Source organism: Juglans regia, chromosome 11 (assembly GCF_001411555.2).
Source record: "Juglans regia cultivar Chandler chromosome 11, Walnut 2.0, whole genome shotgun sequence".
In the NCBI taxonomy this organism is placed as follows: Eukaryota; Viridiplantae; Streptophyta; class Magnoliopsida; order Fagales; family Juglandaceae; genus Juglans; species Juglans regia.
Window position 1 is genome coordinate 31,372,512 of NC_049911.1, and position 72,089 is coordinate 31,444,600.

The 72,089-nt window shown below is 35.6% G+C and overlaps 6 protein-coding genes and 1 pseudogene across 7 annotated transcripts in view; 2 read left to right on the plus strand and 5 right to left on the minus strand.

Annotated features, from left to right (window-relative positions):
• Positions 1-304: 304 nt before the first annotated feature.
• Positions 305-4,805, minus strand: LOC108983179 (interferon-related developmental regulator 1). 2 transcript variants are annotated; one of them, XM_018954733.2, is made up of 13 exons: positions 4,433-4,805; positions 4,053-4,224; positions 3,751-3,831; positions 3,208-3,290; positions 3,009-3,124; positions 2,787-2,897; positions 2,456-2,565; positions 1,874-2,183; positions 1,719-1,796; positions 1,577-1,627; positions 1,390-1,479; positions 1,188-1,265; positions 305-643 (listed from the first exon to the last, which is right to left on the minus strand). In XM_018954733.2, exons 1-13 carry the CDS (start codon positions 4,440-4,442, stop codon positions 593-595), a joined length of 1,341 nt encoding a protein of 446 aa, XP_018810278.2. In that variant the 5' UTR covers positions 4,443-4,805; the 3' UTR covers positions 305-592. The 2 variants fall into 2 exon arrangements, with proteins under 2 accessions (XP_018810278.2, XP_018810280.2); XM_018954735.2 differs by lacking the exons at positions 3,208-3,290; positions 4,433-4,805 and having other exon boundaries at positions 4,053-4,169.
• A 542-nt stretch (positions 4,806-5,347) lies between these two features.
• On the minus strand, positions 5,348-30,688 carry LOC108983176 (annotated as a pseudogene).
• Positions 30,689-32,789: 2,101 nt separating this feature from the next.
• On the minus strand, positions 32,790-34,433 carry LOC108983174 (transcription factor RSL2-like). Its single transcript, XM_018954730.1, has 5 exons — positions 33,738-34,433; positions 33,369-33,629; positions 33,178-33,243; positions 33,003-33,068; positions 32,790-32,891 (listed from the first exon to the last, which is right to left on the minus strand). The coding sequence occupies exons 1-5, from the start codon at positions 34,431-34,433 to the stop codon at positions 32,790-32,792; spliced, it is 1,191 nt and encodes a 396-aa protein (XP_018810275.1).
• Positions 34,434-39,630: 5,197 nt separating this feature from the next.
• Positions 39,631-42,873, minus strand: LOC109013980 (adenine phosphoribosyltransferase 1). Its single transcript, XM_018996270.2, has 6 exons — positions 42,650-42,873; positions 42,407-42,517; positions 41,940-42,032; positions 40,676-40,825; positions 40,136-40,194; positions 39,631-39,915 (listed from the first exon to the last, which is right to left on the minus strand). The coding sequence occupies exons 1-6, from the start codon at positions 42,729-42,731 to the stop codon at positions 39,862-39,864; spliced, it is 549 nt and encodes a 182-aa protein (XP_018851815.1). The 5' UTR covers positions 42,732-42,873; the 3' UTR covers positions 39,631-39,861.
• An 8,370-nt stretch (positions 42,874-51,243) lies between these two features.
• On the plus strand, positions 51,244-52,509 carry LOC109013979 (zinc finger protein ZAT10-like). The gene has a single exon (XM_018996268.2). The coding sequence runs from the start codon at positions 51,496-51,498 to the stop codon at positions 52,270-52,272; it is 777 nt and encodes a 258-aa protein (XP_018851813.2). The 5' UTR covers positions 51,244-51,495; the 3' UTR covers positions 52,273-52,509.
• Positions 52,510-59,644: 7,135 nt separating this feature from the next.
• Positions 59,645-60,670, plus strand: LOC109013981 (LOB domain-containing protein 38-like). Its single transcript, XM_018996271.2, has 2 exons — positions 59,645-59,915; positions 60,032-60,670. Exons 1-2 carry the CDS (start codon positions 59,732-59,734, stop codon positions 60,466-60,468), a joined length of 621 nt encoding a protein of 206 aa, XP_018851816.2. The 5' UTR covers positions 59,645-59,731; the 3' UTR covers positions 60,469-60,670.
• A 5,001-nt stretch (positions 60,671-65,671) lies between these two features.
• Positions 65,672-72,089, minus strand: part of LOC109013978 (QWRF motif-containing protein 2-like) — a 7,599-nt gene continuing 1,181 nt past the window's right edge. Inside the window, exons 1-6 of the mRNA XM_018996267.2 lie at positions 71,517-72,089; positions 68,739-68,858; positions 67,984-68,100; positions 67,813-67,902; positions 66,552-66,659; positions 65,672-66,233 (exon numbers count right to left, since the gene is read on the minus strand). The exon at positions 71,517-72,089 is cut by the window's right edge and continues 1,181 nt beyond it. Of these exons, the coding sequence (XP_018851812.1) occupies positions 66,165-66,233; positions 66,552-66,659; positions 67,813-67,902; positions 67,984-68,100; positions 68,739-68,858; positions 71,517-72,089 (1,077 nt within the window). The 3' untranslated portion in view covers positions 65,672-66,164. The remainder of the gene's footprint in view (positions 66,234-66,551; positions 66,660-67,812; positions 67,903-67,983; positions 68,101-68,738; positions 68,859-71,516) is intronic.

Here is a 72,089-nt window from a genome sequence, read left to right on the forward strand (position 1 = left end):
CAACCCAAGCCGAGCAACCGACTCCGCTTATTCAGTTGCTGCTTTCCATGTGGCCAGGCCTAAGCAGTTTCGGTGGTCCACTCTCGCTCCGACTGGCTCAAACCATCGAAAACTGAAACCCAGAGAGAGAGAGAGAGAGAAATCAACAGTGTAAAATTCTCATCTCATCACATCATTATATCTTTTTTAAATTTTCATACAAAATATAATAAACAATTCAACAATTCTTATTCAACTTTTTCAAATTCTAAGATAATAATAATATTAAAACATAATATTTTAAACCTTCAAACAAAACACAAAATTCTCATCTCATCCCTCAAACCTGCCTTAATCGCAAATAACAATTAGTTTGTGAATGTAACATCAATTAATGTCTTAACAGAACAAGGTAGAATAACCACTGAATAAAGGTATGACAAATCTGATGTGTGTATGTAGATCCTTCAGCAAGTACACAAATTTCTTATGCGGGGATGCTAATAGAGAAATTGGGTACGTAGCATATAACTAGATGCTAGTGTAATAATGCCCACCACGTCAAATATGATTACATCAAGGTTTTAAATATGAGTGTCACAACATCTTGCCTTCACACCTCTTCATCACCCACGTTGACTGCGAAGTGGCCAGCATTTCTACCCTGTATATACCATAGAGATGGAGATTGAATACAGCATTAAGATCATAAATAAAGTGCCTATCTATTTGCAGTGCGAGTAGGCATGCCAACAGCAGCTGTGTATAACAGTTACCACCAAACTAATTACTGCAGAACAAAATTGGCTTAAATTCAACAAGACAACAATATTTGACTATAAGCAAACTGATTTAGAACGTTAATCTCTTACGAGTCATTTATAACCTTAGTCCTTTACTACCACAAAAAGAATATTAACATTACTCCAAATCAAATCCACATCTTAACGTTTCTGTCTCATATTCCTCACGATTGAAACTTTAATTCCACTAACATACGATCAGATTCAAAAGCACTCCATTATGTATTGTCTTCTTTTATATATATATATATATATATATATATTATATAAACAAAAAAGAGACAGTGGCCTAACAGTACAAATCCTATCCATAGATGACCTCACCTACGTAATTTAAGCATATCAATAAACCCCACCAAAAAGTCCATGGAATACTAGTTGCAGGGTGCTAAAGGAAAAACCAACCTCAGATAACATTCTCTGCTTGTTAAGTAGCTGGGTCCTAGCCTTGTTGAGAACTGAGTTGGGCGACCTATACATCCTCTGTAAAAGGACACAAAAAAATCATAAAAATAAAACACATATAATATGTGACAAGCAACAAACTCAAATGAATATTATTCTGAATATAAGTAGCTAGGAGAAACAAATGCAGATGAAAATCAACCTTTTCAGCACTCGATATACGATGTTCATCATCTAGAAGATGCTTCTTCTTTGGTGTGAACCCAAAGACATCATGAAGGAATTCATTTTCCTGTTTCAATCAAATTTTCCACAGCCAATCAGCCAAAATATGAAAATCAACAAGCAATTAAAACTTGGCAGCAGGCAAGAACATATAGGAAACCAACCTGCATATGCTTAACGAAGCCTCCCCCAAGAAAGCGCTTTAAAAAATTCAACTGTTACCATTCGAAATTTGATATAAGAACATTTGAAGTTAGCAACATTCACGAACTAGTAATATAAGAGGATCGGGTGGTAGTGTGAAACCTGTATCAGTTGAGACCATGAGGATGTCTGTAATGATTCTCCACCAATCTTCACTGATATCTCAGGGCAATAACCATCCTAATATAAAAAGTAAGTCTGTTGTCAGCCTCAAGGGAACAGTAAGACATCTGTTTGCTAGAAAACCAAAGAAGTACCTCAAAAAACTCTAATATATCTCGAAACAAGTTGCGCTGACTGTTAAGATCTTTCTTAGCAGAACCTCGGCCACCTGCCTCGGCAGAAAGGTTTTTGACTTGATTTATGATTTTCCCCTTCAGTCCTTGTATATGTGAAAATCCTTCCCGAGGTTTGCTTCCTTGAATAGAGCCATCATTTGAACTTTTAGCTTCACCACAAAACTTCTCCACACTTCCTATCTCAAAAATTAGAGCAAGCGCTTCACCAGCAGCAATGCGTACAGAGCGGTCATCCTTATCCAGCAGACTTGATAAATATGATATTGACCTGCAGCATTACCTAAAGATGTCAGTTCATTTCCTTTATTATATCTGGCTTATGTGGCCAATAGCATCTAGACTGTGCAGGTGTCATCTCCCTCAAGACTCCTACACGGTTAGGTGGCAGCTACACCCTTTAAAAGCACCAAGCATGAGATGGCGTAGGTGGTACAGTGGGTGTGTATTAGTGCGCACAATTAGTTTCGAGAAAGAAAAAGTGAACTAAAAGAAAAGGAAGGCAAAGGGAAATAAAGTGCTGGACAGAAATCAACAACTTACTCCTGCCAATGCTTGGGATTTAGGCTGAACCCATCCATAGTTGTCAGAAGAAAGGACCAAGCCGACACCACTGCAGTTATGACAGCTGCTGAGGGTTTGGATGCAACAACCTAAAATATGAAAGAGCATTAGGCCATTTAAGAAAACCAAGAACCAGGCAGAAAAAAAGGTGAAAAAGAACATGGATTCTTGTTTCAAGTTATCACGCCTGTAGAATCAAAATAGCTAACTGGTTAAATCTTAGTAAGCATCTTTACAAACTACATCAAAAGCATCAAATTGGCACGGTCAAACACATTCAAAAGTAAATATGTTGAGCACAAATACGTACATTAGAACCCAATTTTGGATGAACCACTTGCCACATTATTTGCATTGACCTTTCTGTTTCCTCAGAATCATTTCCACCAACAAAAGTGATGATGGCCAAGCACTCCAGCAACTACAATTACAATTCATAGAATGTAGAAAACAACAGGTGAGTATCAAATACGCTCTTGACAATCAAGGAGTAAATGTCCATAAAATCAAAAGAATTTTGAACATCCTGTACCGCGGATATTTTTAGCGAATCAGACACAGATTTAAAAGCCTGTGAAAGAGGAGTGATCGACTCTTCCAATATTTCACGTGCATTATCCCCAGGGCCAACAGTCAAGGCCAACAAGCCTACAAAAATGGATTAACTATTGAAATTGAGATTCAATTTGGGAGAGAATGCAAACGAGTCAACAACAGACTAAGCAACTAACCAATGGCATGAGAAGCTAAAGATATCTCTTTAGAAGACCCACGTTTAACAGAGTTCAGACACTGATGCAGTAAAGTGGCAAATCTAAAGAACAACATAAGATTGTGAGGATCCACAAGAATTTGAAAAAAAAAAAATTGGATATCTGGAGTGTGATATATACACATTTCAAACACTAAATAGACACAAAAAAGAGGACGGATTTACAATTTGGAACATCACTTATATCTCAAAAAGAAAGCACATGGGTGACACCGGAGTTCTTTAGAAAGTTGTATGGTTATGGTTCGATAAAGCAACTAAATGAATCCAAGTCTAAAGTGGTTGTATTTATTACTAGCAAATAAAGAAAACAGTGACCCTTATTTCTTCCCCTTATATAATCAGACGCCTTACCTCGCACCCCTCCTCCAAAAAGAAAACAACACAGAAAGAAGCCTCTCTCCATCTATTTTTCTAGTATATCTCGCCCTATGGCACCTAAAGAAGGACAAGCGAGAACCAAGATCCAATAAAGAAAGAAAAACAAGAAAAAGGTACGTACTTCTTTTCCAGAAATTCATGCTGCAAGCTGCTATTAAAAGCCTCAATAATTGATGCCAGAGCTTTTTCTCTTGTGGAACCCCTTTGTGTCAATAATAAGAGTAACAAAGAAAACCCAATATTTAGCGAAACTCATGGTCGCAAATATAATCGTTGAAAGAAGAAAGTAATTTAAAAATCTCGGACTTCCATATAACGTTGCGAGCTTAACAAGAAATAAGTCCCGCGTAACCTACTTTTAGATACTTTATAGAAAAACCCCATTCATAAGCGAAAATCAATCCAACTGAAACGTAAATATACCTCTTTTCATAAAGAGCGTCTAGAGCTTGTTCTAGTAAACTGTCTTTATCTAATTGGACTTCTTCGGTCCCCAAAACGGGCACTCGATCCGACCGCGTGGTCGAAGACGAGCTCACACTACTATTATCATCATCGCTCTCAAACATCGCAGCATTTTTACGTTGAGAATTGCCTGTGAGTTGCAATAACATCAACAACAACGAATTACTGCAAAGTTTAAAGTTCAAGCTACAATTTAAGCAAATTAAATTCCAACTAAATAAAGAAAGAAGAAGAATATGGTAATAACTTTGGTCAATTTCCGGTAAAAATAACTTACAAGACAATCAGAAAGATAAAAACCCTAAGTTCAATTAAAATAGGGGGAAAAAAAGGCTCACGCTTTCCCATCGGTGAGGACTCCTCCTACTTTCGGTGTCAGAAAGAGCTACAAGATTGACAGAGAATCTGAGGAAGGGAAGGCTTTGAAAATATGATATCGTTCGAATTGAAATGAATAGAAATGAGAGAAGAAAACAAGGACAAGAATGACGACGACAACAACAACAAAGGGTGAGTTGATTCGAAGGAAGAATGAGCCATTAAAATTCAAGGGTACAGAGGAAAATCTCTCGGCAAGAGAAATTGTGAATTAACAAGGGAAAGAAGAAGGGTTTCGAGATTGGGAAAGGGATTTAAAAGAAACGCAGGTGAGGCGAGAGGTCGGGGGATGCGGAATAATAATTCCATTCAAATTGCGTGGTGTGGAATATTCGGCCAAGCTTCGTAAAGGGGTACATTCGGTAATTTTGAATGGGGAGGGGGTCATTACGTGGCTGGCATGGCATGGTAGGCAGGCAGGCTTGCCGCTGAGGAATCCATTAGTTTTTGCTCCACACAAAAAAATGATGTTGTTTATTGCAGATATAGCACGTGGAAATTGAGAGGGACACGTGGAAACAAAAGGTGCTAATCCAAAAAGATCTCCGCTAGGTTCAGGGGAAGTCAGACAACCGCGTGGAAAAAGAGAGGGAAAATGTGTATGTTCTTGTAATCGACTTTGAGTTTGAAACCCACAATTAATTATTTCCCCAAGTCTCTTCATGGAAATTTAAAACAACAAAATACAGGTGGTTGAATTATATATACCATCCATATGGTCAAAGACTCTCTCCATGGAAGTAGTTTTTTTTTTTTTTTTATATAAATATATATATATATATATCCCAAATGAAAGAGCAATTACTTGTCCCCATGAATCACACGAATGATTAATTAACCCCGAGAAATTTGTATTGCAAGGAAGAAAAACAATATAACACAACTCACAATTCTATTTCAAATGAATCTCAAAAGAAAACCTCAACGAGCATATATATTGATCCAAATGGTTAGATCCTGGCTGCAAATATGGCAACTTTAAAACGAACCGAACCACTGTACAGTTGCAGCTCTGAAACAAAAATAAAGCTATTTGATCATTTAGAGAAAAAGTGTGTATAATGTAAATCTATAGAACCTATATGAACCTAAAAGCCAGTAACTCCAGAAAAGTGCTTATTCATGGCACGGTCCTTCCTGTAATTATTGCTTCTTCCTCCTCCTCCCCTCCTTCCCCTGCCTCTGTGATTACCCAAATTCCCCCTCGCTTCCACCTCAGAAGCATCAGACTGCTTATTTTGCTCCTCATTTGACTCTCTTGGCCTTCCCCCTCCCCTTCTTCCCCTGCCCCTCGGGTTCCCAACATTTCCTCTGCCTTCTGACTGAGAAACATCAAACTGTTCATCTTGTTCCTCAGATGACTCTATCAGCTTCTTCACCGCACCAATAGGAAGGTTGCCACCACGTCCAAGGCCATAAATTAATTCTTCTTGAGCCTGAGACACTAATGCTGCTTCACCACTATTTGCAACTGCAACCGAACCTGCAACTTTATAACTGTAGTTCTTCCCATCCCTGACATAGAATTGGGGCTTCTTTCTGGAACCCCATTTTGAACCAGAAGGATTTTGAACCGAGCTTCCAGACTCTGTTCCCCAAGATTTCCCCAGATTCGAGCTCATTTTATCACCCATCATCTCAGTTTCCTCCATTCCTGTTTCCCCAACACTCAACCCCAAATCATCAAAAGAGTCATCGTACTCATCTTCATACTCATACTGTGAAATTATAGCGCCAGAAATTGCAGAATCCTTTTCATTTCGGATATCCAGGATATTGGAATCAGGCAAGTCACCTTGGGGCTTCCTTACATATCTCCCAAGAGAGGATGAGGATGAAAATGAGGGGCCCTCAAGTGGTTGCTCCCTAATTACGGACACTGAAGTGGTAGATGGTGGATTTGTAGATTCAGTTTTCCCTTTTGGTGATGCAGGTTCCACTAGTTTCCCTTTTCCTTTATCATTTGAGCTCACAGATAAAGCAGACTTGGGCATTGGAATTGTATCTAGTGAAGTGTCAAAGGACAGCAGGTCTTCATGAAGAGTTCCCTCCAGAATTCTCTGAATCACCTCTTCTGGATTCTGGTTATAGACTTCAAGACAGGCAGCAAGAAACCCTTTACCAAAGTCGGGAAAGAGATCCTTTATCTGACTGATTTTGGACTCCATTATCGCAGCATCCTCATCCATCTGCACTTTGTTGCTTGCCAAAGGGGATTTTGTATAGTTTGGTCCCTTAATAGTTGCTTTTGGTTGATGCATCATTATACCAGATAGATATTGGAACTGTTCATCATCTATGTATATCCATCCTGAACCAAAGTCAAATTAAATGTAAATGGCTACAAGGTTTACACTCGAGATTGACAACGACCAAAAAAATTATGCTCACAGAAGTAAGAAAGATGAAGTAAGGTGTATTGCAGTTCTTAAAAAAAACAATCTATGAGCTACATGTGGTCCAAGTATCACAACAATATGAAATGTGTACAAAAAGCACTTGCCACCTCAGTAATTGTTGTCCTTTTAGTCATGTACAGTAAAAGTAACACCACAACGCCTTTAAAACCTTGAGAACTAAATTAAACGTAATGATATATCGGGGACAAAACTAGAATCTGACATACAATTTAAGGACCAAATCATATTTTGACCAAAATAACTTTCTCAAGCATAATAGCACTAACCAGTGTTCCGCAAACTCTCAACTCTGCTCATTACATTGTGAACCTTCTCAACACTTTGAAGGAACGTTTCCCTGTTCTCATTCTCCTGAAATTGTTGGGAAACTCCATTGATCTCCCTAAAAGTTTGAACTAAAATATCTGCCCTAATGATGGGATCCTCTACATTTGCTGGAAATATCTTTGGGGCAGGTGGAACAGGGAAGCTATCATCAAACACTTCATTACTTAGATGGCAAATTTCCAATAAATTCCATCCAAACTTGACTATTCTCATCGACAACATCTTCAAGCTTATAGCAACATCAGATATCATTCTGTCTTCTGCTTGAAGGATGATCCTCAACCCCCGTTGTAGAGATGGTAGCAACGAATCATGCAATCTTGCAAGGGTATTGAGCAATTCCTCATTCCCAGAACTGCATGCACAGAGAAACTTCACGTCAGAAGGAAAAAGAGTTTTTTCTCTTTCTTTATTTGCTTTCTTTTTTAAATAAGTACAATTTTCTTCACACTCTGGTCCAAAATGTAAAAACTATGACAAGACAACAGACCACTGAGGGAAATTAGCAAGGGAGAAAAGTTTTTTTTTTTTCAACATTACATATACTAACAATATTGCCTTTTTCTTTTTGTTTGGTCAATAGTGAATGGCACTGTCATTCAAAGCAGAACCCTACAATATAATCGACCAAATATAGGGCTGAACGTTCAATATTAAAAAGGTTTCACCATAGAAAATTCCTAGATGTGCAGTGACATAACCAGCAGATGTGTTGGCAGAAGAACTTTGCATTGGGAAAACTCACACCAACACCAAATATAAACCATTGACGACTACGAATCCCAGTAGCAAAAAAGGTACCTTAACTCAACAGGGCAAGAGAAGTATACAGCTGCCGGTTTGTATGCAGTTACAAAAGCATCCATGGATACAATTGAATCATTTATAAAGTCCATAACCTGCCAAGCAGCCATAATGATCGAGTAGCTGGAGTACCATTTTCAATTAATAATTTGACTGGTAGTTTATTTTACCCAACTTGTCTAGCATGAACCAAACTATAAGTTAAATATTTTTTTTGATCGATAAATAAATTTTTATTGATCAAAAGAGAGACAAAAAAAGCCCAAGTATACGGGACATATACATGAGTGAGTTTATGTCTAGTTTAGAGATACAAGGAAATCATGAAAAGACCTACCATGAAAATCAATTACAATCGACCAATGGAGTAAAGTATTGAAAAACAAAATTCTAAGCTCTTCCATTGATCTCTCATGATCTTCAAAGCATCTTGCGTTCCGTTCCCTCCAAATGCACCACCATAGGCATATAGGTATCATCTTCCATATAGATGCAATTTGAGAGTTTCCCCTAATACCTCTCCACAAGGCCAGAAAATCACATACCCTTTCCGGTATCACCCACGCTAAGCCCACTCGTGCAAGGACATCGGTCTAAGGACATAGCAATCTCACAATGTAGTAATAGATGGTCAGCTGACTCACCACTCTTCTTACACATGTAACACCAATTCATAACTATAATGCCTCGTTTCCTTAGGTTGTCTATAGTAAGAATCTTTCCCAAAGTGGCTGTCCATACAAAAAAAGCTGCCTTAGAGGTGCCTTTGTCTTCCAAATGCTCTTCCATGGGAACAGGGCTGAGTTGTGCACGTTCAAGGAATGATAGTAAGAGCGGGACGTAAAAACGCCCTCCTTAGAGGGTCGCCAATATATCTTATCTTCACCTTCCCCCGACACCCGAATGGAGTACACGAGGTCAAAAAAGGCTGAAAAAACATCCATCTCCCAATCTTGGGCTTCTCTATGGAAAGTGAGGTTCCATTGGGAGATGCCATTGGAAACGATGACTAAGTCTGCTATTGATGCTTCCTTTCTTCTTGCTAAGCTATAAACTTGTAGAAAGACATCCTTGAGTGCCCGATCGCCGCACCATAAATCATGCCAAAATTTTACCTTCACTCCGTTTCCAACTTTGAAGCTAGTATGTGCTGCATAAATGTCTCACCCTCTTCTAATATGTTTCCAAAGCCCAACTCCGTGAGGTTCACTCACCTCATTAGAACACCACCCTCCCCAAGATTCCCCATGCTTCAAAGCAATGACGGTTCGCCACAAGGCCTCCCTTTCTTGGTGATATCTCCACAACCATTTGCCAAGTAAGGCTTGGTTGAAAGATTTCAAATTCCGTATACCCAAGCCTCCTTTGATAGGGGAGCAAGTTGTCGCCCATTTTACCAAATGAAATTTAAATGCATCCTTGATCCCTCCCCACAAGAAATCACATTGAAGTTTCTCCATGCGATGTGCCACACTAGCGGGGAGCGGAAATAATGAGAGGAAATATGTTGGTAAGTTGGAGAGAGTGCTTTTTATGAGAGTTACCCGTCCCCCTTTGGATAAGTACATCCGCTTCCAACCAGCTAATTTCCTTTATATTTTTTCTAACACATCATCCCATATAGATTTTGATTTGAACGCTGCACCCAAAGGAAGGCCAAGGTATTTCATGGGCAACTGAGATATCTTACACTCCAAGACGGACGCCAAACTCACCACGTTGGGTACAAAACCCACAGGCACTACCTTTGATTTAGCCAGATTCACCTTCAACCCTAACACTGCTTCAAAACATAGTAATAGAGCCCTCAAAGCTCGAATTTGCTCATGTCTGGCCTCACAAAAGATTAGTGTATCATCTGCAAACAATAGGTGAGATATATTAAGCGAACCTGAACTTGCCTCTCCCACTGAGAATCCTGATATGAAACTTCCCTCTACCGCCCCTGATATCATCTTGCTGAAAGCTTCCATCAAACCCATAGGCACTACCTCTGATTTAGCCAGATTCACCTTCAACCCTGACACTGCTTCAAAACATAGTAATAGAGCCCTCAAAGCTCGAATTTGCTCATGTCTGGCCTCACAAAAGATTAGTGTATCATCTGCAAACAATAGGTGAGATATATTAAGTGAACCTGAACTTGCCTCTCCCACTGAGAATCCTAATATGAAACCTCCCTCTACCGCCCCTGATATCATCTTGCTGAAAGCTTCCATCACAAAAACAAAGAGAAGAGGAGAAAGAGGGTCTCCTTGACGTAAACCTCGAGAGCTTTTGAAAAAACCTTTTGACGTGCCGTTCACCAATACGGAATAACAGGCCGTAGGGATACAATGATGGATCCATGAACACCATTTAGAGCCAAAGCCGCATCTCAAGCATATAAATTAAAAAACTCCAATTGACGTGATCATACGCTTTCTCCATGTCTAACTTACATAGGAATCCCGATTCTCCCGATTTAATACGACTCTCCAGACATTCATTTGGCTATAAGTACCGAATCAAGGATTTGCCTACCTTGAACAAATGCATTTTGAGATTTCGAAATCAAGCTTTCCATCAACTTACTCAATATGTTCGCCAATACTTTGGATAAAATTTTGTAAAAACCACCCACCAAACTAATGGGACAAAAATCTTTCACTTCTAATGCACCAAGCTTCTTGGGAATGAGTGCTAAGAAAGTTGCGTTAAGACTTTTCTCGAACCGCCCGCTTCCATGAAATTCATGGAAAACCTCCATGATATCATCTTTAAGCACATCCCAACAAGTCTGAAAAAAGGCCATAGAGAAGCCATCGGGACCCAGAGCTTTATCGCCCGCCATACTCTTGATCACCGACCTGACCTCTCCCTCCTCAAAAGGCCTTTCGAGACGTCCCACAGCCTGCGAGTCAAGAACATAAAAAACCAGACCGTCAAGTCTCAGCCTCCATTCAAATTGTTCCGAAAACAGCTTATCAAAATAATTAACAATGTGATCTGAAATCTGGTTATGGTTGGATGAGACCGCCCCATCTATCAACATGGTATCTATAGCATTGTTCCGCCTGTGTGAGTTGGCCATTCAGTGAAAAAACTTGGTACATCTATCCCCTTCCTTTAACCATAAAGCTCGTGATTTCTGTCGCCATGATATTTCTTCCAAGAGAGACATACGTTCAATGTCTGCAATCACCTGGGATTTGCAGGCCCGCTCAGTTTCAGAAAGAAATCTCTCCTCTTCCACGCCCTCCAGGCCCTTAAGCTCCTCCAATAAAACAGTTTTCTGACTTTCGACATTACCAAACTCTTGAGTATTCCACTCCTTCAAGTCCTTTTTCAAAGACTTAAATTTGCAAGCTAGTGTATAACTAGCATTGCCATGGAATTGGTAAGAGGACCATCATTGTCTTATTCTGTCCAGAAAACCCTCTGACTTCAACCACATGTTCTCAAATTTGAAATACCTTGGACCTCTTCTAATGCCCCCGCAATTCAAAAGAATGGGAAAGTGATCTGAACACAACCTGAGTAGTCGCTTCTGAATGAGATCCGGATAGTGTGCCTCCCATTCCGATGAGATTAAAAATCTGTCTATCATTGACCAAGATGGGAGATCTCGATTGCTAGACCATGTAAAGGAACCACCTGCAAGAGGAATATCCTGTAAATTTTATTCAGAGATAAAGTTAGAGAAATCTACCATGGGTGAGTTGAAACCCAAACTACCCGATCTCTCACTCGGGAAACGAGTGACATTGAAATCGCCACCAATACACCAAGGTAGGTCCCATATGCTACTAATGCCTGCCAACTCATCCCATAAGAAACTTCGTGACCGGTCAAGATTAGGCCCATAAACACCTGCAAAAGCCCACTGATATCCATCCGTGACATTCTTGAACGAGCATGCCACCACATAATCCCCCAAGAAATCTTCCATATTTTCCACCACTTTTTTATCCCACATTACTAGTATGCCCCCGGATGCTCCATTAGACGGTAAATAATATCATCCCACATTAGGACAACCCCACAAGCTCCTAATGATGCTAAGAGAAATGACTGCCAATTTGGTTTCTTGAAGACAAACAATGTTAACTTTCTAATTTCGAAGAAGGGATCTAATACGTAGGCATTTATTCACGTCATTAATCCCTCTCAAATTCCACGACAGTATTTTAGGCTTCATTAACGAAAGAAACGTCCCTCCCTTTTGCTCTATCTCTCCCCGAAGGTCCTTCCTTATTATCGTAGTTAATGGAGCATTGCAAACGTTTCAACTCTCTCTCCTTTCTAACAGCTGACTTCATTACCGTAGACCGACCGACTTCCATAGCTACTAGGAGAGCCATGAATTGCTCTTCAAAGCTCCTCTACTTTTTTTAAAATCCAATCTGATGCTCAGGGTGCAATATGAGGTGGGATCATCTGTAAAGGTGATGGGCTACCCATCTCCTCTTCCACACTTCCCTCAGAATCCACAAAGAGACTCAATAAACTGGTATCCTCCCCTACTGGGCTTATCTCCTTACCCACAACAGAAACCCCTCCCGCCTTGACTGCGTCCACTGCCTCCACTACCGGTGCGCAAATCCCCTCGTTTGACCCTCCCATAACTTCCTCAACATACATCGGAACTATCTGTAACGGATTAGAGGGCAAATAATCTACAACAATATCCACGGCAGCCTAAAAAATTCTTCCTTCCTCTAATGGACTGCTCACACCCTTTCCACTGCTCGCAGCAGACTCCACATGCCTCGGCGAAATTTTCTGTGTGCCGCCGACCTCCATCGATGTGGTCTGAGTCGCTATCGGGGCTTCGTGAGCTTTGGAAACGACGGAAATCCCTCCTCCTTGCGCAGCTATTGAGATCTCCGGCATTGGCTCCTCCATTGAAGCCGCTACGACCTTCAGCGGGGTCGACTGAAGCTTCGCTGTCGACCGTGGCTCAGGCCCACGCGTCGATGGGCCGCCAACTGCCTGCAGTTTCTTTCTCTAGAACGGGCCTTCGTTCTGTGTACCTGACTTGGGCTGAAAACCATGAGCCCAACTGGTACCCTGGCCCTTCCCAGCTTGGCCCTTCCCATGCAGCCCACCATCCCAGTCCTGTGAGCCCAACAAGCAGCCCGTGCCCATGCCCTCCATCACACAGCCCTCAATGCACCGTATTAGTGAAGCCACGTTATTAGTTAACTCCACAATCTGCATTTCACGTAACTCATTCAAAAAATTTTCCTCTTTCACGTAAGGCCTTTTGCATGTCAGCCATCACAGTGAGCTGCGCGGCTCGAGGGACCTCTAGAGCCTCCTTGTACGACCTCAACGGCTGAGCTATAGCCTTCACTTGCGGTGGGTTCCTCCCCTGCACCCCTACTCTGCCCATGTCCTTTAGCACCACCATCATCTTCCTCCACCCCATACCAGCCTTGTCTGGAGGTATTAGTATGCAACTCCGGCGACCTCCCCCTCCATACGCCGCTAACGCCATGTATGAGCCACGCGAGTTAGAGCATCGTTAGGCAGTGAAGCCTTTGTCACCTTCCCTTCAAGCAGAGTAAAAATCTTTGCTCCCAGTCTTCAGACAAGCCTCCAAAGAGTGAGCCACCCAATGGATAGTCTCTAAACCCAACCATACACAGCTCATACCTTTCCATCCTTTCTCAGTAATGCACACCCTACCCCCTTCTCTTCTCACCTCAAAAACCTTTGACTCAATAACTAAACAACTAAGAGAACTCATAGCCATGCTTCGATTCCTGAAAACCCCCCGTCAACAGCCCTCAACCACCATTGAAGCTATTATAGTATTTTTCATCTCCTTGAGGAAACTATTTCATTAACAACAAAATATATATTCCCTCAAAAATAAAAATGAAGAGAATCACCTCTAAATAATCAGAATGAAGTCGACCGGATCCATGGTCTTCACGACTTCCAATAGAAAGTAGGGCCTACATGTAATATTGGTTCAGAAACTTTACATAACAAGTTATGCAAATATGCAATGACTCATAGCTTAAAGAATAGCACAAATTCCCATAAGAAAAGGAGACCGTGACAAATAAAGATGACCATATATATTAGCATAACTAGTGTAGTTTAACAAATTTTAGTTCTGCAAAAGAATGAAGCAAGACCATGGAACACCAAGATTCTCACTTTCTGATTCATTATACATTTATAACTAGTTACAACTTAAGAAAGCGAGAAGGGAATGAAGTACTCTATGATTCAGCTATTGGAGAGCGTCCTTTGTAAAATATTTATATGAATCCTAAAAGATATATAAATTGAAATGGAGAGCATATTCACTCTTAGCCCTTATCAGCCTAAAAGGTATGGAGCTTGTAAGAAATCTATCCCTAATACAAACTTAAAATTACAAACCTCTGACATGGTTCTTAAATGATAACTGTACAAAGAATGCCATGCATCAGAACTTGGGCAAGCTGATGCTCAAAAACTTTAATAGTCTTATTGTCAAGCTCAAATATTTGCATGTCAATATGCCCTAAGAAAGTCCTGGTGCAAGCAAAAAAATGATGTATCTGATACAAGCAAATTCTATTTCACTGTAAAAAAGAAAAGGCAATACAGGAGCCCAACAAGATTAAGTTCTGCTGATGCTCAACTACTTCAATAGTCTTACTGTCAACCTCAATTATTTGCGCCAATATCCCCTAAAAAATGTCCTGGCGAAGCAAAGAAAATTGGTATATCTACTACAAGCAATTTCTATTGAACCGAAAAAGAAAGCAATACAGGATTCTAACAAGACTGCAAGTGAACCCCACAGGAAATAATCCATAAGTTTTCAGCAAAAAAAATGAAGTTTGGAAAACTCAATTTAGAAGCTAACTTATTTGGAAAGAATACCTGTAAAGATGAGCTGCAGCGTTGATCCATTGTGTGGACAATGCTCAGGAAATGTGATATTACAGCAGTTAAGTTATTGTGCATCCTAGGCTGGGCTTTGAAAACATTTGCAACCTGGCGAATATAATTATGCCACAGTGAGAAAAGGAGAGAGGAGCAAGTACTTCTAGGCATTAGATGATATCCTTCCCTTGACAAAATATCACAAGAACACACATCCTTGATATATCCCTCATCTCTCACTCGCCCAGTGTAAACCCCCTACCCTTGGAATACGTCAATTTAAAAACCAGATGAGAAGTGGCAACTTCTCAACCCTTGAAGTGTTGCATTGACTACCAACAAATTGAGCCCTGCTGAACTCAAAACGTGCAGGGCAGTAAATCCCAGCTCAATTACAGTTTCCCTTTTGATCAGACCAGTGGAAAGATTTAGGCAGCAAGATATAAGTAACCCATATTAATAAAACCAAGGTTCAGGCATGGTTCCTGAGCTTCTGCATTTTTTTCTCAGTGAGAAACCAAAAGAAAGAAAAAAGCATTTACAAAACTCACTAATTGTAGTGTCATAACTCATCATTTTTATCACTACTTTTAGCTGAAATAAAGACTTTGGTACTTATAAAAATAAATAAAAATGCTAACATTATAAACCTGTAAGGCAATAGTGGGTAAGAAAGATTACGACGCCATAGAGCACCATAGGAAATGCATAGCAGATAGACTACTTTTGAGGGCAAATACTTACCAGTATTCTGGTCAAATCTTTGTTTTCATGACCGTATATGGCACATATATCTAATAACTTAGGCAACTCCAGCAACTTCTTGTCCTGCAAAATAACTACAAGGAAGAATTTGTGAACAAAATTTTTTCAGAAAACTATTTTAAAAGGAAAAAAAAAACAAATAAAAAATCCCAGACCAAACATTCTAAACTTTTACCTTTAAAATATGTTAATTACTAGTGATAGCATTACTTGCCCAAAAACTTAAATATAGCATTGAACCTTTGATAGCATTAGTTCATTAAATCAACAATACTTTTGTTAATAAGTATTAAAGCACTGTGCCATTATTTGGAGTGATACAGAAAACATGGATGTAGGGACAATGTTTTATAGACATAAAAAAAAAACTGAGACACCAACTGATCCATAAAAGTATCCACATAATACAGCAAAAAATGGGATTATAAGCAACCAATACAAAAGGGCAAAAAAGGATTGTACTTTCATCTGTATTTGGGTGCAGATCGTTTATGAGTATGCAATCAGGCATTCGTGTCTGTAGGAATAATTGGCAGTATGTACCGAATCACATCATTCACAAATATTATAGAGAAGTGTCACAAAGCATACCGCATAGGAATCACCTATTAAGGTTTTATTCAATTGTATGGAAGGCAATCTATACCAATCCTCTTTCACCCACATTGTACTTTTGTCAACCAGTAAAAAGTGCACGCACAAATTACAGTGTAAGAGAGAGAACCACCTTCATAATCTTTCGTACTAAGGCTATCAGCGGCCCGAGCGCCAGGTTCTCGATTAGAAGATCTGCAACCAAAGTAAATTCCTAATTAGTTGAGGATAAGAACGAAGAATGTGAAAAAAGATATAACAAACCAATACAGACCACCTAAAATTGGAACTTACATGCGATACAATACCATAAAGACGCGGCGGCTTAACTCAAGCTCTCCAACAATAACCCCTGCAACTATTCCCTTGGCTCCATGGTGAGGGAAATCGTACCATCTGCTCCTAAACTGTAGGAAGCTATCAAGAAATTCGAGCAAGGAAGTGTCCCTCGCCACTGAGAATAGAGAGGAGAGAAAGAGAACTTTGAGATTTGCCCAACCAGATGAGGAACGAGATCACACCGATAATTGAGAGAAATACATATTTCTCGGTAGAACAACAAAATCTATTTGAGAGCGTGGAGCGAAGATTATGTAGAATATTAAACGTGGATACCTTCTGTCCAGAAGTTCCTGGCGTTCAACTTGAGCAAACGCGACAACTCTCGGTTCAAAAGATCCACAACTCTCTGAGACTCCACGGGATCCAATCCACCTTCGTCGGCACCGAGCCCAGCCGCCACCGCCTCGTCTTGGGGCAAGTAATTTACGAAATTGCCGCCAGGAGTTGTGCTAGACACAAAATCTCCGTTCTCCCCCATTCGAACCCTACTCATTGTCAACGCAGGCAGACCAGAGCTGGTTGTGGCGGCATCCGATTGTTTGGAAAGCGACTGTCTGAGAGAAGTAGAGAGTGTGGGAATGGAATTGGGGTTCGCTTCTTTTGGAGTTGAGTTATGGTTTTTGGGCACGAATTTCTTTTGCGTTCTAGCGAAACTCTCCTTGTTTACCTCATGCCTGTTGTTACCGTATCGACTCGCCATGTTTGCACGATTGATTTCAGGAGGGAGAGAGGGGGAGGGGTGTTCTGAAATGTAGGGAAGTCGGAGCCTGAAGGTGCAGATTGCAGCGTACTGCAAAGCGGATGGGTTTGTTGGTGGTCGCCGAAATAATTTATCTATTTTGTTGAGAAAAAATCTACCGGATGCCAATTTCTCATCATCCTCTAGTTACTTTATAATATGATGTTAAATAATAAATTCACAAATAAAAAATATAATAAATAATTTTTAATCATCTAGTATCATATTATAAAAACTTTTTTTAAGATAGAATAAACTTCATTCATTCATAACGGGACATTACAATTTTGACCGATGACATACATAATACAAGCCAACTATTGATTTTAAGGCTCCTGAATATATAAATTTCATTGTGACTGACATAGTCTAGTCTATTATTATAATTCTTTACAAACAAACTATCTAAGAGACAGCACTCTGTCCTAAGACAAATTTAACAAACTTCACAGTCTATTCTAAAACAAAATTAAACAGCCACATGCTCTATTTAAGACGAAATAGATGACACATTCTATGGACAAAAATCTAAGAGACTGTATGTTTTTTAACTTAAAACAAATCAAATAACAGAAAAAGTAAAAGATATGTAGGAAAATAGCAGATTACAGTTTGGAAAGTTGTACATCCCCATTTTTAACCGTAGAAGAAATAAAAAATGTAAATATCGAGACTGTAGTAGTGCGTGAGGGACACGAGCCACCCTGAAAGTGTGGCGAAATGTTAGGTCTGAAGAAACTGGTGGCATTGGTCCTAGAAAAGCCGCACTTGGTGGCGATAGAACTTCCCTTACGATGACGCGTGAATATCATGCACGCATTTTGGGTCGTGTGTGTGGCTCATGCGCTGTCTTGATCAATGAGATTCTTCGTTCGTCTGAAGGATCAGCGCCTTGAAAATCTTACGATGGGATGCGTGGTTGTCGTATAACTGGAGAATAACAAATTTGTATTTTGCTTTATTGTGAACGAGAAAATAAACAAAACCAAAAAAAAAATAGACAAAAGTGGGAGGAGGGATGGAGGAAGACCCCTCCTCTGAAAATAGGGTTTACTCCAACCAATTCAATTTGAATTTGAATCAAATTATTCATATTATTAAATGATGAAAGAATGACGAGCATCATTATTCTTATTAATTAAATTACTAATTTGCTTTTAACTACCTTTCCAAATTTTCAACAATCGGCCCATGGGCTCGTTTGGACCTAAAATATTGTTTGAAGAGAGAAAGTTGAGTTTTATCATGTATAAAATAGTTATATTTTGGGTTTTTGTAAATTACGAAAATCAATAACAAATATTCAGACGAAAATTATGACGAGATCTGAAATTTTTTATGCGAAAAAACATATTTGTATTAAATATTTACAAAAATCAATGTTTCTGAGAAATTCATTACCTCCAAACAACTAGGCAATATCTCCAACGGGACATAAAATTACATCACTAAGAAAAAATATCTCAAAAATTCTATTTGTTAAAACAGAGAAGCAAAAGGTAAGTTGTCAACTTTAAAAATTATACCCAACTTATTTATGCGACTAAAGTGGCCATCAAATTTAAGAGCTATGTAATTGTCAAATGCCAAGACAACTATTTACTGATAAATATGTTAAGAAATATAAGGCTGAGGGCATCCATCCTACCATGGAAAAATGGACAACTGACCCATACTTGTTACCATTTTTTTATTGAGGCCAGTCCGTGTGAGATCTGTAGTTATGATAATTCAAGAATCATGAAAGAATGACAATCAAGGACAAAAACGAGGGCATTGCTTCACCACAAAATCATATATACAAAAAACAACAACAATAGGACATTTTTCTTTTCTGAGAAAACAAACACTCCTAGAAGCTCGATACACAGATCACACAGGTGATTTAAGTGAGACCAACTGTATTCCACAAGCACCAAATTAAAACTATCAGTATGCCGTAGGAAGCACCTATTTGTCACAAGATTCCCCCCTCGGAAATATAGAATTTTGATCCATTAATTTCCATTCTGATGAAAAAGTGAGATGCAGCTTCTCTTCTTTTGCCAAGTGCAGGTGGGCTAAACCTGATTGCAGGAACGACAAAATTGCTAAGCAGAATAAAAGCATCATCACTATGGTTTTTCTCTAATTAGTATCAAATTCAATACGGCAGAATGACTAGCTGTTGTGAGTCATAACACCATTCTGAAAGTGTTGAAAATATTTCATTCTTTGGATATGAACAGCTCCGCTCTAAAGCTTCGTCAAGTCGAACTGTGAATATTAGGCCCATTCTAAGTTTGTTTCCTTGGGCAAAACCAAAGCAATGAGGCAATCAGATGATTTAGGTGCAATGGAGAGCATGGAACATGCATCATGCGAGTAGGGAAGTATGAACAAAAGCCTTGCCCAAATGGAATTCACTGCTGGGATCTTGATTACTCCTGCACAGTCCCTCTGCTTCAAGTATGATATGAAATCCTGAAACTGCAGGACACAATTTTTAGGACTCAAAGTTTTGCAACTGCAGCTTACAGCTTATTACAGAAACTGGGTTCCCATTATGCTTGACTGCATGCACATGAGATTAGGAAACTGGGTTCTTATCATGCGAGTTGTACGAGTGCAATGAACTCAATATAACCTATTATCTATCCTTGTAGCTGAATGAAAATAAAGTTGGGACCACCTTACAAAACTAGGAGTTCCATAATTACAATTAGCTCCTCCCAAAGTGGGGTCCGGGGCAGGGAGACCCAGTTATGGCCATACCTACAGCATTTCTGCATTAAGTGGTCACACTTTTAAGAATCGAGAACCCCCCACACTAGGCTTAGGACATGAGATCTTTACCATTACACCAAACCGCAGGTGCCCTATCAGAATCTAAACATCACATTTCCACAAGCTTTTATTGTTGCCGTTCAATTGATCTTTGGGTGATAAACAAAGTCTACATTACTTTACCAAAGCATTGATTAGATTTAAGTCTTCATAGACTTCATATAATCAACAAGTACACCATAAAGAGGGGCACGGGCTTCAATGCTTAATTACTTTCATTAAAGAACAACGGAACCAAGATAAATATTCAGATAACTTACGCCTTTACGGTCACCTGCAGAAGATGGGATCAGCTGACATACCTCCCTCTGCATCACGTGTCAAAACCACAAATATTTACAACTGAAATTAGAAAAAGAAATTGAAACAGGAAAAAGACATGTGCACGCCAATTTACTCTCAACAGAATTTCAAAGATTGAGAATATCGAGACTCACTTTATGTGGTGGGGCACTCATAAATGTTGATCTAACATGCCGGAAATCCGTGCGTTTGGTCATATCTAATTTAGCAGGCCATCTTCACCAAGCAGTAGCAAGAAAAACTACCATTAGAAATAGTCTGGTCCAAACAAAATCATCAACAAAGTGGATAATGGGAAATGTTGTCCTTACTCAGAAGGCTCCGAAAGCGTGTTTGAATATTTGCAAATATCAGAGTCCAGTCTATGTGCATAAACTGTGCAGTAATGAACCCCACTTTTACATAATGTACCTTGCCACTGATATTCGGGACGCTGTCCAGAACTTTCTGTCTTGGATGGTTCTACAATAGGAGGAGGTGGAGGGGGAGAACTGGGGGGAGGAGGGACTGAAGGTGGCTTTGACTGAGGCAAAGGAGGTGGAGATGGAGGCAATGGAGGTGGCATTTCAGGCTGAGGTGGCGGCAGGGACGATAAAGGTGGCGGTGCAACAGGCAAGGAAAACATTTGGTCAAAATGGTGCATTGGAGCTCCTTGTATCTGTGCCAATGGTGTCACAGAAGCAGGTATAAAAGGAGCTGCAACAGCATTACCATGAAAACTATTAGTCATTACACCTGGTGAGACAGGGTTCAAAGGCATCTGATGATTTAAACCCCGTGCATCCCAGGAACTGTTTGGAGGCAGGTAAACAGGTCGCATATACGATGATGACTGAATTTGCTGTGGTGAGGGAATAGGTGGTCCCTGTGCTGCGAAGGGCATGCAAGGAATGTTCACTGGGGCAGAATGTAGCTCAATTTCAGGTTTCTTATACATCCACATTTGTTCGGCAGAACCAGAAACACCATGACCACCTAAAATAAAATCATTCCACAAAAAATCATTCAGTTATATGAGAAAAGAAGAGAAAAAAATATTTTTGTTTACACGTTAATCATCAATATATTACCTCCTTGTGAAGGATCTAGCCCTGCATTGCTATCATAACCATCAACTTTTCTCACCCCAACTTCAGGCATCTCTCCAGAAACTGCCCAGTTTGACTGAAATGAATACCCACAATGTACTGTATTTGCATGATTATCAAGTTTCATTCTGGGGGATACATGCTCCATAGAGCTGCTTTCATTTTTCATTGAGAAAGGTGCAGGATGCTGCTTTCCTGGTTGACTGTTCAAAGGAGATAGTAAAGAACAGTAGAGCTTAACAAAAGTATTATCATCAAGAATTAAACTCAGAAGTATGTGACAAGAAACATATGCATAATTCTAGAAGTTCAAACAATAACTCATAGAAGATTTACATTCCATGCACCGCTTGAAAAATCCAAGTTTCAAGAAAAAAAAATTAAAAGAAATATAAGAACGGTGCATTATCAACTCAAAACTCAATAAAAAAATTGAGCTCATGGGCACACTTCAATCAATTATTTTAAGTTAACAAAGACAGGGAACACATTGAATATAAGTAAAGGAGAATAGCACATGAAATACGATTGCAACACACATGCCAAATGAAAGGTCAGAATGAACATTAGAACAGATGAAAAACATATACAACTTTAATTTAACACCAAAGCCTAAATTTAGCAAGAAAGAACTAATTCCAAATGTAACTTTACAGAATTACATTTTTTTAAGAAAAAAAGTAACATGTAAAAAGACCACATCCTCCATCCCATTCTTATTTGGTCTTTTTTTTTTTTTTTTTTTTTTTTTGGGGGGGGGGGGGGGGTGTTTCATTTCAACTAGGGCACAATGGCCATACAGAGCCAGGATTTTTTTTTTTTTTTAAATATCCATTGTCAAGAGGCCAGAATTGTTGGACCTCCTTATTTCTTGCCTTAGAATGTTTCAGATTTAATGTCGCTACTTTTCAGCCCATGATGATCTGTGATAGCACGAGTACCTTGTATATTATCAACAGAATAGGTCACAATTTATAAGAATGCCTGACTATACAGAGGGTGGGAACATCTACTTCCACATAAACGTTTATTGGTTGGTAAGTTATAGTTGGGGGGGGTCTTGAACCCACACTTTCTCCCAATATAAGATTAGAATTCATTGGCCATGAGTTGGTAATTCATATTGTTTCCTTTATTTTTCACCATAAACTGGAGAGATCCATCTGTTAAGCATGCAATGTCAATTCAAATGCTTTGTCAATGGCAGGAATTAAGGGTACAATTTTTGAATGAAATCAAGTGTACAGGGATTCAAACCTGAATTCTATCTGAAAGAACAATCCAGGAGAACCACGGAGATTCTTTAAAATTGTGATTGCAGCATCGACACTGCTGCATTCAACAAACCAACCACACCCCATCTGCATATTTGCTCGGGTCAACCTGACTACAGACCCAACATTGCTGACAGCCAGACTACAAATGGCCATTAGCTCATCATCTGTGAGGAATGGGGAGCTAATATTAGGAAGACTAATCCAAAGCATATTTGATGGCACTTTATCTTCGTCCCTCATCATAGCAGTATGGCTGTTTCCAGATATATAATTGTCAAAGAAGCTTGAGTTCTGATTGATATTATATTTTGTACGTAATGATGAAAGTAAGGAAGATAAGTGAGGCATCCTCATCCTACAGCTGTCAGCAGGACTCCCTGGTACAGTTCGAGGGTGAGGTGACCCAATACTGTTACTAGATATGGTTCCAAGGTTACTGTTTCTGGCATCAACATGGGTAGGCACAGATCTTGCGGCATCTATAAGAGGCACTGCAACATTAGATGGCCCCACATTCAGAGGTGCCCGATAATTACTTCGTTCCTTGCGCTGCTGTCTGAGATGGGCCATTACAGAGGCAGCTTCTTCAGGAGATTCAAACTCCATCAGTAATGCACCTTCACTAAAAAGCTCAGTAACAGTGTAGGGACCCTTATAAAGCACTTTCCTTGATTCATGCAGAATCTCATCCTTGGCCCATTGGCTTGAAACATTTCCAACATAAACATGAGCACTTGAACCAACCGCAACGCCATTCATTGCACCCCTAGTTCCCAATCCTACATCGATGAACTTGATACGCCATGGGAAATGTCGCCGCATATATTCACGAGCCTTTATGGCATCAATGATGTTTCTGTACTCCACTAAGGCAAATCCTTTGACTGGAAAAAAAATAAATTGCTCTATAGGACCAAACCTCTCAAACTGAAACCTTATATGAGCTTCAGATGTATCCGGTCCTGAAAAACCCACCCAGAGCTGTTTAGAAGCAGAAACAATATCCATGGCTGCAGGGTCCCCATCAGAATGCCAAACAATTTGAGTTGTGGAATTACATGGCATTCCCAAGTGATGTTGAGGAGAAGTCAAAACATTTATGCCTCCACAGGAAGATCTCATGGTGGATATACTGAAATCCATATTTGAAACTTGATTCTTCTCAACATGAAAAGAATTACTTCTACCTTCAAATGAATTACTCCTGAAGTCTAACGGAGTTCTTCTAGCAGGTGAAAATAATTCCCCGGAAGACCGGCCACGCGACACCTCACTATTCTCACCAGATTCGAAATCCATGGGCCTCGAGCCTCCAATATCATGAGCAGAACCTGAATTTGAGTGGTGATCAGTTTCATGAGAAATTAATGGAGAAAATTTTGGAATATCTATCAGGACTTTATCAGATATCAAACAATCACCAATAATGGACGTCTATATTACCTTTCTTTCCAGATGGATCATCGGAGTGTTCATGTAGATTAGAGATCCTATGCACCGAATATCTCTGATTAATATACTTAGATGAATCAGGATCATCCTCGTCACTATCTACCAGTCTGCCTTCTACAGAAATTATTTCTTTAAACGATTGAATGATTCCTTCCAAAGCTGACAAAATATCAGAAACAGTAGTAGAAAATGACGAGTTATTTAATTTCTTGAACTTTGAGAAAATCCATCTCTGCAATGATCGGTCTTTTCCAAGAACCTGCATAAATGAAGCCCAGCGAAAGACATTAATAGTGAAGAGCATGAATATAACTGAACATGCATAATACAAATTAAACAGAAACTCTGCATATTATCTAAACTGTCTAATTTTCAACCAGAATTTGAATGAATTCTGTGCTTTTCTCATAATAAAAACCGTACAAAGATCCGATTTGCATCAAAGAAGGTTGATATGTTTTTTCCCAAGAAATATAAAAGAAAAAAAAAAGGAAAAAGAAAAGTTATTTTTATGATAGAAAATTGTGTATATGGGGCAACATCATAACGTTGTCAATTACAACAACAAGAGCTATTTTCTTCAAAAAAACTAGTAAGAGTATATGCAAGTTTTTTCATACATGAGATCTTTTAGTTAAAGAATATACACTAGAAGTACATTAAAACTTATGCACGTCAGACTTATGAAAACAATGAGACGTCTTATCACAAAGGAAGAAACATAAATAACAAAAGAATTCCAAAGTCCTGAGAAATTCCCTGCTGACAACTTTGTCCAAGCAACATAACTCCTCTTTCGGGTAAATTAGATGTTGAAGATCAAGTATGCCTAGTTTAGTGCACAAAATTCATTTTTCCCATAAGATTTACCATCTACCACAGCTTCAAGTGCTACTCATAGCCAATGATTTGTCGTTATCTGCGGTTAGATTCAACCTCTTTTTCCTTTTATGAGGAAAAGAAAATCCACCAGAAACTTTATTTACATATTTGTATGTTTATAACCACAGGTTTTGGTAGCAAATGTTGGCCAGCTGGAAGTAATGAAAATGAAAATGAAGACTTTAATCTACCAGCCAACAAGATTTTTCACCCTGAACAAGACACGAGCATTACCAAAGCCAATAAGCAACTCTCTGGAACAGGCAATGCATCTCCTGAAAAATGGTTGCCATCCGATATTAGCTCCTCACTGCCTTTCATGCTTCTTTCAACAGAACCTGTACGTGATTCAGGTCTGTCACAGGTTTTATCCGATACAGGAGCCACATCATGGACAAGCTTGCTTGTCACCTGCCTAAGAAAATACTCGCTCTCTTTATTGACTCCCTCCACCACACTGGAGTTGAGGAGCTCAAAAGAGGCCGCAAGCAAGTTTTTAGAACAACAAAAGAAAATTCGAAGTAAGCTTAGTGCACGGAACTTGGATAATTTAACTAAAGAAGATGCATCTTCATCTGAAAGCTTTTGCTTTAGCTCAGCGAAGATGTCAGCAGAATCTTGCATCTTCAAATTTTCTTTATCAACAATCTGAAAGATATCCTTTTCTTCAAATGAGGACATGAAGAAGGTAAGCACATTCTGAAAAACTGCAGAGCAAATGCCTCGGATGACAGATGATGTTGGGGCCTCTGAAGCAGCAGTGCAACAGATGTCAACTAGACCAAAAATACAGGCTTTAGCAGTCTGAAATGCAACCTCATCGGCATCGTCTCCTCTATTTATCACCGTCAAACTCCAGTTATGCATGTTGATAACAACTTTTGCTGCAGCTTCAAGAGCAGTAGGACAATGTGATGCATACCGAGGAATGAGATCAGCCACTATCCGTTGTACACTTGCACAACCTGCAAAGCTAGCAGTAAACAGAAAAGTTGTCAATTTTTTCATGGTCAATTTTTTCTTCTCTTTTTATTTATTTATTTTTTGTTTGGAAAGGGGGGGGGTGTCTGGGGTGATACAGATATATAAATATGTGAAACTTATGGTGCAAGTACACAGCATATTAAATTTCTAATGCAAGCACATGGATTCCTTATGTTTGTTTTGACTGGAGGAATAATCATTTTGGCAAAAAATATACTATTTATGTCCCTTCTATAATGTCCTTATTCCTCATTATAACAACCTACTTGGAAGAGTATTGGGTCGAGTATCCCTTCAAGATTATTGGTGCTTTGTTGAATGACTTCTTCAGTTAGGTTGATTTGACTTGGGTAATGTCCAGAATAATAGTGGACCTTTTGGGTGTTTGGAGAGGGTTAAGTGATAGTTCACAAATTACAACAATGTGTGAGAAGGTCCTCAGTTGCCTCATATCCTAGTTTGGAGGGAAAGAAATGAAAAAAATTGAAGACGGACATTAAAGGAGAACAAAAATTTCTTTTTCGCTAATTGTCCTTTAGACATTAACTTTCATTTTTTGATAAGTTAGACATTAACTTTCATGATTTTCACGTATCGTTTCCTCCTCCAAATAGATGTCTCTCTTGTTTACATCCTGTATACCTTGACTGTACCTTTTGCACTTTTTAATAAAATTTATTACATTTAAAAAAAAAAAACCCTAGTAAGAGATCAATGGGATGATGGATTGTGTAAAATAAGCATATCAATGCTAAAGACTTAAATAGGCAGCAAAGGACCAATTACCATGCGACTCATTTGATACCTCGTGATGCAAGCAAGAATATAAAAGTCCACAAAAAAAGTCAAAATATTTAGTAGGGACAGCAACAACACAACTTCAAATCAAGGCGGAACTAAATAATATTAGTAGTTATAATATTATTTAGAGGTTCTTTAGAACTCAGAATACTAAGGTTTTTTACCAATAAAAAAAAGAATACTAAGGTCTTTTACGCACAATCTTTGTTCCTTGTCCATCTGTACCAAGCACAGTGATCGTATTCTACATTTGCAATAACAAACCTGAGTATTTCTGAAACTCTGTTTCGGATTAAAAAGATAGTTTGTGTGCTTTTATCCTCAAAGGTGCATACAAGTATTTTATGATACGTGGTTGTACTATTTTTCAGCGCCCGCAGTGGACATTTGGGCAGCATAGAAATGCTAGGCTGTGGTGCTAATGTGCCTAATGAGGACAACATAGTGTGAACCAAATAAAATAATATTGAAGGAGTAGAAACTGCCTCTCAGTAGGCTTATTGTATCAATGGATGTCTACTGAAGTCAGTTCGCCATCAACATTATGGAGTTCTTAAATACTTTATTGTACATTTTTAATTCTTTGGAGTGGAACTGCCTCCCTCTTTTCCAATAATTTCTTTATTTTTCTCTCTTTTTTAGAAAAAGCTATATTATCGAACAGCTTTTATAAATTGATCAGTTATATAAAAAATGCACGGGCTCACTCCTAGGCATTGCTCTTGTATATGACTTGTGTACTTGGACTTTTGCCTATTCCTACAATCAATAAAATCTTATTTACTAATGAAAAAAATGCATGGGCAAGCCAACATGATCAAACTAAAAGGTGCCTAGATGCTCTTATAACAGGCAAGTTATCTAACAAGTCACGTTGGTTAGAAATTCGTAATGGCAATCCCAACAGGCAATGCTGCTGTTTCCCCAAATATTGTTAATTTGTTGTAAATAGTCATGGCCTTCCAACAAAAAAAAAAAACTTAGGCCTCATTTGTAACTTCGACTGAGATGATTTTTTTTTATAAGAATCTTTATTGAATAGAATGAATACTTGGTTCAGTCTAATTTTAAGCCGAGTCTAACATCCAAACACTCAATTCTCAAATCACTAAACTCAACTCAACACCTTTTTACATGCAGGACCAACAACATTTTTCAACTTTCCATAAATACATCAAAACTCATCTTAACATCCAAACAACTCTAAACTCATCTTATGTGGACTCCACAAAACTCACTCCACCATCTCAACTCACTATTATTCATAAGGAACTCAATTCATCTCATCTCAACTCAGCTCAACATCCAAACGAGACCTTAATATTATTTAAAGAGGGTCTCATCCCCTTTTCTTAATGTATATAAAGCACAATTGGGATGTGGTGGTCGAGAAGATAGAGAGGAAGTTGGCAACATGAAAAATGACATATTCATCTAAAGGGGGTAGGATTACTCTTATAAAGAGTACTCTCTCTAATATCCCTACCTCCTTCCTTTCTTTATTCCCTTTACCAGTTGGCGTAGACAATCATATTGAAAAATTGCATAGAGAAATTTTGTGGGGAGGCATGGGAGAGGAGACTAAAACTCCCCTAGTGAGTTGGAAAAAAGTTTGTTACCCGGTTGTTGATGGAGGTTTGGATCTTCATAGCTTATGTAGTTTTAATAAGACGTTGTTGGGGAAGTGGCTATGGAGATAACATGGGGAAGAGGAAGCATTGTGGAGGGGGGTGATTGATCGAAAGTATGGTAGTGATTGGGGAGGTTGGTGCACCAAAGAGTGTAGGGGTTTGTATGGAGTGAGTCTATGGAAATTTATTAGGAAAGTTTGGGACTGTTTCTTGAAACAAGTTAACTTTACGGTTGGCGATGGTTCAAAAATCAGATTTTGGTCTGAGGTTTGGTGTGGGGATACTGAATTGTCTAAAGCCTTTCCGGTTGTCTTTAGATTGGCGACTAATAAGCAAGCTTCAGTTTCAAAGTTGATGGGTTTTTCCAATGGAGTGGTGCTTTGGGATGTAAGTTTCTCCAGATCTGCCCAGGATTGGAAAGTAGAGGAGGTTACTGATTTTTTCAGATTGTTGTATTCAGTGGAGATAAGAAGACAGGGTAAGGACCAACTATGTTGGAGACAAACAACCTCTAAAAAGTTTACAGTTTGGTCATACTATAAGGTTATACTAAATCAGCACCATATTTGCTTTCCTTGGAAGACTCATGTTCCGACAAGGGTGACTTTTTTTGTATGAACAGCAGCAATAGGGAATATTCAGACTATAGATAACTTGAGGAAGCGCGAAATGATTATTTTGGATTGGTGCTTTATGAGCAGGAAATGAGCGGAATCAGTGAATCATCTACTCCTTCATTGTGAAATGGCTAAAGTGCTGTGGGATGGAGTGTTTGGAAGGGTTGGGCTGAGCTGGGTTATGCCAAAAACAGGGGTCGATTTTCTACCAAGCTGGACCAACTCTCAAATGCATCTTGTTCCCAAGTAGCAGCCGCATCGAAAATGATGCCTCTGTGTATTATGTGGTATATTTGGTTGGAAAGAAACGAGAGGTGCTTTAATGATAGGGAACACAATATAGATGAATTTTGGAATTTTTTATAAGCACTCTGCTTAGATGGTTCTCTGCTATTGTACTCAAGGGAGGGGTTGTAAACGAGTTCTTTTCTTCGCTTTTCTAGTATTAGAATGTAACTAGGTGTTTCTTTTGTATACTTCATGTGTACTTGGGCTTCGCCTATTACATTGTGTTTAATCAAATTTTTTAACTTGTAAAAAGAAAATATAAAGCACAATGTAGACTTATGCAATTATACATTTCCCATCAAAAAATAGAGATAGATTAATAGCAGACTAATTTAGGATGTAAAGAGGGAAGGAGAGAAGGGATTACCTGGGGATCAACCCTAATCAAGATTGAAAAAGCTCCCTAGCATCATACATAATTTATCAAGATTGAATCAAAGTCTCCCCTTAGTTTTGTTACTTCGGAATTTGGATAAAGGAAAAAAAAAAAAAGGAAGGAAATCACAACAAAATAATATGTTGACCACCTCATTATATGCTAGTTATAGCGTGAGAAAAAATAAAAGGCAGCACTCAATTAAGCTTCTTCCTATCTAATCTTTACTTTCATTTAGTGTTTTTGTTTTGGTTGTCAGCAGCCAAACGGAGCATTAATTGAAATTTGATACTCCTTCGACAGTTCGACATATCTTCAACCCAAAGATGCTACAGTAGTGAATTTGACACTATAGCATCTGAAGAAAAATATATTCGAAACCAAATTAAATAAAATAAATAGGAGATGGGAGATGGTAAAACCCTAACCTCTGGAAGCGGAAAGGAGCGATAGATAAGCCTGTTCGATGTCAGGCATGGAAGCATCGTCTTTCTGAGAAAGGCAAAACCTAATTCGCTTATAACAATCGTAAACGCTTCGAATCTCGTCTCTGTTCCTCCTTCTGAGAAGAATTTCATCCTGAGATAGTGGCGGTGGTGTCGGCGGTGGAGCTACGGAGCTCTGATCCTGGTCTAATTTTTGTGGTGGCGGTGGTTCTGAAGGTGGCGGATGAGGGGGTTCTTCTAGAGGCTCGTATAGCCTCCGCTTCTTCGGAGGCTGCTCCGCCGACGCCATGACCAGAGAAAGAGATAGTAGGGCCACAAGTCTCGCTCTGGCCTATTGGTATCCCGCTCAGAATCCGTGTCCGTAAAATTACTCCCGCTACGTTACGGGAAAAGTCTGTATAGTTTTTTTTTTAAAAGAAGTAAAAGTCCGTAGGAGTTGAATTGTGAATGGCCGCGAAACACGTACGAAGTTAAGCGAGTTTAGATTTTATGTTAATCGCTTTAGATCAAAATGAATTTAAAGACATATTTATAGACAAGTTAATAGCGGATCAATTTGTAACTCGCAATCATAATTTTATTATTATTAAATTATAATATTAATATTTTTCAACATACTTAATTTTTATTATTAGGATCGTAATTCTAAATCTATACTCATGTTTATTAATATCGAGATTGTAATATTTATTTTATTATAGTTAAAATTTTAAAAATATTGATATTTTTTGTTAGTGGATAGTCTAAATGTATTTTTTAGATATTGCTACTACTAATAAATATAGATTTTAACTTTTATATAAAATTATTTTAATCGAGTCAAATAGGTTATGCGGATTATTTTAACTCATTTACATGAAATTGATTTAAATGAGTAATGTAGTATTAATCCATTTATAATTAGTTATTAAACGGATTGAAACGGATCATGACACGATACGATACGTTATTTAAAAAGATCAAGTTAGGGTTTGAAGATCTTACATATTTAATTTAACGGATCGAATTCAGATTGAGTCATATAATCAAATATCTATGTTTTGACACGATGTAAATACGACCGGTGAACATGAATCAGTAAATACGTGTATATAGACTCTTTTTTTTTTAAGTGAATGAGTAAATAGACTTGTAAAAGTAATGCTGCACAAGCATAAGCTTCGTAAAAAGGTGGTCTTGTTAAAAATAAAAATAAAAATAAAAATTATTTTTTATTTTTACATGAAATTCACTGTTTAACAAAAAAAAAAATTGAGACTAGATTTTTATATCTAGAGAAATGATATTGAGTATGTAGACATGCCATGCACTCATTTTAAAAACAAAATGAATAATATATGATATTTATATGAAAATATTAATTTTTTAACGATGGAGCGGCCACTTAGTACGTGACACTTACACAACACATGATTATATCTAATATTATTAATATATTTAAATACTCCGAACATAAATATAAACAATATTTCTATTATATTGTGACAAAGATAACACCTAGGCCTAGGCTGCTAATTAAGAGAGATAATATTTACAATCACAAAATATGCAAATATCATCGTACACTCATTTAAAAAAAAAAGTAAGTAAATATGAGATTTATATGAAAAAATTAATTTTTTAATAGTGTACATCACTTACTTTGAAAAAGAGTTTGCAATGCTAAACTAACGAGAATCCAACAGGCCAGTAATTGCTTGAAATTAAGACGCATAAACCATAGTGACATGTCTTAGTTTTCCGAACATTTTACCATGCACGCATGAAATAAGAATAGTATTCATGTGGAAAAGTTCATAGTTTTTATTCATTAGTACTTTTAATTTATATTAGCATATATATATGTAATATTCATTTCATCATGTATAACTACAAGGTTTTAATATATGTATGGAAAGAAGCTGGATTAAATATTATAAGCCTTTAGATATATAGTAGATAAGAATTATTATTTTGATAATTTAACAGAAATATTTTTATCTTCTAATTAATAGTAATATTTTTCTCTTCAAATTAATATTAATTATATAATTATATATATATATAGGAATCCCATATTGTTTGTTTCTCTTCAAACAATCAATTACGTATCTTATAAAATATGTTTTTTATTTTGTTGAGTTGTTTATTTAGGATTTGCGTACTGCGGATCAGTTAATTAATTATTATATGAATTTGGTGCAAATTCATGAGAACCACAATTAAAATCCAGTGTATCTTGAAATTAAAGGAACATTCTGAGGGCCGGGCCGGCCAGCTGCTTCAATTTATAGAAGTGTTTATAAGCGGACAAAAGAAAAACAGGCTAGACATATATGATATATGATATATATATATTTATATATATATATATATATATATATATAAACAGCTTAAAATGATCTAGCTAGGATTCTCCTCGTGATCGAAGATGGAGTTTTTTTTGGGATAAACTTGCAAGAAATGAATAAATATCACAACAGCTTGATCATCTCCTTAAAAGTCACAGATCAGGTACTGGAGAAATCTTCTGGTTGATCAGACCAATATCCATTCCATTGTAAGCGATGGGAGCATACATCCACAGATCATCGGAGCTTAAAAGCTAGAAATTAGACAATAGGGAAGTGGTTAGTCACTAGGTTTTGCTACTTTTGTTTAAGAAAATTCACGTTTTCTTGTGGAAAAATAAGTATTATAAAGTGTTCTAAATTACCTTGATTTGGAGCTGCAAAAACTTAACATAATGGACTGCCTCTTCAAGCATTGTGCTAATATCAACCTGTTAGACCATCAATGAAGATCTAATTAATTTAGGGTTTCATATTATATATACCTTAATTAAAAGACATATAAAAGCACGGTTTTGAAAGAATAATGTTATAACACACCTTCGTTCCATTGGGGACTAGATTCTGTAAGATTTTCAATCGCTCATTTATCCTTTCCCTTCTTTTCTGCAAGATTAATTAATAGGACAGATGAATCGGTTATATATAAAAACTTTGTTCCAAAGACAGATCAAATGCATGATTACAGTACTGAAAACGTTTTCTGAGGCTGCAGAAGTCTTGTTAATTACCCTTGCGTAGAGGCTTTGTGGATCTGTTGCCGACCCTCTACTGGCTCTCGACTTCCCACTCAATCTGATAGATGCATGAACCGCTTTGGATTCTGAAGTGGCTCCTCCATTAATCTCCTGGGAAGCATTATCATCCTCTGAGCAGTAACTGGTAGAGCTCTGCCCATCAGGTCCAGCAATATTGCTCTTTTCTTCCTGAGAAGTACCATTTGGGAGTTTCCGGTTCTTCTTTGACTCTACATTCTTCTTACTCTTTCGTACCTTCATTTAGAAATTAACGAGATTAATTAAACAATGTATTTAAAAAGAAATCCAGTACCCCCACTAGTGGAATACGTAGAATCACTTCATTTCTTTTTCAATACTTACATCTGATCTTGATGAGACTCGAGGTTTCTTCTTTGAATTCTGTTCAGATGACTGGTTGTTATTTCTGCCTTCTGCTTTTGTCTGGGATTCTGGCATATCAAACTTCCTTTTGGGTATCAACTCCTTGCCAGGAATAGAAACAGCAGCTGGCTTGCCATCTTCTAATGCATCCGATCCTTCAAGGCTCGTATCTAATTCATTGTTATAGACCGTCTCACCCATTAAAACATCAGGAAACCCCGGGAAAAAAGAGGCAATATTTTTCTGATCATCCATCATACAAGTATTCGTGAACATGGATATATCACTTGATATTTGAATATGGTTGGCGTCACTGAAGTGGTAGTTCTCATGGCTTGGAGTGGCAATAAAGATGCAGCTACTGCTGTTACTATTATTAGTACTACTACTACTACTTTCTTGAGAAATAAAGTGCAAGTTAGAGTTGAGACAATCCAATGAATAAAGTAAACTGTCGGTAACCGATCCGGTCATTCTCATGTTAGCTGCCTCAGAATCAGGGCAAGAAGTTGATGGCGCTCGAGAGTACTTCAAGCCGGCCTCATCATGCTCGAGCAGAAATGAGCACTCATGACCAAGAAATTGTGGTGTGAAATCAAGCTCTTGGTCATCACCGAAGAAAATCTTGCTAAAGGAGTCCCATTCTCCATCAGGAAAGGCTCCAAGAGGCTCCATTTTTTCTAATACCCTAATTACGAACCTGTGCAGAAATGAGTCCTCTTCTGTTTGTTCAGTGCTGCTGCTAAGAGAAGCTCATGAACTGTTTTTGAGAGACAAGCGGAGACTGGAGACCCATGATATTTATACTCACCCCTATAGAACATGTCAGTAAGGATTGACTTCATGAATTTGCAAAGTGAATATAAATTTAATTCATGATCATTGTTCCTGGCAGGGATCCCAGTTCAATGTAATCTGAGGAGTCTACTGTGGGGCAGATACCAGGCAAAGTACAACTCAGAAGGGGCCAAGTTCATGTAATGACAGATCAAATTAAATATTGCAGGGCTTGCTAAAACTGTCACCAGAATGACAAAATGAGTTAAAAAAACAATCATTGAGAGGTGACTCATGGCTACATTCAATGGGTCCCTTAATAGCTATATAGCAGTAATTAGGTACGTGATATGAGAATAATTTATGATAGCCTGCGTGTAGAAAAGACTGATAAAAGTATTTAATTGATATTATAGCTATAGAACGTGGAAGTTTTCTTGAATAGAGTACTAAACGGAGGGAGTTTAATTTGTTGTCATATTATTAAACAAATTAAACGCAGCAAATGGACGGCAAGATCGATCGTGGGAATGAGACTGACGTGCATTATTTATTTTCAAGTACTGATCAAAGTTGGACAAAGTTTACGCATAGCTCGTTCCTTGTCTCCTGATAATCATGAATCATGGACTGGACCTAACAGGTTTTCCTCCGGCTGATCATGAAGCCACGGTGATATGTATTTAAAATAATTATTGATTCAGCAGTACTTGAACTGAATATTAACTCAGTCGATCATAACATGTACGTATAACTTTAATGGCAGTACTTCATTTTATTAAAGAAAGCATGAACAATTAGGCCAGCAGGATGATCATCAGGGTTTTAATTATTTAAGGGCGAATAAAGGCTAAAGCATATATAATAATGCAATGTCTGATCCAATATATAGTTGACCGTTAAAACCATATTCTATATATAAGTCTGTCAAAAATTTATCGGCTCGATCAGAGCCTCATGAGATGATGCATGCATGGTGAGTTACAAATGAAAATTGAAAAAGAGAGCATACTTAAATGTATAATGCTTAGGATAAGATCAGCTTATATATATATATATATATATATATATATATATATATACACACACACACTAGTAAGATGTTACGTGTTTGAGGTACGTATGCGTAGTTCAAAGTATTAATATATTTTATTAAAATAAAAATAAAGTACATATATCTTATTATTTTATTATTAATATATATCTTAAAAGCTATTGAAAGATAGGTTATTTATAAATTATTATAATGCTTTCCTATTATAATGAATACGAAAAGATAAATCTACATAAATCTGTTTTCCTATTATAACATATTTTCAAATTGGAAATTGAATCCATGATTATTATTATAATAAATCTGCTTTATTAGCATATTTAAAGATATTAATAGTGGAATAGAAACCAACAGAAACTATAAAAGTAGCCAGAAATAGAATGTAAATAAAAATACAATTGTATCTCTGTGTTCTGTAATTATTACAAACGGATGGAAAGTTAATGAAAATCAGCATATTCTGTTAAAATAAGAAATTTTCGTTAAAACAAGAAAATTCTGTTTCATAGGCTCTTTATATATAGAGAAAGATATTAAGCATACTTAAATGTATAATTATAACATGCAATACGTGCAGAAACAGTATTCGGCCCCTTGCACTCTGAGATGTCCCACTATTATTGATGATCGGGAATGTTCCTGACATGCAGTTTCAAATTTGACTAGTTTCCAAACTCAGCCTCTCATGCTTTAAAATTCCAGTCTTCAATTAATCCAGACATAAATATTATTAGGGCTTCATCAAGAGAGGTGGAAAAACTGCCTCTATTATATATAACTAGAAATCTGCAGCTTGAAAATAAGCTGTTTGAATGGTTGATTATGGAATCAAATGGCACGACCTAAATATAGTGAAAAATTAGGTAGCTACAGTAAAATGGCTCCAAATAAACAAACTAGATTGAGATTCCCATGCGCCATATACCAGCAGCTAGCACAAAACCCAAAACCCAGATCATGCATGTGATATCTTAGATACGATTAAACCATGTTCATGACCACAACCTAAAATTATTCGCAGTAATTAGCTGCCACTAATTGGATGACCTGAACAAAGCCAAGAAGCACATGACGAACAGATCATAGAAGTACTGTCCCTTTTGCCCCCTAAAGATTCTGCCGATTCTCGCGCTTTGTTTCCAGTACGTGTCATGAGATAGAGACAATTTTCCCACGTCATTCTTTTAATTAATATGTTCCTTCTTTGGGGAAAGTTCGATAGAAGGTCTTCGTTTGAAAATTGCACCGGCCGCCCTTGCACGACCTTTTATATATATATATATATATATATAAATATATATATATATATATATATATATATAAGATGATCAAAACAAAACCCTAAATAAAATCTTGAATTTCAATGCAGAATGGAGATTAAAACCTAAGAAATCTGAAGGCCGGGGGCCAATAACAGCCAAAGTACAACTCATGAGAAGGGGCCAAGTTCATGCAATTAATGATGGAAATTAATTGCAGGATTTTAATGGCCTTTAAACACCGTGGACTTGCTAAAACTGCAACGATCAGAATGATAAAAAGGGTCAAAAAGGCAATCATTGAGATCAGGTGACTAACTACATTTAATGGGTCCCTTAATATACCTATTTAATTAGTAAGGTGGTATTAGAATTTAGAGTAATTATATGCCTACGTGGAGAAAAGATCGATCATGTATTTTTTTGTTTTTCTAATCATCATGTATTTGATATAGCGGGATTAACGTGGAAGCTCTCTTTAATATATATATATATATATAATTAATAAACAAAACGCGCTAAATGGACGGCCAGATCGTGGGAATGAGGCTTATAACATGCATTATTTACAAGTACTGAAATTAAAGCCCGATCGACAAGGTAACTGCATAGCTCGTTCCTTGTCTCGTCAATGGATTAAACCTAACAGGTTTTCCCTGATCAGCTGACGTGTTTTCAGAGATATATATGCACAATAATTAAGCAGCAGTACTTCATGAACTCAAGAATAACTCAAATATATACGCCTGTGATTATATGTATTATCTTTATATATAATATATATATATATATATATAATTCTTCGAGGAAAGTTCGACGCCCGAGATGATGATCTTCATTTGAAAATTGCACCGGCCCTTGCACGACGGCCTTTTTGTATGATCAAAAAAAAAACCCTAAATATTCCCAAAGCTTGCATTCCTTTTTTTTTTTTAAATCATCGTGAGCTAGAGAATGGAATGAAATCTAGAAGTTCAAAGCACAGAATGAAGTTTAAAACCTAAGAAATCTGATTTTATTCCTCCCATCAGACTAGAAACCTTTGGTACGTATAATGTATATATATAGTAGTACTACTGTCTCGCACGCGGTCTTGCATGACTAGATCATCGATATAGGGTTTTCTGCAGGCCAGGTTTGTCTCTGAGTTGGCTGCGACTCCATCCGCTTGATCACGGTTTGCAATTCTTCAGCATTATTAGCGAATAACAAAACCTAAAAAACATATCATGACAGCTCTTCCTCGTGTCTTAATTATCAAACTGCCGCGTACATTAGAGTTATCAAGTTAGTGGACCCTAAGGGCCTATAGGCTCAATTAACAACGTATTAATATAATGTCCATTAAATTAGCCTAGCTTAATCACTCTCAAACAACGTCATTATGGCATATTATCATGTCATTATACGTGCGGGAAAACATAAAGTAGTAGTTATTTAAATGGTTTAATTTGTGTTAATAAAAAAAAATACTGTTATATAAATAAATAGATTATATAAAAGTAAACTTACAAATTGATTTGGTTTTATAAAATCTCGTTAAATCTATTTTACAATAAAAATAATTTTATAATATGACGTATCGCGTAAGAGAATGGACTGGTTCCAACATCCAAGCTGTCAGTACGTAATGAACTGCATGCATGAACCATTAATCATTCTTTTCTTGTTTTGGGCTGGCAATTTAACAAGCTATATATATATATATATATATATAATGATTTAAATGGTACATTATGATCAACTATATAGTTGCTCCATTCGCGAAAGTCCAAGCAGCATTAATGGTTATTAATTGATTTATGAAAAATTGTATCATTATCCATGTAATTAAGAGATGTGTCACACGTACATTGTGATATACGTTTTGTTCTTAGTCGTTAGAAGGACCACATCAAACAGGTCATGCATATGGAAATTACTAGGAAGAGCATGCACGTACACATCAAACACGTCGTGTAGTCTTTCGTCATTCGAAAAGAATAATATTCCACATTGGGATCAACGAATTATCCCGAATATATTATTACTTTTATGTTCTGTTTGTATATAGAAATAAATTCATCTAATCTTATCTCATCTTATCATTATAATTTTTTCAAATTTCTATACAAAATATAATAAACAATTCAACTTTTTTAAATCTCAAAACAATAATAATATTAAAAAATAATATTTTAACAATATCTTATTCAACTCATCTAAAATCATCTCATTTCACCTTATAATCCAAAAGAGTCCTTAATAATTAGCATGACATATTATAACTTTTTAGTCATTTATTTTTATATATAAATATATATATATCGATTTAAATGAGTAGATTACTATAATGTCACTAATAAGAATCAATTCAGAGTACCCCAGTCCACATGCATGCAGGTCAAAATGGTATTACTAATTCCTAGCTCTTTCTAAGTATATATATAGGAAATGAATCTCATATTCCACTGTATACGTCACTTAATATGTATATATGTGTACATATAGATACGCACGCACATCCCACGATTCCCACATGGTACTATTTCATGAATCTGCAAGCATTGCTAACTGAGGATATATAATGTACAGTACTTCATATCAAACCTAGCTCGTATCCCCAGATCATATTCTATGGTCAGAGGAATGGCTGCCTCATGAATATGAAGCGGCTCCTTCATTTTCTTTTGATGTTTGATTTGAATTTTATGTTATTTCAGTAAGTATTATTGAGTGTTTGAAGGATAGTACTAGTAGTCATGATGGTGAGTTTGAGAACAAGATTAAGAAATTAGTCGCATTATTGTACAAGAATTATATGATTTATTACTGATATCATTCAATATCAAGTGCTTCATGCTTCTCTTCAACCACACGAACAAATTACCTTTTATTAGCAAACCGAGCTTTACCGGAGTAGTTCAACTCAAAATAGTTTCTCCGAAAATCTAGCTTCAAGAAGACATCTAGTATTTATGTATATAAGAATTATAAGCCGAGAAACAATCGGTACCATCTCAGACACTCTAGATCAAGCTGCATCAACAAGAACAAACAATGGTTTGTCTTCCAACCGTTCCCGGCCCTGAAATAAGTCAATAATGCACATCAGCAATGCAATGTCTGAAGGGGGAAAATATGTTTTTACAGTTGCTTAAGTTAACATTAGCTAGTGTGAACAGAGAGAGATTTTGGTCTTTGTATCTCAGTAGCTCACGCCATCATTCCAGAGAACTCAAGAAAGATTTGGTCTTTGTATCTCAGTAGCCCAATCTCAATAATAAGCTTTATGAGGGACATCATACCTTCAGCTCAGGCAATTCAATAACACAAGCACACTCTACCACATGCACTCCAACACGCTCTGCAACGAAAGAACTAAAACCAAGTGAACAAGCTAGCAGACTTAAAGTCACTGGGAATTAGAGAAGGTTGATGCTCCTTGAGGCCAAGAATAGCACATAGAATCAAACATTTTTATTCAGATGAACCACTTGAAATGTATAGTGGTGACTAAACCATAGTTTAATGCACGTTTATCAAACCAAGGTTGTCTGCAATGAAAAACCATACTCTTACTGAGAAATGCAAGAAAAAGAACACTAATCCGGTCAAGAGGTAGCTAAAATATATTCCAGCTAGCGGTCCTATTTGAGACAAATTGTCATTTGTGAAGCCCCCAGACAGGTCCATGGACCTGACTGATCCATCATGTGCATTACGAAGCAAAGTTAACTATTTCTTTATTGGCTAGCCGATCAATATACCCAATATGCTTGTCTTTCGAAACACACCTCCTCGATCTACACTTGTATGTAAAACTAAGCCAAGATTTAACACGTTACCGAGTAGGCTGATTGCTGCACACAAGGTTCCCCCAGTTGCAATGAGATCATCTATTACCAGTGCACGTTCTCCTGCTTGAACAGCGCCTACATGCATCTCCATTTTGTCTTTTCCATACTCCAATGAATACTCTTCGGAAATAACCTCCCCTGCCAAACCGTCAATTAAGTGTTAATTAAAATCTGGATATTGAAACTTCAATTATAATTTATAGCTGCACCCTACGTTTTTTTTTATGACAAGGAATCCTAGACCATGCAAACGCAACCCAACTTTACCTTGTTAAGATCCGAACTTACACGGGTCCCCATCATATACAGATCAAGTAAAACAATTGCACTCTGCCTCATGCTGTATTTGACCAGAACGTAATAAATTTGTTTTTGTTTGAATAATATACTGTTGCAAAAGGAAACTTCTCTCTCTCTCTCTCTGGGTGGGAGGGGTAGAACCGTAGAACTTTTAGACCTTGTTTGTTTTCACAACTCCACTCAATTCATTTCATCTTATCTCATCTAATTATTACAACTTTTTCAAATTCTCACACAAAATAAAATAAATAATTCAATTTTTTCAAATCTCAAAACAAAAATAATACGAAAAAAATATATTCTAACAATGTTTTATTCAACTTTTAACTTTAATCTCAATTCATCTACAAAAACTATTTGTTCAACTTGAAAGAAAAATGAAGCGATCCCGTGTACTGTGGGCTCATAGTTTGATTTCTGTGAGTTGAGAGGACTACTTTCCTCTTTTATCCAATTATCTTCTTTTATAAACTCTTCAACCTTCAAGTTTTGCCTATCTTTTCTTTCTAGGGTTTTTTTTTTTTTTTTTTTTATCTTATAGATGATCTATTTCTTATTGAAAGAAAGGACGCAGAGACTATCATCAACTACGTGATACTTTCAACTAGACTCATTTAATGCGACATAATTCGAGGAGTTTGAAACAGTTGCTATGAATGAGTTTTCAACCCGAGTGGTTTTATCTCAAGAAGATTAATTTTATTGAAGCAAATGTTACTATAGTTACAAAACTAACTGACACATTAGAAGCCTCAACACCAAACTAGCGTCGCATCCGAGCTGAATACATATTGGGTCAAGTTGTTCTGTCGAGCTTGAATATTAGGTTGATCAAGATACAAAGTGCCCTCCAATTAGTGATCAAAGATACTATGGACCTCTAAAAAACACAGTAAAAATGATGCAATTCGTGTGGAGGAAGCAAAAAATTATAGAATGAATGAAACAATACCAGGCAACTTATTGGGCTTTCTCAAGGGGACAAACTTTGCACCTATAGCCAATGCAACTGGAGGGCCAAAGATAAAACCTCTAGCTTCAATACCTGCATTGTATTATTAGTACAATCACAAAATAATTTACAACCCATTTAACGTACGTTCAAGAAAAACCAGTCAATCCCAGACTAACAAGCAAACGACTGAAACCCCAAGTCACCAATTACCAAACTTTCAGAAGATAAACAAAAAAAATTTAAAAAAAAAAGCCATTCATCTGAAAGTTCAAACTAAGCTGCATCGGGCAGCCAATAAAGCCTATTATCAAGGCACTATCCGAATATACACTACGTAGACTAAAAACACCCTGAAGTCTCGAGCTTGTTCAGATTAAAGAACAAGATGCCCAAATCAAAAAATCGCAGAACGAAATGATGGTATCTTCATCACATGGGCTACCGGCCAGAGTATGCGGGAATACCTGCAACCACGGAGATATCTCTGTCTTTGTACCTCTCAACGAACAAATCGATGGTGTCCCTGAACGCCCTCGTATCAAGAAGCAAGGTGGTTATATCTTGGAACATAATCCCTGCCAAATTGGTGGTCAGTAAACCATAAGTATCCTCAGAATTTCAATACTACATGTACGATTAAATTAAACAAAATATTACTCACTACCCAGAAGACAACTGGGATCGCCCAACAAAATAAAGAAAAGCACCTGGTTTAGGGAAGTTTGGGATGACTCGGATGGCTGCGGCGATTCTTGCTATGCGAGCGTCTTGGCAATCCTCAGAAGCCATCTCTTGTCGTTTCACAGAGTCACTCGCTACCCAATAAGCAATAACAGTCGGAATGTCGGGGAGACAGACAAAGACACAGACAGAAGAGCTGCCTACTCTTTTATGCTCTTTTGACGAGTAGACTTGGAAAAGAGGCCGGATGAAAAGGCCCCCCCCCCCCCCGGAAAAAACAAAAGAGACCAAGCGGTGATAAATTATTTTTTATGACCAAATTACCCATTTCTTGTTAGAGCGCTTTGTTGGATTAGTCAAAAGTTAAAAGATATTTTTTTTTTTATGAAAATAAAAAAAAAAAATTAATTTTTAACTATTTTATTTATATAAATTTATACATTAAAATAGTTATTTTTTTATTATATAACAATAAAATAATATAAGATAAATTTTATTTTAATTATTCACATCAAATATTCATATTAGATTGCATATTTATTCATTATATTTAATGAATAACTAATAATTTCAAAAATATTTATTTTTTTTAATTATTAATTTATTTTATTTTAACATATTTTACTATTCTACTTATTATATATTAATTAATAATCATATTCTTATTAAATTAATATATCACTAACTTAAATTAATATATCAATTGTGATAAAATATGTGATAGAAAGAAATAAAGATAAATAATTAATAAAATATGTATTTGATATATGTACAGTAACCTTTAAATTTAGAAAAAAAATTTAAAGTCACTGTAACTAAATTTCAAATATTTAGAATTTAGCTAATCCATTGTGAACATATTTTGCTCTTTGATAGGTAAATACTCAATAGATTTAACTTTTAGCTAATCTCATTGATTTAGTTTTTAGCTAATCCTCTCATTGGATTTGCCAAAGTTAAAGGACAGTTTTGATGAATGTAAGAGAAATTTAACTTTTGACTATTTCATTCACATAAATCTCTACATTGGAATAGTTATATTTTCATTATATGATAATAAAATAATATAAGATGAATTTTTTTTTGGTTATTTACATTAAATTTTCACATTAGATTATACATTTATTCATTATATGGTAATGAATAACTAATAATTTTAAAAATATTTAAAATTTTTAATTATTAATTTATTTAATTTTATTATATTTTACTATTCTACTTATTATATGTTAATTAATAATCATGTTCTTATTAAATTAATATATCACTAAGTCAAATTAATATATTAATTGTAATAAAATATGTGATAGAAAGAAAGGGAGAGATAAATAATTAATAAAATATATATTTGATGTATGTACAATAACCTTCAAATTTGAAAAAACTCTTGAAAGTTACTGTAGCTAAATTTTAAATATTTAGAATTTGACTAATCCAATGTGAACATATTTTACTCGTTAATAGCTAAATACTCATTGGATTTAGCTTTTAGATAATCCAATGAGAATACTTATAAGTCACTTTTGGTTACTTTGTTTTCACAACTCATTTTATCTCATCTAATCTAATTATTATAATTTTTTCAAATTTTCACATAAAATAAAATAAAAAATTTAATTTTTTCAAATCCCAAAATAAAAATAATATTTAAAAATATATTATAACAATTTTTTATTCAACTTTTTATTTTCATCTTATCTACAAAAACAAACAAAACAGAACATCAGTAGTCTACTCAATAAAGTTTGACCAAAATTTGGTTAGAGAATTCACTTTATAGATTTAGCTAGCTACTTTTCAATAATATCAAATAACATACTCTCCAAATCTATCACTATTCTATTAAAATATTGATTTTGAAATTCTCATTTATTTTAATTGTAATTGTAATTTTAATACTTATTCGTTATTAAAAAGGTACACATTCATTTTCTAATATTCATGTTATTCCTAACGGATATAATTTTCTAACGATTTTTTTATAACAATCATATTCTTTCAACTGATATATATTTTTTCAACGGTTATATTTTTTCAATAGTCATATATTCACAACGAATATATTTTTTCTATAGTATTTTTGCGCTGAAGGAACATGAGACAACGGGAAGATAATTGTTTATGGTGAAAATAATATTTAGCAAGCCCAGGGGGCTGGTCAGATTTGGCCAGTGAATAAATCTTGAGCTAAAATTAATGTTCATTTATTGAATCCATTATAGTGAGTTTTTATGCAACCTATCTAAATTTTGACAAAAATTTGGTTAAATTGAGTCCACTACTAGTGCTTTAATAGTATTAGCATTGGTTTCATCAGAGTCATATCTAAAATTCAGCTAAAAGTGCATGTTTTTTTAAAATTTAAAATCATTCAAGCCATAACTCCACATTGAATTAGTTAAAATAATAATATAATATTATTTTTTAATAATAAAATTTATAATTTTTTTTCATATTTTACAGCTACATTAACCATATGTTAATTAATAATTTAATTTTTACTTAAATTATTATTTCCGAACTAATTTATAAAATTAACTTATTTTTGAAGATTGATATGTGAAACCTAATATACAAGATCAAATATAATATACAAGACAAAGTATAATATAGAAGCAGATCTTAATATATCGAAGCAATTATGAACAGTTGGGTCTGATATTTTAAAATAAAATATCACTTTTAAAGATGAATAATACATCTTTAAATATGAAGAAATACTTAGAAATACTGTAGCTTATATTTGTAGCTACTAGTATTGACTACTCTAAGCATTGGCAATGGTCTAAGTTCAAATTTTAACTTTTTTAAGTTAAAACTCCTGCATTGGACTAGTTAAATAGATGTTTGTGGAATTTTGAGTTACAGTAATTTAGGACCCCTAGTCATATTTGGAGAGTCACTGTAGAATGATCAAATTAATATTTTATGATTTTTCCATCCAACTATCTTTTTTTTTTATATTAATACAAGTGTATTTACAAAATATTAATTTTTTAAAAAATATTATTAAAATATATAATATTATATTATTATTTTGATTTTAGAATGGTTAGTCTAATATTGATTAACTTGTCCACAAATTTTGGCTATAACCAAAATCTTAAATTCTAGTCAAAATTTGAACTCGGTAGGTTTGGGGAGTGGGATGAGATACAAAATTCTCATATTATCTCATCTCATCATTACACATTTTTTAAATTTTCATACAAATTATAATAAACAATTCAACTTTTCAAATCATAATTCACGTTTTTCAAATTCTAAAACAATAATAATATAAAAACACAATATTTTAAACTCTCAAACAAAATATAAAATTCTCATCTCACCCTCCAACTCTTAACACACGTTCAACTCTCGTTGAGTTTCTATACGTGTAGCTTGGTCGTGTGTATTACGGTTCGGATTTATGATTTCGATAAAGATTCATTACCGTGATGGAGAGACTGAATACGAGAAGGAGAAAAACGAGTATGTGTGTGTAATGGACCCAACTCTTAATAAGATATTCGGAAAATGAAGAAATAAGAAGATGGAAAAGATTTACGTAAGAATGAAAAGAAGAGAGATAATCAGAGAGATAAAGGAAAGAGAAGATCAGGAGAGAAATCAACTTAATGAATATACTTCATGTATTTCTCTCTCATTCAATTTTTTTTATAATTACAATAATATCGTACGACGCCGTTTTATACTTTCATTAAAACGTGCATTTTATTTATTCTCTTATGAGCTAAACTACCCGTAGCACTTACTAACTCTATTACAATATAAACGACATTTAAAGTAAACTATTAACAGAATTAACTAACAGCTTCTTTCACCCTCAATGTCTTCACCACGATTGCCTTCCTGGTTGATCCAGACCACTACAGTGTGCAGCATCTTTGAAAAGGTTAATGTAAACCCTAAGAAAGCAAGCAAGCACGTGAGAGAAATGGAAGTACGACATTCACGTCCCCTGGACCACGATTTTGTTTCAGTGAACCCAGTGGGTTGGTCATTGACTCATTAGTACTCAAAATAGATGAATGGGCCTTTTACTTTGAGGAGGAGTATTTCTCAGACTAAAGCCCACATTGATGTGCGAATTGCGTTTGTTTTATTTATTGATTTTTGTTTGTCTCTTTAGTAGTTCAGGGGACCCATAATAAATCGACTTTAATAAGACGGACAACATAGCAACAACTTGATGATGTAAACGGCAATGGGACCAAATTCCCTCGGCCCAACCTAACCCCACACGCATCCTTCATCGCTTTCTACTTTCTTGAGCAAAGAAGTCTGAAATCGACGGCATATGCCGCCTTGTTTTTTAGATTCAAAGTGGCCTTTCGTTTCTCCAATTTCTCTTGCCAGTTAAAAAGGCAAGCATCAGATACTCCCAACTCCTTAGCCATTTCCCCAGTTCCAATTTCCCATCACTCCTTCTATTATCCAGTCCTGTATTTTCTGACCAAAAGAGAAAAAATAAATAAAAATAAACGAAGGAGAAGTATTTTTTGATGAGTTGCAGATTCTCTTCCTGCATTCTTTTAAATAATCACAGTTGAAAGGTTTCTGTGGGTGCAAACTGTGCTGCCTATCTTGAAATAGTAAGAGCACACGTGTTTTTCGGTTGGCTTATTAGCTTGGCAGGGGAGAAGTATCTGACGGTTCTCGTTTAGATTGACAGGGGAGAAGTATCTCAGACGTTACGAAACTGTAATCTCCTTTGGAGAATTTAGAAGTATCTGACGGTTCCTCGCACTTGGTCTCGGCTGCGGCCTGAACTTTATTCATTTATTTTTCTAAAATTAAAAAAATAAAAATGATAATTACAATCATAAATGTATAAGTATTGTACAATTACTTTAAAAAAATAAATAAATATAAGATTCACATAAAAAAAATTAATTTTTATTAATAAATTTAACTATTTTTCAAAACGATTATACGATATTTGTGCATTTCATAACTGCACATAATATTATTCTTAAAAAAAAAAAAACACTTGTAAGCAATGACTTCATGATTAATCCATTTTCATATTATCTTATTGGCGAGGATTTGTCAAGAAACTTAAAAATGTTATCTAACTGTTTAACCTTATCAATTCTGATTTGTTTTGTCGCATTATTGATTAACTAATGTTTAATCATAACTATATCTCTATTTTATACTCGCACAGTGCTTCCATCAATCTAAATGCCGATTGCATTTTAAATACAAGGAACCGCACGTTTTATTACAAGACAAATTACCAGTTATATATATATATAGTAATTATTTATGTGAATTTTAAATATACAAGTCTCTTTCAATCATTTTGTAAAAACATAGACTCTATCATAAAAAATAATTAAAAGATTACTTTTTTTTAATAAGATTTCATTTTTTTACAAATAATATGCACAAAACATGCACATTTTATATTTATACGTTTAATAATCGAATTTCTCTTTCGTGTGTATATATATGTGTGTGTATTGCTCGTAGCTAAAAATAATAACGAATCCGATCAACGTGCTTAGCATTTAATCATAAAATGGCATTGATGCAGTTAAACAGGGGTGTTATTCCCCGGCCCCACTAGTGCGACTATTATTTTGGTTGGAGGTATCATTTTAAATATTTTTAATCCAATTGCATACCAATCAATTGAATAAAAATTATAAAGGGTTGACACAGTGATAAAAAAAAAATAAAAAATGTATGAATATAACTAGTTGCCAAATAGGCTTAGTTTGTTTTAAAAAAAAATCTCATATCATCTCATCTCATTTAATCATTACAATTTTTTTAATTTTTAATATAAAATAAAATAAATAATTTAATTTTTTTAAATCTTAAAATAAAAATAATATTAAAAAATATATTTTAACAATATTTTATTTAATTTTTTAACTTTAATCTTATCACGAAAATAAATGAGCCCGACTCATGACACCTTAAAAAAAAAAAAAAAAAAAAGTCGACTCATGACCCTTGTTAAGCAACGTCAATTGCGCAGATTCTTATCAATCTATGGTCCGCCCCTTCCCATTAATAGATCCGATAAAAAGTCTTTTTCTTTTATTTATTTATTTTTTTCGACTGGAAAATATTTTCGACCTAGATCAAACCTTAACCAAAACTCGCATTTCAAAAACCAAACCTATTCGGAGCCCGGATTTATGTATATATATATATATATATATATCTTCAACCATAAGTATACAAAAATATTGAATTTTATTTATTCTTTCCTTTTACATGCATTTAGTTAAAAAGATAATTAGTTGTCTATAATTTTATTTATTTTTTACATAAAACTTGGTTTTTCATTTTAATATAGTTTTATTATTATATGCAACATCCAGTGCATTAGTATTATAGTTTCAGCTTGACTTCTTGAAGAAGCTTGAATAAAATATAGGCTTTTTATATAAAAAAAAAAAAAAATTATGCTTTTCAATAATAATTTTCTTGAAAAATTGTAATAAAATATATAATTTTAGATATAAAAATAACAATGATTTTCAACATTATTTTTTTCTTTTAAAAAATTCTAATAACATATAGGATTTTGTTAAAAAAAAAAATTACATCTCAAAACTCATATATTTGGATTTTAAGAATCCGGTTTCAACCGGGACTGGAACTGGACCTAAATTTAAAATTAAATTTTCAACTCGAGTACATTTGAATACTCAAGTTGAAATCAGAATAAACAGTCATACTCGCCAAACCATTTCATTTTGAGTTGTGTTTCATTGTGCCACAACTCAAAATAAAATACTAATACAATTAGTAATACATAAAAACCATATAATCAAATTTAAAACTGGATTTTTTTTTCTTGAATAATTAGAATTCCTATAGTGTTAAAAACTTCCTCTTAACGATAAGAGATTTCGTTATTTCATCCTTCTAGGGAGTAGGGACAAAGAGTGGTACAAGTTTCTCATCCTTGTACTTGATGGATCAACTGATTTCTCGATAACTGGAGGAACCGGTGGGGACCAAAAGAAAATTTTGTCCTAGGAAGCACACCTCGTCATCACGATTCACGAATGCTCCCTGTAAATTTCTAGAGAACACCAGCCAGAGAAGAAATCTAATTAGAAACTTGGGGTCAAAGGAAAGGGTGACGAAGCGCAGAAAAAAAAAAAAAGAGGTGTTCCAAGCCAGCCGCCTTTCTGGAAGCGTCATCTTGGAATCAAGACGACTGAGCTCCGAAAAGGCAACCAAGTCACTGCCACTAGGATGAATTTGGAGTTTCTGTCATTAATATGTCATATTTGGAGTTTTTTTTTTTTTTTTAGTTTAATCTACAGAAATAATAAAATCTCGTTTAATTATGTAATTTAAATAAAATAAAATAAAATATTTTATTAAAAATTGAATAAGATATTATTATAATATTAATTTTATTTTAGAATTTTAAAAAATAAATTATTTATTATATAAAAATATAAAAATATAAAAAAAATTATATAAGACAAGTTAATTTTGTATAACAGAACCAATCCTAAATAAATAAATTAACGATGTGAACCCGAGAAAAATACGGTTTTTGTCTTTTTGGAGAAAAAATTTCGATATGGGTCCAAAATGCTCAATTAATAACGTGAAGAAGAATATACAGCAATGCAAAAGATATTTCTCTTTCTGGTTACTTTGAACCGTCAAATGAAATGCACTAATTGAAAGACGAAAAACGTTGAACTATTTAAATGCTTCAATCAAACAATGACTACGTGCTTATTATATGAATATACGAAACTATTTAAAATTTAATATTTTAATAAATAAAAAATTATATTTAAGATAAAAGGCACTATTAAACTTAGAAAAATCTTATTCATATAGTAAAATATTTACATGATATAATTTTATTTAAAAGATAAAATACTTACTATTTAAATTATACGGATACTATATTTTACAATATCGAAAAATATAAAACCGACTTGATAATAGAATAATTCATAATTTTAAAATAAAGAATTCTTTTATTTTAACAGTCTTACACATATATATTTGTTAAGAAATAAAATAAAATATAAAAATAAGCATGTGATAACTACTGATTTCTCTAAAATACATATCCTCGCCACAACGCCCATCGACCTCGTAACTAACAGATTATCAACCACGCCAAGAAAATCAGCACCACCCATGTCGTTAGGCATCCAATCACCTAACTTGAAAGTAATGCGGTGCTCTAATACATTGCACCGCTACCATCCAATGTACCAAAAATAACATATTACTTGGGTGTGAAGGAAGGTAAGCCAATACTGAAAAGTCGCTGTGCCCTTACCCATGGCTGCCGGTGGCTACTTGGAAAGTTTATACCGCGTTTTTTATGAGGACAAAGTGCTGTCATTTATTTTTGACTTTGGAATTTGGAAGAAGTCCTCAGCCTTCAGTCTTTCACACTCCAATCCACTCGACTCTCACTTGCTTGAAATGTCCCCACACGGCACACACTTCTTTCGCTTTTAGCTTTGACCGACTTCAGTCGTCCTTAGCCACCAAGAAAACTCTTGCACTAAACGTGCTCCACTCTCTTTAATTCTGTTCCTACCCTCTTATTATTATGATATCATATTAATCTTATAATAATAATAATAAATGAAATGCGCACCCAGCATAATTTCGCACCACTTGTCACGCAACTTCCTCCTCTCTTGTCTCTCATTTCCCTTCCTTTATAAGCCCAGCACATCCTCCTCAGTCTCTACTCGTAAGCCATTCTTCCAAAAAAAAAAAGGTTCTCTCTTCTCCTCTGGATCTTAGAGTGTTTTAGCTCTTAGTTCAGACTTCAGAGTTTCAGTTCCTCTAGTTCTTAGTGCTCAGTTCATTTGGTCTCAATTTAGATCAGAAGCAAACGGTGAAAGAGATGGCTCTGGAAGCTCTCAACTCTCCGACCACAACCACCCCTTCGTTCCACTTCGAGGACGCTGCCAGCCTCCACTGCCTTGAGCCATGGGCCAAGCGCAAGCGTTCGAAGCGTGGACGGTTTGATAACCCACCCACCGAGGAAGAGTACCTCGCTCTCTGCCTCATCATGCTCGCTCGTGGCGGCGGCGGCGCAACTTCCAGAAACATTAACTCCACCGCCACCGTACAGCGCCACCAATCTCCCAGTCCTGCAGCACCAGAGGTGGCGACGGTACCTGTACCGAAGCTTGTGTACAAGTGTTCTGTTTGCAACAAGGCCTTCTCCTCTTACCAGGCCCTCGGTGGACACAAGGCCAGCCACCGAAAACACGCCGCTGGAAGTGAAGACCAATCCACCTCCTCCACCACCTCTGCCACCGTCACTGCCAGCACCGTCACGGCCTCCCACAACAGCAGTGGTAGGGCCCATGTGTGCACCATCTGCCACAAGTCCTTCCCCACAGGACAGGCCCTGGGTGGACACAAGCGTTGTCACTACGAAGGCGGCGGCGGCAGCGGAAGCAGCGTCGTCACCACTTCTGAAGGTGTAGGATCTACCCACAGCCACAGTCACAGCCACAACAACCTTCACCAACGTAACTTCGACCTCAACCTCCCTGCTTTGCCGGAGTTCTCACCTAATTTCTTCATGTCAGGGGAAGACGAGGTGGAAAGCCCTCATCCAGCGAAGAAGCTCCGCATCTTGATGCCACCAAAGATTGAAATTTCTCATTAGTTAAAGTTAGGATTTCTAGTAAAATTAGGATTTCAGGGATTTTTAAATCAGACTAATTTTTTTTTTTGGAATTTTTATCAGACTAATTACTTTTTGTTTTTAATTTTCTTGTTTCTTAGTTGCGAGTGAGATTTTTATTTCTCTGTATATAGAACTTGGAAGTCTCTCTTGTGTTGCTCAGCCCAGTTTGTGATAGTGATAATTCAATTAATTCTTTCCCGTTTCAAAGTTCGACTATCTTTTTCTATCTTCCCTGAAATGTCGAATTATCATACAATCAGTCTGATCAATTCTAAAATGGGCAGTATCAAAAGCTCTACACTCTGTCCTTCGCACAGAACCATAATCATGAGACTGCAATCATAGCATCATCAGCAGGACTGGTGCCAGACTGATTTGTTCAGTCCTCTTGCGCATGTTAGAGAGAGAGAGAGAGAGAGAGTACGCGACGGTTTTTAACTGTTAAGAAGTTAAAGAGTACAGTACGCAGTTTCCTCTGTCCAGCTCCATGTCCATGAGGTACACGCGCAAGAGCATGTTAGCCTAATAATTAGTGCATAAAGAAGGTGGTGGTGAATGCTGACGAGAACGAGAGGGGGATGTCTGGTGTGTGGATAAGAAGGTGGCATTTTGGGCTTTCGGAATGCTGTTTCCATCTGCAAACTGATTAGGATGACAGGTGGGCTTTGCTTGAGCTGGTGTCTCTCTTAATTTTAAAATCTCTTTTTTGAGATGTTGACTTTGCTTTCCAACTCGCAGTATCAAAATCCTCTTTCGCCACGACACTGTTTGCATGTCAAAATAAAATTGGGCATGTTTTAAATGCAGTAAAAAAAGATTTCCTTCGGCCCTGCGTGTGTACACCCACTAATGTGGTTGTGGACCTGTGGGGATCGAAATGGACTCTGCTTTTTCAAATATTCCCATCAGTGTCCAAATTGGCTTCCGAAATGTATAGGTGTGGCTTGAATCAGAACCACCGCGCCTACCAAGAAAATGCACAGCCTAAAGTAATATTTCAAGCAAAGCCTACCCACCAAACTTGGCGACATTTCTCCCCAATGCGAAATTAATGCTCCTTCCAATAAGGGGGATCTGGCGCACTCACCAAGATTTGGTTGATCTACGCATACTGTTCTTTCAATGAAAACCCAGATGTAAGGCAGACTGTACTAGGCATCTTGGTGGTTTTTTTTCCCTCTACAAGCGAGATTTTCTTTAATAAAAAGGGATCAAGATTGGTAAAAAGGATGAATTCCCTCAAGAAACGCTCAATGCAACTCATACAATGCTTAGAAGAGAAAAAAAGAGGGGGGGGGGTTGGTCCTGAGACTAATCATTTGGCCTTTTGCATGACCATATCAACAACCACCTTACGAATGTATAATGGTCTCATTGGAGGTTGTACAGAAAGTAATCTACACCGGTGGAAAGATTAAATTATCGTGTTAATAAGACTAAAAAATGTCACTAACCTTCTACAAATGAACCAAGCTTTAATCATACTGCGCCTAATTAAGTGGTTAACCCTCTACATTCCCCTAGCTACCAAGCTAGTGAGGCTCTTGACAAAATTATCGATAAGGATGAAGCTAGGCTTTGCGTGTGGAATAGAAATTTGAATGCCGACATGATCTCTCTAATTTGGAATTCACATAAACTATCTCAAGTCATGAGAAGGCTAATGCGATATTTTAGACTAGTGGTTGGGGTTGGGTTATTGGAGGCTCAATCTAGAGGCATCCTTTATTAGAGAAAACAAATCCAATTGATGTTCATGTGCATCTAAGTGGTTTAATCAGTATTTTAATTTCTTCGACGAATATTCATTTAAAAAAATACTATAAGAAAGCCTTACACCACACATCTCCACTTCATCAATATATAATTTGTCATTTTTACATGTCTATCGTGTATAATTTTTCATCCATTTATAATATTGTGTCACGATCACGTTAGCAAGTGTTAATGAATAATGGGGATGTTAAAATCTAGGATGAATAATTGCATTTTATTCTATCTATCAACTAACTCAACCAGCTCCATCTTAAATAGCTCTACTTATCATTATTTGTCCTAGCTCCCCCATCGACTGTCGGTTCATCTAATATAACTAGAATATTATTGCACGTTTGATTTCCAATCATGGTCTTCTCAATATATACGGGAAAACTATTTCAATTAATTAAGCTCTCCACGTGTATAATTTAATGGTTGGTCGGCTAACCAACTTGAGAAAAAAAAAGATAATACGGGTTGCAATCGGATGGCCTAGCTACATCAACGTCATGACTTCCTTTGCTCTGGATAGACACCGAAAGAATACCCACGTATACAATGAAGACCAACAACTATATATATTTGAAGAGCCTATATTTAATTTTTTAGTAAATTAAAGGGGAAAAACACTGAATTTAAGTATATAATATGTTGATTTAAAACAATAAAATTTAGACAGGGAAATATGCAATAATTCCTAGAGTACTATCATTTTAAGGTTTATACAACACGGTTTATGTAGTATAATTTAGTTTAAAAGATAAATTCTAAAATTTTAATTTTACAAATCAAATCTTACTATTTAAGTGATGAAAAATGATAAACCAACAAGTCTACGTCTTTACTTAAAATGATAGATAATTATGTAAAATTAAAATTATTTTTTATTGAAATGGCACAATTATATTGTTGATTTAAAATGAATTGTATATCAATATTTTTAAGTGATGTAGATTATGTGCTCTACACACTAATTAAAAATAAAATAATTCTAATATCTAATATTCTTGCACTGTTTATCTGTAAGAAAGTGCGATAAACAGTGCATGGAAATTTGTTAGCAAGAAATTTCTTATGAATCTGGAAGCTGCGTGATTCTGACCAACATCAAAACGAGTTCTAGACGCACGCGTTAGAAATATCGACGTGTATTGTTAAAGGTTGTACTTCATCGAAATTTCTCTATTTCCCGGGCTAATACTACTGGTTCGCACGTAGAGTCTCCAGCTTCCGGTGGATTCTTCCAAGAAGCTTCTTTTGTCCAAGTTCTTTGTACCATTTGAGTGTACGGTTAAGATTTTAGGCAGTAGGGAGACGGCGTTCTTGTTGGGTAGGCATGCAGGTTGAAAATATCACGAAGGAAATTCAACACGAAAAGTAAAAGGGAGAATTAATACAATTAACTAAGGAAGAAGCCTGATTCAATTTATTTTTTTTTAAATTTATTTTATTTTTTAAAAAATTTACCTAGTAGCACGACCAGCGGTCATGCGCACTCAAACCCAGCAAATCAGCAGAGCCGTACGTCTTGCCAATCTCTATGCACATCATAATTATATAAACAGTATAAAGTGGCAAATCAAGTGAATTAAAAGTGGGTCTAATTGGTCTGCATCAGCAAGTTCGAAGTAAGTACAATATATAGGATTTACTTCATGCCAATCTCTTCGGCCCATGACTGGTTGCTCTTTTTCTCAATGGAACAAGGGAGAATAGGCTGCTTTTGACGTAGATTATTTTTCTGTACGTGGATGATCCACAGCCAGTACTGGGAAATGATGAACCCAGCAGCTATATGCGTAGATAGCCGATCGAGGACTTTTGTTTTCGGCATATTGGATGGGATGGGTTGGTCGAGATGTAGTATCCATAATCCCCGCTAAATCTGCCACACCACACGCGAATTAAAGTTCAAGTGGATTTCATTCGTCGTAAAAGGAGGGGTTGAGATCACAGCTAGACCGAGCTGGAAACAGTTTAAACACGTAAGTTTACAGGAAATATTCTGTAGATCCAAAAAACTGATTGATTTGATTCTGATCAAATAATTTAACCCAAACTAAATATGTATACGAAAGAGAGGGAGCTAAATCTAGAAAATTAATGCTGCTCATCATCTTAATTTTTATTATTCTCTTATTATCATATGATGTGATATTAATTGATTAAAAATTATTTATTATATTTTATTATGAATCTATCATATAATATCATATTATGAAATGATGAGAGCATGATAAAAAAAAGATGATGAATAGATTTTTTCAATCTATAAATATTAATTTTCTGCATGAGTATATAATAGTTATTAAATTATTGCTGGATCTTGAACTGTCAATTCATTAATTAATTGGCAGGAAACTTGAATTTTTTTATGAAATTGAATGAATTGACATCGAATATTGCGAACCTGATTTTAGAGCAATAAAATGGTATTGTGGACATGCCTAAATAGTTATAATTCTAATTAAAAATAAAAAATGACAGAAGTGTATAATCAATTATCTAAACCAAAAAACAAAGTTGTTGGTGGCCGGCCCAAGAATACGAAGCCCGTTAACAGAGTGGGCCCTCCCATCTACCAGGGGTGGATACGACCTCTATTATTATATAGTTAGGCGTACTATAAGGCCCAGAATACTGGCCTTGTAGCCAGCCCAACTCCCCCCAATTGCTTGTCCTACATTCTCAAACAACAACAAATCCAGTGCTCCAATAGGAACACCGCACTGAACTTTTTTTTTTGCTATCTTTCAAGTACAAACTGCTCTGCCAGTTTTTTTTTTTTTTTCCTTTAAAGGTGAATAAAATAAAATAAAATTTTCAATTTTTGATTAAAAAAAATGAAATAAAAGTTAAAAGTATAGTTGTGAATTTCGTACTTTACTAACCGGTATGGCTAAAATTTTTTGTATCGGCCGTCCGGCTGATACAAGTACTATATCTATTTTGTACCGGTCATACTGGCCGGTACAGGACCTAACTTATTTTTTAACCTTCAATTCTAACTAGACTATTTATAATTTATATATATGTATTTATATATCGACTATTCCGAAATGTTATTCCGAAATACTATTTCGAAATCGTATCAGTATCGAAATATTTCGTTCTAATGCCTTGACCGATACAATATCTAATACGGTATTTAAAACATTAGTTAAAAGGGTATCCACAACGATATCTTGTAGATTTTCATCGGATCATCCATAATGGTAGTGATCAATCTCGTCGTCATGATGAAAGTTTGAAGTCTCTCTTTTTACCTTTTCAGTTTAAAGCTCTCTCGATTTTTCTTAATGGAAATTATGTCATCTTACCGTAGAGTTATCTTCTTTCCTCTCTGTCGTGTTTTTTTTTTTTCCTTCTTTTGGCATAAAAAAGAAAATTAAAAAATATAGGGTATTTTTGTGGCGATGAGTGACGAGCGTGGCTAGTGGTAACAATGAGTCAGATTCACCCAAAGCAACACGTTGTTGGCCGTGAGAAACGATGAATATTTTGGTGAAATTGTTTAGAGTTAACTTTGCAAGGACAGGCGATTAAAAATAAATAAAAAAATAATTTGTACAAGTTGCGTTTTCGCATATTTATTTTTAAAAGAAAATTTATTCTTACAATTTACTATCCCATATCTTCATACTCTATGAGAAAAAAATTATAAATATAAAGTATGAAAATAAATAATAATTAATGCATAGATTAACTCTTTTTAAAAAATATTACTTTTTGATAATATATATATATATATATATATATTTTAAAGAAAGTGCTTGTATTTGCCTATCTTAAAATTATAACTTAGAATGCAACATAAAACTAACTGGCATCATCCTTTCAAAAAAAAAAAAAAAAAACTGGCATCATGTGCTAACCACGGGGGCATTGTTAGGTGACCAGAGAGATGCACACCAAGTGTTCGAAACAAGACGTTATATAGTCCATGCACACCAAGTGTTTGGATAATGGCCAGTTCCTCATGATATGTGCAAAGAGTGCATGTGCTTCGTCGATGGCGCAACACAGTCACCGGGGCTGCTGAAAAGGAACCACCGGCAAGTAGTTCTATCTGCGACCGGGAGGACGCTGATGGGACACGGACAAAGCGTGGGTCCCGGTTCTCTATGAATTTTAGGAAATCCGAGATCGTGCGGTGCACGTCGGTCAGTTTTTTTTTCCCAAGATAGTACAGTCTACGGACACAGCCCTCTTTCTGTGGAAGTAGGTTCCACGGCATCCTCCACCAATTTTCTTTTAAGCAAAGCTTAAAGGAATAATAATAAAATATGAAATAAAATAAGTTAGCATAACGATTGGGGGTACAAAGGACTCGCAACAAACAAAAGCAGCAGCGGGGGTTACAATCCATTCGTTTCGGTTTCGCCGCATCTCTCACTTGTGCATCCGACAGAACCTTCTTTCAATTGATAAAAACAAAAAAGTCTTTCTTAAGAAAAAAAAAAAAAAGAGTGTAATATTTCTTTTGTCGAAATTTTTTATAAATTTTAATCACACTAATTAAAATAACATTCTTTAACAGTAATAAAAGTATTTTAACCATATCAAAACACATAAAAAGATTCCTCTTTTTGGACAATAAACCCACGTTTAGGAAGTACAAGTTCGATGGCCACCAACCACGTAAAAAAAGAAAGAAAAATAAAGAATGATTCCGGTCTGGTTTTGTACTGAGATAAGGTGGGATATCTGTTCGTAGTGGTAAAACTGCGCTAGAACCATGATGTTTTTTTACCCCCCACAAAAAAAGGTCTCTCTGTTCTTTTAATCTTTTCGGTGGACGGTTGAAAACCAAGTAGTTCATAGTCCACTTTCAAGGCACTTAGGAATCATCACACTCTGTTCCATATCCCCCGCACCAAGTACACAGATTACGAATGAGAGCATAGTAATTTAAGAACCTACATCAGACGATGGAAATTGTTTTAAAAATCCAAACCAAATGAGAGAGAGATATCTAACGATCGACGCACAATCCTCAGAAAGGAATCTAAAGAACAGATCAGGGTTTGCGGCAACACGGGGCCGCCCTTGCCCAGAGTTTGGAATTGGAAGATAATGTTATGTGTGTAAGATGATGTTATTCCAACTCAACCTCGACCTCGACAACCCCACCACCCGAATGGGTCCCTCACACCACACCCCCAAAAAAAAAAACAAGAAGTCCATCCTCCAGCAACTACCTTTTAACTCGACCATAGTTATCTTTTAACCCGATCGACCACAACCCATTGTGTAATTTCTTTCTATCTTTAGGTGTTGCAGTTTGTACAGTCCAATAAGATAAAATGTTTTTAATTAAAAATTAAATAAATTATTATTATTTTAATATTTAAAATAGTAAAATTAATTATCATATTTTATATAAAAATTTAAAAAAATTATAATAATAAGATGAGATAAAATAAAATACTTTTACTATCTAAAAAATATTAACTTGTATTTAGATAATAAAATGATTTCAAACATTCTTAGATACTAATAATAAAATATTAAATAATAATAAAATATTAAATACCCAAACTATGACTTAACTTTTCTTCTCTCTATTTTGCTTATTTATTTCATGGTTGCTTTAGTTCTTGTAGTTATACTCTCACTCTCCTCCCTTGCTTTGCTTCTTCCGCACGATAAAGCGATCCGAGGGAGAAAGAAAGAAAAAATGAGCTGCAACGGTTGCCGGGTGCTGCGAAAGGGCTGCAGTGAGACATGCGTTCTGAGATCGTGCCTGCAGTGGATTGAGTCTCCCACTGCTCAGGGTAACGCTGTTCTTTTGCTCGCCAAGTTCTTTGGCCGCAGCGACCTCCTTTCCTTCGTCTCCGCCGTCCCTGAATCGGATAGACCCGGTGCGTTTTCCGATTTACTGTTCCACTTTCTGTATCTTTTCTTTCTTTTCCTTGGGAAGAAAAAATAACTTATTTGAAATGGTAAGCTTGATATTTTGTTTTCCTTTTATCTTCAGCTTTGTTCCAGTCCTTGCTATACGAAGCATGCGGGCGCACAGTGAATCCAGTGGACGGTGCTGTTGGACTTCTATCGCGCGGCATGTGGCACGTGTGCCAGTTGGCCGTGGAGACGGCCCTTGCTGGTGGTACTCTTACGCCAATAACAGATATCACAAGCGCCGGAATTTTCCCGGACGCATCCGGCAACGACGAATCTTCAGTGCAAAGCCTGTTCCGTCCATCGGTACCGTGCATGCAAGAAAATCAGCCGTCCAATTCTCTCACGCTCTCACTGCAACCTAGGTTCTCCAGCGAGATAGGTAGTACCGTCCCGAGATTTCCCTTCCCATGGAGAGTCAAGCGGTCGATGGACATGATGATTTCGTTTAAGTCCGAGATGACGAGCCTTGCAAGTTCTGGCAATGATCGGAAGCTTCTAAACTTATTCGACTGAATGGGAGAGGGAGAGAGAGAGAGAGTTTTAATCGTAGTGCGTAGAAGTCAAGACTGTGCAGTGTAAGAGAGACAACAGTACTAATAATATATAAGAACCTTCTAGTTTCATTCGCCGGAGCTTTCTCCGGCGAGCTTTTGGACAAAGTTTCCGAGAAAGTGTTTGGGGTTATAATGAAGTGGTGGTATTGTCGTTTTGCAAAGTAAATATAAGCGCTGTCTGCTTGCATGGAATTGTGAGGACCGTACATGTCCACTTGGGGGCCATTGGCCAACCTGCTTCTGGCTTCTGGCTAAGATTAATGCATAAGTCCTTCGATTAATTTTAGCCGTGGGGTCATTTCCACGGACCTGCGTCGTTTACGTTCATAAGTAATTTGGATCGATTGTGAAAACAGTACTGCTACCGCCATAAAAAATAAGTACATAAAAATAATTTTATAAATTGATGTGATTTCATCTAATTAGATTTATTTTATAATAAAAATAATTTTATAATCTGATAAACCACATCAAATTATATAAATTTATAAATTTATTTATATATAATTCTTTCATGATTAGTATATTTCTATTATGAAAAAGGAAGAGAAGATATTATCTGCAACCACTAAAAGAAAAATAAAAAATAAAAAAAGCATCATCAGTACTATACAAGTTGTCAATGAAGTATTATTTGAATTTGTTGAGAAAGATTGTCTTTATTAATGATCTCCTTGAAGCCCTAACCTAGCAACTAATTAAAGCTGAAAAAAAAAGAAAAAAAAGAAAAGAAAAGAGAGTTAAAAACCCAGATTTCAGAAATTAGAAAAATTAATCTAATATAATTATAGCAAATATTCGGCATGTGTTGTTGGTTGTAATCTTGTGCATGTTTGGTTAAGAGAGATGCAAATAAGACAAGTTTTCTAGGAATTGTAAATGCAGCTTTATTATCTTGAGCTGGATCGTTGTCCATATTAGAGATTATTATAATTATATCTCCACAACCATGCAAGAATCCTTTTATCTTAACCATTTAGGGATGGCAATATCTGTAAACATTAATGTGTAATAAGACTCGGGACATTTTAAGCATGTTTATGGGTGTTGGGCCTAAGTCCTAATCCCATCAGCAATTCTGATTTTGGAATGGAATAAAATCAGTAAAGAGAGGGGGACCTGAATTATATACAGTAGAAATACTATAATTATAAAAATAAATTTATAAATTTAATAAAATTTTATATGATATATTAAATTTATTTTATAATTATATTCGAAATGTTAATTTAAATTATTTTAATTTATAAATCTTTTTTTATAAAATCGTGGTTGACTAAAGTATTTATCGCACATTTTTTTATTTGACAAAAAGGAAAAAACAAATGAGAGAAAATAGGTGCGTTGAAAAAGATGCAGTACGTACACTTCTCGTCCACTGGAAGTGGGTTCCACGGCATGCACCACCTATTTATGTTTCTGACGAAAGCTAGTATACGATGGATTGAAAACGACACCCATTTACCTTCTAGCATGACTATTCATAAACCCATACATAACACTTAATAATTTTTTTTTTTTATTTTTTTATTTTATTATTCTTAAAATAATTGAATTATTTTACTCATAATTTATATACTACATATTTGATAAGAGAATAAAATTAAAAAAATTATAAAAATGATGATGTGTGGTGTATGAGACTTAAGAATAAAATTTTTCGAAGGTAGCAAGATAATTTTATCTAAAAATTACAAAATTTTAAAAAAATATTATTTTTTAATAATATTATTATTTTAAAATTTAAAATTATTAAATTATTTATTATATTTTATATAAAAATTTTAAAAAATTATTATAATAAAATAAAATGAGTAAACTTTCACTAGAGCCACCTAAAAAGTGACTCGAATTAAGCTATGGAATGTGTTTTTTATTTTATTATTATTATTTATATATATATATATTTTAATTATTATAAATTTTTTTTTAAAAAATAAAAAAACTCGAATTAAGCTATGGAATGTGTTTTTTATTTTATTATTATTATTTTTTTATATATTTTTTAATTATTATAAATATTTTTTTAAAAAATAAAAAAATTTATAATATTATTAAAAAATATTTTTTTAATTATTAAATAAATAAATCATTCTAAACACTTTTTTTAAATCTCGAATTCGAAACCAAATCATTTCTCCTATCCAAAATGTCGTGAGAGTAAATAGTCTGTACATTTTTTCGACTTTCCAATCAATATTTTGAATACCGTACCGAACATTGTATCGGTCAAGACATTAGAATGAAATATTTCGATACCGTTACCGTTTCAAGATAACGTTTCGAGATAACATTTTAAGATAATCGATATATAAATAAATTATATATAAAAATTATATTCTAAAATAATAGTTTATATATAAATATATATATATATATATAAATTATAAATAATCTAATATGAATTGAAGGTTAAAAAATAAGCTAATAGTTTGAAAAAAAAAAAAAAAACGCTAACCGAAATATCCGTTGGTACAAGTCGAAATTGAAGTCGGTACATCTGGTACTGTCAGTATTTTAACCGGTACGAAACAGATATAATACTTGTTTCCAATCCCTTCCGAACACTGTTTCCAATCCCTTCCGAACCGCCGCGTATACTTGGGTTAACTCACGAGCATCTTCAAACCTGCTGTCAATAATCGATGGACTCTCAAGTCTCAAATAGTGTCGGTTCTGTATTTTTTTCAGCAAATGCCGTATGATCTTAAATATTATCGAATTTAATTTTAATAATCCAACATTGGAAAGTGATTAAAGACGCAATATTAGGAGAAACTACTTAAAACATCTTTTGCGAACCCGATGAGACAAGAGATAATCAAAATTCAGTCTCTAATTAGTTGCTAATTTACGTAACTCGTCTTGTATAAACATTTTGTAAAAAAATAGATCTCATAAAAAAAAGTAATTTTTTCACACTTTTTCATAAAAATATTTATTAAAAAAAATATTTATACAAAATTTATACATTTGAGACTTATATATATAATTTATCTTAATACAAATGGTGTGCGAATCAAATCGATCACTTGTCTTTTTTTTTTTTTTTTCTTGTTCTTTTTAATACGAGTTAGTGGGGATAAATCGGTTATCAAATGTTAAATTTGAAGTATCGCAGCAGATATAAACAAAAGAAAAAAGTGAATCTATTGAGACCGACTCTGCTAGTGGACGTAGGCTCACATTGAGTCGAGCCACTTAAATCTTGGTGTTCTGTGTGTGATTATCAATATTTTCTTTTGTTTATTTCCATTGCAATACTTCAAATTTAGCATTTGATAATTGGTTTATCCCAACAAACTAGTATCAGAGCGCTAGGCTCTATGCGAGATCTTCAGGGATGGTTATAGCAAAGTTTGAAGTAGAAAAATTCAACGGTAATAATAGTTTCAATTTGTAGCGCATTAAGATGAAAGCCTTATTGCGACAATAAGATTTATCAAAGGTATTGGATGAGAAAGTGACTGATAATTCTCTTGCACCATCAAGAGAAGAAGATGAGAAAACACATAGTGCTATCCTATTGTCACTATAAGATAGAGTTTTGAGGGAGGTTGCCGATAAGGAGGTTGCTATTGGTCTTTGGAATAAACTTTAGAGCTTGTATATGAAGAAGTCGCTCACCAACCGTTTATATTTGAAGTAACGATTATACACTCTCAATATGAGGGAAGGTACTCCTATTTTTTATCATCTAGATGAATTTAATAAAATCATTATGGATTTGAAGAATATTGATATTAAGCTTGATGATGAGGATCAAACCTTAATTGAATTGTATTTGTTGCCAATCTCATTTGATAATTTTGCGAACTTGATGTTGTATGGTAGAGATACTATCTCCTTGATAGATGTAAAATATGCTTTGAATTATAAGGAGTTGAGAACAAAATTGGGTGTACAAGGCACGGATAATCAAGCTAATGGCTTGTCTGTGAAATGCTCTTCTGGCGATAGATTTGGGGAAAGAAGTTCAGAAAAAGTAGAGGTAATTCCAGTGGTAGCTATAAATTTAACAAGAAAAATGTTAAGTGTCACTACTATCATATGTTTGGTTATTACAATAATGAGTGTACTAGATTAAAAATTAAGGAGGAATGTAAAAGTTCATCCAATGTTGTTAGCGTTGAAGAATAATCTAACAACTCTGATATGGTCCTAGTAGTCAGCGACTTTAACGGTCGTTTTGGTGGCAAGTGGGTCATGGATTCAGCTAGTATGTTCCATATGTGTTCCAGGACAGATCGGTTCACTACCTATGAATCAGTCAACGGTGATTTCGTTTTGATTTGGAATGATATGACTTGTGATATTGTTGTGATCAGTTTAGTTGAGATTAAGATGTATGATGAAATCGTTAGAATCTTGTTTAACGTTCAACATATTTCGTTTTTGAAGAAAAATCTTATATCTTTGGGCATTCTTGATTCCTTTGGTTACCAATATTCAGTTGTAGGTGGAGTCATTTGAGTCTACAACGGCTCTTCGGTGGTAATGACAGGAAAGAAGACAAATGATCTTTATTTTCTTTAATGCAGTACAATGATTAGAGGAGCTACATTTTCAGATGTTCCAGATTCAGGTATTACTCGTTTATGGCACATGTGATTGTACCATATGGGTGAACGAGTGTGGTCATTTGCGAATAGACAGTTTCTTGCTTTGTGTGATTAGAAGACAGAAAAGCTTAATTTTTTGTTTGTATTGTATTCTTGTGAAGTAGTGCAGAATCAGGTTTATTGCAATTTATTTCCTTATGACTTTTTGGGATACATCTAGTATGATGTGGTGCCCTGTTTGTACTCATATTTAATAATAAACTCTATTTTTTTCAAATTGAACACAGAAGACTTATATATTATATTACTAATTTTTTTATCTCTTTTATCATATTGTATTAGATATCATCGGAAAGTTAATTAATTAATCCGTATAGCATTCCTAATAAAAAAATTATACTCATCATCCCCACACATCATACATAATTTTTTAACTTAACATACGACATTAGCCAACAAAATTGTCATCGAGAATACATCAATGTGTAATGACTTGATTGCGTCAGAATGCAAAGGACTACAACAAAAATTCAAATGACAAATAAATTAATTTTGGGACAGATGTCCATATAGAGTAGAATGCAAAGGAACATTTTCAGGTACATATGGTTCGTCTAAAACGACTTTCATTGGCCACAGAAGGGGAGAGCCTTTAAAGCCATTATTCCCTTTTGACTCATTGTTCCAAGTTGTTCGAGAGATTTAATGCATGTTCGTGAATAAACTATATACAAAGGTGACTCACAGCAATGTAAGAATAGAAGGGGAAACAAATTTAGCCAAAAACTATTGAATTAAGGAAAACTTAAACCCATCGTTACACATATTTACATATACATTCCTCAGGCCTATAAGAAAATAATACTTGTATACAATCTAATAAGAACTTCAATTTCCTGCCATATATCTATTAATAGGAATACAGCTAATTTTTACCCATCCCAATCGAAGACCAAAATGAGCACTCTTCTTATGACACAACCAAACATAACTCTTATTACCTTTGGTTTTGAAGATCCAAGAAAAATGGTGTGGTGTGATGTGATGTTAGCTATTGGGGTAAGGCAGTCAACTGATATGGACCTTTACACTTTCATTGTGTCAGATTTGAAGGTTGGCGCTTTAGTTGTACAGCATGTGTTCTCAGGCTACACTCAGTCACCTGGCCATAATTACCATTTTTGACAGATAAGTTGTTATTCAATGAAGAAAAAATGAAAAAACAGAAGAAAAAACAAGGATACCCACAGTTAATGGACTACTAATTAGAATTCTATTTCCACTTTGTTTCTTGGTAACGATTACTCGCCCCACCATAACGGCTGGACGTGCCACCTCTCTCGCAGCCATAATGGCTGTGGGAATAGCCATCCTAGTCTCAAAACAAACTTTGCTTGTAACACCCTTGCAATTTCTGGCAACTACCATGTAGATTTTTATTTTTATTTTTTGACGAGTAACTACCACCTAGAAAAATTACCTGCATGGCTGCAATTGCTGACAGGAGATCATTGCACTGATGAAGCAAAGCACGCTCTTTTACACTTATCTTTGCAAGTTCAGCGACCAAAGAGTTCACATCCCCAACCTATTGATAACAAATTGCTTTTAGGCATAAGGATAAACACGCTGAGTTTGGACCAAATGATTTCAAACAACGAAATACAGACTTTGTTGTGTAGGGTTAATATGTAGCGGGCATCAAAGTGAGAAAAAACCATACTGCACAGAATAGCCGGCCCAAAAGAAGGAAAAATCTTTGATAGTGATTTAATTAAAATTACACATGGAATGATATGAAATGAAATGAAATCCGCTCCTAACAAATTAAAAGTGAGCAAAGATGGGCTTTATAGAATTTTTTGTTCTCATTGATTTAAGCTTCAGTTGAGCTGGCATTAAGTAAGGATTATATTGCAAGGATGGCTTGTTCCATGTCCACATGTGGGATATACTGCACAAAAAAGACTCCCATGAATGCAGGAAACCTAAATGAGATTGTTACAGACAAAATCTTTTGCCTCCTACAGTAGATAAGATGAATGATAAAAAGTGAAACAACTTTTACAGCAAAATTACATAGGTTACCCCGAGAGTTAGATAAGGCTAGTTAGAATTGAGCATTGTTGAAGTAGCAGAACAGATTGCTAGATGAGGTGAAAATTCAATTATCGGAAGTCTATGAACGTGGAAAAGAATTTGAAGATTTTACAAGCGTAAAAAAACTATCAAGGGAGAGCAAAAGTGAGTCGGCGGAAGTCATTTGCAGTGCCAATGATTCTAGTGAGTGACTTAGGAATATTAAATGATACAGGGGGGGCATTGACAGAGATACAGTGTTAAATTTGGACATTAATATCAGGTATCAGGCACACTTTAAACAAGAGATCAATCCTCGACCAAATGAGTGCATATCCATGGCCATTGATATCTCACCAATGCCATTACTGGGAAAGCAACAAATTGTTTTATGACCATCTATTTCAAGTAGGAATAAAATATTCTATAGTAATATAGATTTTCATCATGTTGTCTATTTTACTTTTTGGCTACAAAACTTTAAACCGTGTACCTACCACAACCACACCCACCACCCATGCTAAACGGGTTATGTTCAATTTATAATTAAACAAGATTGCTATATTTGAAAATTCCTGCATTTAAATTTCTCTTCCCTTTTTAAGAAAAAGTTAGACGCAACAACCATAGAGAAACTCAGGGGGGTTAAAAAAGGAAATCACCTTTGATAACAGTAAACAGATTGAGGATGCCATTGCCTGCATAACATCAACAGCTGAACAAATAGCATCCTTCACATTTTGGACATCAGCCTGCAGCAACAAAAGAACCATATAAAATTTTGTTGAGGCACAGACAAGCCAATTTTGGGCAGAAGATATTTTTGAGCTTACTTTTGCCCCACCAACAACTGGGAGGCGGAGAGTGCTAGCCTTCAAAGCTTCAGTAGCTCCAGACAAAGAACTGGAGTAATCCCAGTCCATAAGAGCCCACTCTTCCAAATATGTCATCTGCACATGAAGAACAAGTAGAATAAAACGCAACATTCAGGCAAAAAAGCTGTACCAACCACGTTCCAACCCTCCTATTACACACAAGCATGCATGCATCTCAAGATGTCAAAAACCCTGAACGGTTATCAGGTGTTACCAGTTTTCTTTTTTGATCGGCAGTTACCAGGTGTTACCAGTTTTAATTCCACAAAAATTATGAATTGGTATCCAAGCCAATGACCCAGGAGAAATTTAGTTGTATCATAGACCATGGTGTAATAAGTTGCTTGCCTAGCTCATCTAGCCATTATTCAAATCCAATCTAAGAGTTCAGTTCCCCTCATGGTCCTTTTTCGAAAAAACAGTTGAGGAAAAGGGGCGGAGAAGGGGCAGAGAAGGGGGAGGGGGCATATTCTCGAGTATTAACAACAGAAGTAAAATGGAGAAAAATAGTAGCATTAAAAAAAACAACTTTCAAGACCAGCTGAATATTCAATAACTGAATCATTCAACCATTCACACCAACAAAGATGAAAAACATGAATAAAAGTCAAATTAAAAACTAGAATTGTAACAATTCTCTCAAACAGTGAACGACCTTTATTAAAAAAATGCAGAGTCCACCATAGTAAGAAAAGAGTAATCCCAAATCTTACATGCCCTTTTAGGATGGAAGTTAGCTTCAAATTTCTCTTCAACAGTTGTAACTCAGTTCTCTTGGCTCTAACCGATTCACGTAGTTTTGAAGTAGTTATCCATGCATTATAAAGGCTTCTCTGATACCCAAAGAAAAAAACAGTTTATATAAGAAAGTTACTCTTCATAACATGGTAAGTTAAACTGAAGATAGCTGAATAGGTAGAAGTTAAAAATCTGAAACACAAAAATAATGATAATCTGTGTATGTGAATGTGTGTGCATGCATATTTGCAATAATGTATGGACAAAAGAAGAGCACTCATGAAACCCAGATTTTAACTTCTCACCAACATAAAATGAAACCCCCCCAAAACCAGCCTGAAACATGACAAAGGAAGGACATTCATCAGGGAGCTCACGGCCAAACGGTGAGCATGAAAAGTCTTCCCATGAGATCTCAAATTAAACCTCAGAGTGACAAACAAAGAGATCTCACACTTCTCTGAGGTCCTGCCACACTAACAAATCCACCCTCTTTCTTAACTTTATGTTTTGACTCATACTATAAAACAGAGCAGCATGAAAAAACCCAGCTTCTGACAACTGTAACAATTTCCATGAAAAAGATGCATTTAAAGCCTCTAAGCAACTAAGAAAATGTTCATATAATATGCAACATGGCAGAAACCAACCACAGATCAGCAATTCAAGACAATCAATTTTGTGTGAAACATCCACGAACTGAACTGGCCTTTAATATCTTCCCCTTCACATGTGCAGCCTATAATCTCTTCCCTTTAAGTGTGCAGCTATAAGATTTTGAGGAGAGCTAAAATATATGTTCAGATCCTTCTTTAACTTGCACTTATACATATTACAAACACCCTAAAATATCTGACGTACTTACCCTAAAAAGGTCTGAAATGGTAAGAGACAAGCACTTCAAGATTAATATATCAACTAGTTGCATTTCTGTAGAAGTATGTCTCCTCTCAAAACAGACCCCCTCCACACAAAAAAATAAAAATGCTAAAAAAAAACCACTCCTTTTATACAAGCTCTTAAAACTTCCTTCAAAAGTTTGCTATTGATATACCAATATCAACTTTTAGGCCTTGTTTGGATAGTGAGATGAGATGAGATGGTTTTAAATGAAAGTTGAATAAAATATTGGTAGAATATTATTTTTAATATTATTATTGTTTTGAGATTTGAAAAAATTGAATTGTTTATTATATTTTGTGTGGGAATTTGGTAAAGTTGTAATAATGAGATGAGATGAGATGAAACCGTTTATGTATCCAAACGGGGCCTTAACCTTTTACTTATTAAAAAAAATATCAACTTTTAACAAAAATGCACAACGATATCTTTATTCACCTTGACAGTCTTTTTCTATAAGTACTTCAGCTTGACGTCCTTTGTTAAAAGCTAAAACTATCCAGACTGTAAGACATTCCTCTCCTTTCTGTTATACATTATTACATTGCAGCCATTTCCTCCACAGCCATTTGAGTTGGATATTATTTCTTTTAAGTAATCACGAATATTAGTAATACTTGAGTAGGACGTTATAAAATCATTCTCTAATTTCCATTAAATGAAAATCCATACAATCTTCAATTATATTGAATAATTCCATTCTTACTGGTCATTCCCACATTTACCACCAAACTACCAATGTGATCAACCATTCAACAAACCATAGCAGGTTGTACACAAAATCTTAGTGTCCAGAAATTTCCACTAACTGCATCAATTGAAATCACCTTTAAAATTCTTCTTCAGAGCATGTTAGGGCTAGATTGGTTACACAAAACCAAACTATCTCATCTCATCTCATCTAATATAATCATTACAATTTTTCCAAACTCTCACACAAAATATAATAAACAATTCAACTTTTTCAAATTCCAAAACAAAAATAATATTAAAAAAATAATATTATAACAATATTTTATTCAACTTTCAACAAAACATCTCATCTCATTTCATCTCATCTTAATTGTGTAACCAAATGAGACCTTATCCTCATAAATTGTATACACCCTCCTAAACATTCAACCTTTTGGACCTTTGGCCTTCCTGCCTCTACTGAACATTGTATTCCCTTTTCTTAGTTGGATAGGTAAACCAACTTTATTGATAATACTGAACTCTTTATTCTACCATGCTCATTACTCTAGTTTGACGAAAAATAATGTATGAGAACACATTCTTGTCTCTCGACCCATTTAATTCATCTACTTTCCTGCACACTCTTTTTATGACATAAAATAGAATCCAAAACATATAGTTAGCATTTGGCCTCTTCAAGGAACATGCACACATGTACAAGGGAAGAAAGGTTTGTGATGCGACCAACGTCACACCATCATCTGTTCCATCCATCTTCCATACGATAATGCATATACTATCTATTTCTTTCTTGCCTACATCACACTTGATCCTTTCTCCCCTTCATCACGAGTTTTTGTTTTTAAGTGAGATGGTACCGTGCATAAACACTGCATACTTTCGAGGGTGCCAGAACATGAAAACAATACCAAATTAATCATGAGTGAACTGTAACTTGAATCACCTAAAATAAATATTGCAAGAAAAAGAATTTTAATGATGGACCATACTGTTAAGAAATCAATTTGGACGAAAAGCATAACATACAATAGAATAATTATAACATGAATCAACTGATGATGATTACTACAAGAATACGCTATTGCGTGAACCAAGTAGCAAGAAAATAGTAATCAATATAATCAACACCAAGTCAGAATTAAGTGCAGGACCTATACCTCTGCATTCAACCTCTGCACAGAGAGGGTAGCACCTGCCCTAGCATTCACGAAACGCCATTGCAGGAACCGGTTATGCAAGAGCCTCAACAGATGAGCATCAACTATCCGGTTGTCCCCAATCTTCCCGCTCCTAATATCAGCGGCAAAACTCAAAATCGACGGCGTGTTGCTCAAATAACTATTCGGCGTACCAGCTATGGCATTCCTCATTCGATACGGGCTTGTTCCTCTCAATGGAGATGATGTCGCTGATGTCCCAAGCTTACTCGGTGACGCCGGCCGAACGGCACCTCGAACAGGAGACAACTGTCCCCGGTTATTCACAACTCCACGGGGGGACAATACTGGACAATCAATCGATAGCTTCTTTGGTGCAATAAGTTTAGGAGGGGCCACAGTTTTTGTCCCAACATTCTTAGCAGATGGTGAGCAGGGCTCTGGTTGCCGCCGCAACCGGTTATGAGCGTCTTGCAAAAACCTCGCCGGGACCATTATACCACGAGGTCCACGCGGCCCTTGTCCTCCACCACCACCACCACTGTCTTGTGCTCCAGAAGTACTACCAGAAGA

Excerpts from the sequence above, each read along its gene's own strand:
- LOC108983174 (XM_018954730.1), bottom strand. The coding sequence starts at position 34,433 with ATGGAGCCTCTTGGAGCCTTTCCTGATGGAGAATGGGACTCCTTTAGC. Across the intron at positions 33,630-33,737 it reads GAGTCTCATCAAGATCAGAT|GTACGAAAGAGTAAGAAGAA; the intron begins GTAAGTATTGAA and ends TTCTAAATGAAG. Across the intron at positions 32,892-33,002 it reads TTTTGCAGCTCCAAATCAAG|CTTTTAAGCTCCGATGATCT; the intron begins GTAATTTAGAAC and ends TCTAATTTCTAG.
- LOC109013981 (XM_018996271.2), top strand. The coding sequence starts at position 59,732 with ATGAGCTGCAACGGTTGCCGGGTGCTGCGAAAGGGCTGCAGTGAGACA. Across the intron at positions 59,916-60,031 it reads CCCTGAATCGGATAGACCCG|CTTTGTTCCAGTCCTTGCTA; the intron begins GTGCGTTTTCCG and ends TTTTATCTTCAG.
- LOC109013979 (XM_018996268.2), top strand. The coding sequence starts at position 51,496 with ATGGCTCTGGAAGCTCTCAACTCTCCGACCACAACCACCCCTTCGTTC.
- LOC109013980 (XM_018996270.2), bottom strand. The coding sequence starts at position 42,731 with ATGGCTTCTGAGGATTGCCAAGACGCTCGCATAGCAAGAATCGCCGCA. Across the intron at positions 42,518-42,649 it reads CCCAAACTTCCCTAAACCAG|GGATTATGTTCCAAGATATA; the intron begins GTGCTTTTCTTT and ends CCAATTTGGCAG. Across the intron at positions 39,916-40,135 it reads TTGAATTGCCTGAGCTGAAG|GGCCGGGAACGGTTGGAAGA; the intron begins GTATGATGTCCC and ends GACTTATTTCAG.
- LOC108983179 (XM_018954733.2), bottom strand. Across the intron at positions 2,898-3,008 it reads ATTCGCTAAAAATATCCGCG|TTGCTGGAGTGCTTGGCCAT; the intron begins GTACAGGATGTT and ends TTGTAATTGTAG. Across the intron at positions 2,184-2,455 it reads AATCCCAAGCATTGGCAGGA|GTCAATATCATATTTATCAA; the intron begins GTAAGTTGTTGA and ends GTAATGCTGCAG.